At 42.8% G+C, this 72,089-nt stretch overlaps 1 protein-coding gene across 1 annotated transcript; it reads right to left on the bottom strand.

Moving 5' to 3' along the window:
* Positions 1 to 64,367: 64,367 nt before the first annotated feature.
* LOC123396022 (protein C2-DOMAIN ABA-RELATED 11) lies at positions 64,368 to 67,673 on the bottom strand. The gene is made up of 4 exons (XM_045091052.1): positions 67,543 to 67,673; positions 67,265 to 67,445; positions 66,136 to 66,231; positions 64,368 to 64,932 (listed from the first exon to the last, which is right to left on the bottom strand). Exons 2-4 carry the CDS (start codon positions 67,394 to 67,396, stop codon positions 64,645 to 64,647), a joined length of 516 nt encoding a protein of 171 aa, XP_044946987.1. The 5' UTR covers positions 67,397 to 67,445; positions 67,543 to 67,673; the 3' UTR covers positions 64,368 to 64,644.
* Positions 67,674 to 72,089: the final 4,416 nt, after the last annotated feature.

Here is a 72,089-nt window from a genome sequence, read left to right as displayed (position 1 = left end):
AATTTGAACCGCTCAAATTTGTAAGGTTCAAAGGTCGAAACTAACAATGCTAATGGATATAGGAGATCAATATGAGCGTGTAGAAAAAAGAATTACTAGATTTGAACCAGCGGATCAAAAGATACAAATACTTCAATATAACATTGAATCGGCTTAGAACGAAGTGAACACTTTTGGGCACTAATAGATAAATCTGATTTGATCAAAATTATAAGTTGTAAAGTTAAAACTAATGATACAAACGGAAAGATTACTTTGATACGAATCCGACGCAATTGAATTCATCTAAAGTGGAGCTACGGATAAAAAGATATGATCAAAAGAAGTTTGAATATGAATATGAACAAATTTCGAAATTTCAAAATTTCAAAAAGTTGATATGATAGGTTCACAGGATAGGTGGGATCAACACGAAACTCTAGGTGTTGGTTTCATCTAATTCGGATAAACGAGTAAAAAGTTATGGCTATTTAAAAAATCAGGGCCAAGTTGTTTTACGGAATAAAAGTGCTACGTCTAAAAGAATTCTAGTACTAATGTGGAAATACAAAGACTAATTAATATATCTAATTACTGTACCGTATACAAGTGTAGGAATACTTGTCTAGAAATAATAAACTACGGGAGTATAAAAAAATACGAAGAGAAATACCTTTAGAATGGAGAGTGAGAATTAATTCCAATAAGGAGACGACTTCGAAAAATCCCGCCGAAGAGAAGAGAATATTTTTATTTAATAAACCTAGTCAAACCAAAAGATTGATTTAACCCGAAATAGATGATTTTTTGATGCTCCTACGGGTCTATATTTATAGGTGGAAAGAAGGTCTAAAGGTCAATAGGTAGGCAATGTGGGAATAAACATATACGTAAAGAGGAGAAAAGGAGGGACCAAATGCCCATGGGCCAATTAAATTCCGGCCAGCCCATAGGCAAGCTCGGATGAACAGTGTTTCTTGGTGAATAGTGACTTCTTTTTTAAAAATAAACAGCGAAAAGAAATATAAACGAAATTAAGAGAATATTTTATATAGGCATATTATATATCAAAATTCTTAGAATAAAATTTCGTACAAGATGAACATTTTATTTTTCACAAAACAAAAACTTTAAAAAAATTTATTTTTTTAAAATTCAATAAAATCCAAATTTTGTCTTTAAATTTTTGGCACTATTTTTCTTATGACTTTTTTTTGGGGTGTCATGTTACCTCCTCTCTTTCTTTCTTGGCAAGTATATTGTCAGGAAAAAAATTGTGGTTGAAATCTTGTGCCAAAAATAAAATTCAAATCAAAAACCAAAGGAAAAAAAATCAAATGCCACATTCATTCAAATTCTTTATAGTTGAAGAAGTCATGTTATCTTCTCTCACTGATTTTAAATGGATGAATTTGAATTCAACAGAAAATGGGAAGTCATTTTATTCCCTCTCTTTCAAAAGTTTTAAAAAAGTTTCAAATTCCACTCAAGTTTCAATCACTCAAACAAACAAACTCTCAATCTAATAATTATATTAACATTCCAAAATTTATAATTTTGGGATGTTACATGATGAGGATGGCGACGATTTCCCCCTCTAGGAGTGAAGTTTCCCCGGCACGACGACTCTATCGGAGCTCTAGATTGGTTCTGCTCAAGTTTCGCCTCGTGGCGGTGGCGATTCCTCCCGAAAGCCTCCTCTTGATTTTTTTCTAGAACGAAACCCTCCTTATAGCAAAAGAGGGGAGCCAGAGGGCCAACAGGGAGCCCACAAGCCCCCTAGGCGCGGCCAGGGGGGTAGGCCGCGCCTAGCAGGCTTGTGGCCTCCTCGTGGCTCCCCTCTGGTACTTCTTCGACCCAGTATTTTTTATAAATTTCAAAATAATTCCTCGTTGATTTTCACGGATTTTGGAGTTGCGCATAATAGGTATCTCCAACTTGCTCCTTTTTTAGGCCAGAATTCCAGCTGTCGGCATTCTCCCTCTTCATGTAAACCTTCCAAAATAAGAGAGAAAAGGTATAAGTATTGTACCATGAAGTGTACTAACAGCCCATAAAGCGATAACTATCAACATAAAAGCATGATGCAAAATGGATGTATCAACTCCCCCAAGCTTAGACTTCGCTTGTCCTCAAGCGGAAACCGAGATCAATAAATATGCCCACATGTTTAGAGAGAGAGAGGTGTCGACAAAACAAGATATGGACATGCACGCATCATGATCATAGTTAGAACAACAATATCATCATATCATCTCTTATGCTAAAGTGATAATTCCTTCACAAAGTAAAGTATGGATCAAGAACCTTATTGAGAATTAACAACCAATAGCCTTTAGTCATTGAAGCAATTGCAATTTATCATAACATTGGAAAGAGTCAAATAAGAGCTTGTAAAGAAAATACACATACTCAATCATCCTTTGTCTTTTACAATTGCTACAACTCACGTGGTACTCATGAGATCAAAGTTTTAGAAGGACACAGAGAAATATAGGGGCTTATACTTTCGCCTAACAACTATTTACCTCAAGGTTAATGTCAACAATAATAATTCATGAATACTTACTTCCAAGTTAACATATGAATATAGATCTTTCCCTAGCATATGACGTTAGCCAAGATAAAGGCGAAATAAGGAATTGGTGTAGATCACCATGACTCTTTCAAGGGCAAAAGGTAAAGGTACAAGATAGGCCCTTCGCAGAGGGAAGCAGAGGTTTTCATGCGCTTTTGAGTTTTGGATGTGTGTCCTCTCAGTGTGAAGGAACGTCACTTTATATTGCCTCCTGTGATAAAGAACTTTATTATGCAGTCTTTCGCTTTTATGTCTTCCTCATCACAGGTTCGTACAAAGCTTATTTTCCACACACTAATAGATCATACATATTTAGGGAGCAATTTTTATTGCTTGCACCGATGACAACTTACTTGAGGGATCTTCTTCAATCCATAGGTAGGTATGGTGGACTCTCATGGCAAAACTGGGTTGAAGGTTTATGGATGCACAAGTAGTATCTCTACTTGGTGCGGAAGTTTTGGCTGATATGAGGTGGAAGCAATCGTCACATGCTAAGGGATCTCTAGTCATATAATCATTGTTCGGAACCAAGCAAACATAATTCATTATGTTGTCTTCCTTGTCCAACATCTACTTCTAAGCATGCAATAGTTTAGTGAGTGTTCACAGTCATAGATGGTGCCCAAGAAGATATATTTATATGTGAACCTCTCTTTCTTTATTACTTCCTATTAACTGCATCAATGACCAAGGTCTACGTTTGTCCACCCACAACCAGTTTCAATCAACATTCTTTTTATATGTGAAGCCATCACTTCCCATAAGATCATTACATGATCTTTCATGCTTTTTTCGTTTTATCATTCTTTTCTTTTGATCATGGCATGAAGCAAGGCCCCTAACTAAAACATTCTTTATTATATGACTCACGAACTAGAATACATCGGGGGTGACACAAAGCAAAACTCAAGCCTAAAACACTAAGAACTTTATTCTACTAGAGAAAGATAAAACCAAAAAGGATCGAACTAAGAAAAGGTAAAGGCAAAAGATGTGATGGTGATACGATACCGGGGCAACTCCCCCAAGCTTGGCACAAGCCAAGGGGATTTCCCATACCCGTTCTTAGTTGTATTCCTTTGGAGGTGATGGTGGTGAAGTTGTTCTATCTTTTGAGTCCAAGAGGGCCATCAATCTTTGATTTATACCTTGGAGCTCTGTGATATGCTTCTCCAGCAAAACAAATTCACGAGTGAGATAAGTATTACGAACACGAGTTATTTCACATAACCTGAAGAGCTTGATCAAGGATGGAGGTAAAAGGTGGAGGTAAGGTTGAAGAAAATCCTCTTCCTCAGCTTCTTCCTTGTTGAGCACAGATTGCCCTTCGTCCAACGCCGGATTCTTCTCCTTACTTTTCCCCTTAGTTTCTTTGGGTATCCTTTCCTTGGCCTCCATGACCTCCATTCTTTTTAGGTCAGCATTTACTTCTTCATAGACTTGAGGGAGATCGTTCTCCCCTACAGATTCCTGAGACGACATCTTGCTCCAAATCTGCGGCAGAAACACGCTCAAAACGAAAACAGAGGAAAATTGCGTGATACGAGGGTCACACCTTTCGGGAGAATATATAATTATTTTTTTCCGACCAGAAGGAGTACTCCGCAAGAAAACGGAGTCCGGGAGGCACACGAGGTGGTCACAAGCCCCCAGAAGCGGCCAGGGTGGTGGCCCGCGCCTGGCAGGCTTGTCACCTCCTCGTGCGCTTTCCGCACTACTTTAATTTTTTCTAATTTTATAAAAGTTCCAAAACGGAGAAAAATTCCTACTGGAAAAGTTTTGGAGTCGGTTTACCTACCGAATCACATACCTCTTCGTTTTCGGAGTATGAAACAGGCTGATAAATATCCTTTATGTACTCCTCCGGAGTTATGGATTTGAGAATATTGCTTTCAACATTTATGGGAGTACCTGAGATATAATGCTTGATTCTTTGCCCATTTACCACTCTCAGAAAATTACCTTCCGTGTTGTTGATCTTGATGGCACCGGAACGATATACTTCCTCAACAATGTAAGGACCTTCCCATTTAGAGAGAAGCTTGCCTGGAAAAAATCTTAAACGAGAATTATATAGCAAGACATAATCACCTACATTGAACTCACGTTTTTGTATCCTTTTATCATGCCACCTCTTAACCTTTTCTTTAAACAACTTGGCATGTTCATATGCCTGAGCTCTCCATTCATCAAGTGAGCTAATATCAAATAACCGCTTCTCACGAGCAAGTTTGAAATCAAAGTTGAGCTCTTTGATTGCCCAATAAGCCTTATGCTCTAGCTCAAGAGGTAAATGACATGCTTTACCGTAAACCATTTTGTACGGAGACATGCCCATGGGATTCTTATAAGCAGTTCTATAAGCCCACAGTGCATCATCGAGCTTCTTAGACCAATTCTTTCTAGACCTATTAATAGTCTTTTGCAGAATTAATTTAATCTCTCTATTACTTAGCTCTACTTGACCACTAGACTAAGGATGATAGGGAGATGCAATTCTATGATTGACATCGTACTTAGCAAGCGTTTTACGGAAAGCACCATGAATGACGTGTGAACCACCATCAGTCATTAGATATCTAGGGACTCAAAATATAGGGAAAATAACTTCTTTAAGCATCCTGATAGAGGTGTTGTGATCAGCACTACTAGTTGGGATAGCTTCTACCCACTTAGTAACGTAATCAACAGCAACTAGGATATGAGTATACCCGTTGGATTTTGGAAAAGGTCCCATATAATCAAAACCCCAAACATCAAATGGTTCAATGACAAGTGAATAATTCATAGGCATTTCCTGACGTTTATTGATATTACCTATTCTTTGACATTCGTCACAAGACAAGACAAACTTACGGGCATCCTTGAAGAGAGTGGGCCAATAGAAACCTGATTGCAATACCTTGTGTGCAGTTCTATCCCCGCATGGTGTCCTCCATAAGCCTCAGAGTGACACTTCTGTAGGATCTGTCCCTGTTCATGTTCAGGTACACAATGTCTAATAACACCATCTACTCCTTCCTTATAAAGGTGAGGATCATCCCAAAAATAATGTCTCAAATCAAAGAAGAATTTCTTATTTTGCTGGTATGTGAAACTAGGTGGTATATATTGGGAAACGATATAATTTGCATAATCAGCATACCACGGTGTACTACGTGAAGTATTGGTGACATTCAATTGCTCATCAGGAAAGCTATCATCAATAGGTTGTGGGTCATCAAGAACATTCTCCAACCTAGACAAGTTATCTGCTACGGGGTTCTCGGCACCCTTCCTATCGACAACATGCAAATCAAATTCTTGTAGCAAGAGAACCCATCTGATAAGTCTAGGTTTAGCGTCTTTATTTTCCATAAGGTACTTAATAGCAGCGTGATCAGTGTGAATAGTGCTGCTGGCTACGCCTATAGGGATTTCCTTGGCAAATATGCAAAGGATTCCCCTGCGGCCTTGGAGCCTTGCGTTGGTGTTCCCTTCAAGAGGAAAGGGTGATGTAGCACAGCGGCGGTAAGTATTTCCCTCAGTTTGAGAACCAAGTTATCAATCTAGTAGGAGGATCGCGTCAAGTCACAAGTACCTGCACAAACACAAAGAGCTTGCACCCAACGCTATGAAGGGGTTGTCAATCCCTTATAGATTGTTTGCAAAGTGAGAACTGAAAGCAAAAAGTAAACAAAGCAAAGTAAAAGTAAAAGCTGAGATGATAATTGTGAGTAGACCCGGGGGCCGTAGTGTTCACTAGTGCCTTCTCTCATGAAAGCAAGTAGACGGTGGGTGAACGAATTACTGTCGAGCAATTGATAGAACCGCGCAAATTCATGACATTATCTATGGCAATGATCATACATATAGGCATCACATCCAAAACAAGTAGACCGATACTTTCTGCATCTACTACTATTACTCCACACCTCGACCACTATCCAGCATGCATCTAGTGTATTGAGTTCATAAGAACATAGTAACGCCTTAAGCAAGATGACATGATGTAGATGGACAATCCCAAATCTATGATGAAAGCCCATCTTGTTACCCTTGATGGCAACAACACGATGCGTGTCTTGCTGCCCCTTCGGTCACTGGGAAAGGTCACTGCACGGTATGAACCCAAAACCAAGCACTTCTCCCATTGCAAGAATCATAGATCTAGTTGGCCAAACAAAACCCAAGACTCGGAGAGACTTACAAGGATATCAAATCATGCAAATAAGAAATCAGCAAAGACTCAAATATAATTCATAGATAATCTGATCACAAATCCACAATTCATCGGATCTCGACAAACACACCGCCAAAGAGGATTACATCGGATAGATCTCCATGAAGATCATGGAGAACTTTGTATTGAAGATCCAAGAGAGAGAAGAAGCCATCTAGCTACTAACTACGGACCCGTAGGTCTGAAGTAGACTACTCACGAGTCATTGGAGAGGCAATGATGTTGATGTAGAAGCCCTCCAGCTCCAAAGTCCCCTCCGGCAGGGCACCGGGAAGGGTCTCCAGATGAGATCTCGAAGAAACGAAATCTTGCGGCGGCGGAAAAGTGGTTCCGTGGACGCCCTTATTTTTTCTGGGATTTTAGGGAATATATAGGCCAAAGATCTAGGGCAGGGGAGCTCCAGGGGGGCCACAAGCTTGGTAGCCGCGGGCCCCCGGGCCGAGGCTACAGGGCTTGTGGGCCCCCTGTGGGCCTCCTGCCTTGGCCCTCAAGTCCCCCTATCTTCTTCTGTTCTGGAAAAATTCATTTCGGGGATTTTATTCCGTTTGGACTCCGTTCCAAAAGCAGATGTGAAAAGAGTCAAAAAACACAGAAAAAACAGGAACTGGCACTTGGCACTGAATTAATAAGTTAGTCCCAAAAAGATATAAAAGGTATATAAAACATCGAAAGTTGACAAGATAATAGCATGAAACCATCAAAAACTATAGATACGTTTGAGACGTATAAAATAGTGACTTTGGAATCAAATATGTAAGATCTGAACTTTTCACATGCAAACACGAGTGCTAAAAATTCCTTTTCAGTAGTAGCATAGTTTGTTTGGGCGTTGTCTAGAGTTTTACTAGCATAGTGAATAACATTCAACTTCTTATCAACTCTTTGTCCTAGAACAGCACCAACAGCATAATCACTAGCATCACACATGATTTCAAAAGGTAAGTTCCAATCAGGTGGTTGAACAATAGGCGCAGTTATCAAGGCCTTTTTAAGTATTTCGAAGGCTTCCTCACAATCATCGTCAAAAACAAAAGGAATATCCTTTTGCAAGAGATTCGTAAGAGGCCTATAAATCTTAGAGAAGTCTTTAATGAACCTTCTATAGAAACCAGCATGACCAAGGAAACTTCTTATACCTTTGATATCTGTAGGGCATGGCATTTTCTTGATCGCATCAACCTTAGCCTTACCGACTTCAATACCTCTTTCAGAAATTTTATGTCCGTAGACGATGCCTTCATTAACCATAAAGTGGCACTTCCCCCAATTCAAGACAAGATTGGTATCTTTGCATCTCTGCAAAAATCGATCAAGGTTGCTGAGGCAATCATCAAAAGAAGACCCGTAAACGGAGAAGTCATCCATGAAAACCTCAACAATCTTTTCACAAAAGTCAGAGAATATAGCCATCATACATCTTTGAAAGGTGGCAGGTGCATTACATAAGCCAAAAGACATACGTCTGTAAGCAAAGTTACTGAAAGGGTAGGTGAAAGTGGTTTTCTCCTGATCAGATTGTGCAACACATATTTGGGAGAAACCAGAATAACCATCTAGAAAGAAGAAGTGTGTGTGTTTAGACAGTCTTTCTAGCATTTGGTCGATAAAAGGCAAAGGGTAATGATCCTTCCTAGTGGCCTTATTCAATTTCCTAAAATCAATCACCATCCTATAGCCAGTAATAATCCTCTGAGGGATCAATTCATCCTTATCATTAGGGACAACGGTAATACCTCCCTTCTTAGGGACGCAATGCACCGGACTTACCCAGTCACTATGAGTAACATGATAAATAATACCTGCTTCCAGGAGGTTTAGTATTTCTTTTCTTACTACCTCTTTCATCTTAGGATTTAATCTCCGTTGATGATCGGCAACTGGTTTGGAATCAGGATCGGTTTTAATTTTGTGCTGGCATAGAGTGGAACTAATGCCCTTAAGATCATCAAGAGTATATCCAATAGCAGCATAGTGCTTCCTCAGAGTTTTTAGTAACTTCTTTTCTTCATGCTCTGAGAGGCTAGCACTAATAATAACAGGATATATCTCTTTTTCATCAAGATAAGCATACTTAAGAGTATCAGGCAACTGTTTAAGCTCGAACACAGGATCACCCTTTGGTGGGGGTAGATCTCCAAGCAGTTCGACATGCAACATATTCTTAAGGATAGGATGTTGTTCAAAGATAACTCTATCTATCCTATTCCTTTCATCCATATGCATATCATTTTCATGCTCAAGAAAGTATTGCTCTAAGGGATCAGTAGGAGGCACATCAATAGAAGCTAGGGCAATAATTTCATCCTTACTAGGCAACTCTTTTTCATGAGGTTGTCTACCAAACTTGGAGAAATTGAACTCATGTGACACACCTTCAAAGCCAACAGTGACAGTTTGCTTCTCACAGTCAATATGAGAATTGACAGTATTGAGGAAAGGTCTGCCAAATTTGATGGGACAAAAGCTATCTTGTGTGGTAGCAAGAACAAGAAAATCAGTAGGATACTTTGTTTTACCACACAAGACTTCAACATCTCTAACAATTCCCAACAGGTGCAATCTCGTCTTTAATTTCATTATATAAAGATTGAGGTATTGCACTAACACTAGCACCCACGTCACATAAACCATGATAACAATGATCTCCTATCTTAACAGAAACAACAGCCGTGCCAACAACATGCCTATGTTTGTCTCTAGCATGAGGTTTAGCAATTCTAGCAGCATCTTCACAGAAGTGAATATCATGGCCATCAACATTTTCGGACAGGATATTTTTGATAATAGCAATGCTAGGTTCAACTATAATTTGCTCAGGGGGTGTAGGTGTTCTAATGTAGCCCCTACATATCACAGTTGAAGCTTTAGAATGATCCTTTATCCTAACAGGGAAAGGTGGTTTCTCAATGTAAGCACTGGGAACAATAGGATCATTATAAGCAATGAATTTCTCTTCAACTGGATTGGGTTTAACTACATTGACTTCTAAGGGAGGATGATATTTAAACCACTTCTCTTTAGGGAGATCAATATGAGCAGCAAATGATTCACACTGTGAAGCTACTATCTCATAGTAAAGTCCATATTTAGCGCTAAAATCACAAAAAGTATTTGTTTCAACAAAGGATTTAACACAATCAAACTTGAGAATAATACCTGACTCCTTACTTTCATCAAACTCCCAATCTTCAGAGTTGCATTTAATTCTTTCCAATAAATTCCATTTGAAGTCAATATCTCTCTTCATAAAAGAACCGGTACAAGAAGTGTCAAGCATGGTGCGATTATCATGAGAAAGCCGAGCATAGAAGTTCTGAATGTTAATTTCTCTCGAGAGCTCATGGTTGGGGCATGAATATAACATTGATTTAAGCCTCCCCCAAGGTTGAACGATGCTTTCTCTGTCATGAGGCCAAAAATTATAAATATAATTCCGATCACGATGTACCAAATGCATAGGATAATACCTTTGATGAAATTCCAATTTCAATCGGTTGTAGTTCCATGATCCAGTATCATCACATAGCCTATACCATGTCAATGCTTTATCCCTCAAAGATAAGGGAAAGACCTTATTCTTGATTTCATCCTCGGGAAAACTTGCAAGCTTAAATAAACCACAAACTTCATCTACATAGATTAGATGCAAGTCGGGATGTGATGTTCCATCTCCTGTAAAAGGATTAGCCACCAGTTTCTCAAGCATACCCGGAGGAAATTCATAGCAAATATTTTAAGTAGGTGCAGCAGGTTGAGGAGCAACTCCTTGTTCTTCCGTTCGAGGTGAATATACCCAGAACAAGCTCCTCAAAGGATTAGTTTCCAAAGTAACAAGTGAGAATAAATTTCAGCACACTATATAAATGTTTCCTTACCAAATTCCACTTACCAAAGGCGCTTCACTCCCCGGCACCGGCGCCAGAAGAGTCTTGATGACCCACAAGTGTAGGGGATCTATTGTACTCCTTTCAATAAGTAAGAGTGTAGAACCCAACGAGGAGGAGAAGGATCTAACAATTGGTTTTCAGCAAGGTATTCTCCGCAAGCACTGAAATTATCGGTAACAGATAGTTGTGTGATAAGATGATTCGTAGCAAGTAGCAAGTACCAATAGTAACAAAGGTGCAGCAAGATGGCCCAATCCCTTTTGTAGGAAGGGACAAGCCTGGGCAAACTCTTATAGGAGGTAAAGCGCTCCCGAGGACACATGGGAATTTCTGTCAAGCTAGTTTTCATCAAGTTCATATGATTTGCGTTTGCTACTTTGATAGTTTGATATGTGGGTGGGCCGGTGCTTAGGTGATGCCCTTACTTGGACAAACCTCCCACTTATGATTAACCCCTCTCATAAGCATCCGCAACTATGAAATAAGAATTAAGACAAAGTCTAACCATAGCATTAAACTAGTGGATACAAATCAACCCCTTACGAAGCAACGCATAAACTAGGGTTTAAGCTTCTGTCACTCTAGCAACCCATCATCTACTTACTACTTCCCGTTGCCTTCCTCTAGGCCTAAATAATGGTGAAGTGTTATGTATTCAACATTCACATAACACCACTAGAGGAGAAACAACATACAACGCATCAAAATATCGAACGAATACCAAATTCACATGATTACTTATAGCATGACTTATCCCATATCCTCAAGAAAAAAAGTAACTACTCACAAAGCATAATTACGTTCATGACCATAGAGGTATTGAAAAGCATCAAGGATCTGAACATATAATCCTCCACCGAGTAATCCAACTAGCATCAACTACTAAGAGTAATTAACACTACTAGCAACCTTACAAGTACCAATCAGAGTCGCGAGACGGAGATTGGTTACAAGAGATGAACTAGGGTTTGGAGATGAGATGGTGCTGATAAAGATGTTGATGGTGACGAGTCCCCTCCGATGAGAGGAGTGTTGGTGATGACGATGGCGACGATTTCCCCCTCCGGGAGGGAAGTTTCCCCGACAGGACGACCCTGCTCGAGCTCTAGATTGGTTCTGCTCAAGTTCCGCCTCGTGGCGGCGGCGATTCCTCCCGAAAGCCTCCTCTTGATTTTTTCTGGAACGAAACCCTCCTTAAAGCAAAAGAGGGGAGCCAGAGGGCCAACAGGGAGCCCACAAGCCCCCTAGGCGCGGCCAGGGGGTAGGCCGCGCCTAGCAGGCTTGTGGCCTCCTGGTGGCTCCCCTCTAGTACTTCTTCGGCCCAGTATTTTTTATAAATTCCAAAATAATTCCTAGTTGATTTTCACGGCTTTTGGAGTTGCGCGGAATAGGTATCTCCAACTTGCTCCTTTTTCAGGCCAGAATTCCAGTTGTCGGCATTCTCCCTCTTCATGTAAACCTTCCAAAATAAGAGAGAAAAGGTATAAGTATTGTACCGTGAAGTGTAATAACAGCCCATAAAGCGATAAATATCAACATAAAAGCATGATGCAAAATGGACGTATCACCCAACACGATGAAACCAAAGTGAATCTCAGTGGCACCGATTTGCATAAAATATGGCAACTTTTGAATTCTCGGTGGTACCGATATGGTGACCTAGCTTAGTTTCCAAATCTCAGTGAGACCGATTCCAAGACTTAGAGATCCCGATTCTTGAAAATGACAGACTAGAAAGTTGTTCACTGATCTTCTATGGCACCGAAGAGGAAGTTGGTGGTATCGAGATTCTAGGGTTTGGCATATGTCATGTCTTTGGAAAATTGGTAGGGCCGAGTGGAAAATATTGGTGGCACCGATTTTGTTGTTTAGGCTTTGGACAGAGAATTTTGTGGGAGAATGGCTGAGTATTTTTTTTGGCTATCTCTAAGCACCTGAGCAACCAATTCATCATAGATACCTCACCCCCTTTTAATAGTATTGTCTTTGCTATGGACTCAAATGTGATATCTGACAAATATAAAATGTATAGTCTTGTAGCTTGAAGCTTGGCCAATCCTATTCCTTTCCTTGCATCAAGGGGTTTCTCCTCACAATCCTTAGCCAATGCATCTTTGAACTTTTCTAAAATATACTTGGATAGAATCATTAGTTCAACGACACATATGTTGTTATTAGTTACCAAAACCACCTTAGGTAGCAATTCTGCTTTCACAAAGGGGAGCTCTTGGTTAGTTCATTTGAGCTTATTACCATAAAAAACAATATCCTCTCAAGCTATGTTATCATCAATACCAAAAAGGGGGAGATTGAAAAGGCATTTAGGCTATTAATTGTTTTTAGTATTAATAACAATATATCTTGTTGTTCTAGCTGCATGCTTGAGTTTATAAACGTGTCATTACAAGATGGAAGGATGCATGGATGGTTAGATGCCCCTCGATTCACAAAAGGAAACATACGTGTTTGTCGGTGATTTCTCTTGTGTATGTGAGTCCATAGGGAAATGATACACTATTAAGGAGGGTGCACCTTAGAGATAGGGTGAGAATCAACTTTACATACACCTAAAATATATGCGCAAAAGTTATACTCATTTCACTCAGGAGAGGACTTTAAATCCCGCTAGTTGTAATGTTTTTGTTTACCCCAGAACTTATGGCCCCTAGAACTTCAAGGGCAAGGGCCAGCCAACTTCCGAGGCATTAAGAGCAATTGCATAATATGTGCACTGATTCTAAAAAGCCTGAAACCTACCCGAAACTTCCGGGGCCAGAATCTCCGTTGGTGCACGGAACTTTTGTGGCTTGGTCTAGCCAACTTTTGGGGGGTTCAGAAAAGTTGCATGTCTATGCAAAGTTTCTTGAAACCTCAAAACCTGCCCTCGGTAGAGTATCCTATCGTGATGATTAAATTGAAAGGGAAACATGAGACCAAGGTTTTCGAGGTTCATGCCCTCCTTACAAAGTACTACTCCTGCATGTGTTGTCTTGTTGTATAGGGTGTCAAAGTACATGTACTACTGAGGGATTCTGAGTTGATTTGTTGACTAGCTCGACGCAACTTATATAAGATACCAGCGGGGCTAGGGTTACAAGGACCTAGTCTACTATGTTGGTGGAGGGGACCTCCATGAATACAGACTCCATTTTTTCGGTGTCCGGGCTTCTCGAATTTCCTTCTACATGGCCACGAGCCGACATGATGGCACAGGGAACAAATCGGCCTAGGGGATCTCAGGCCGACCTACTTGGGATGTCTACTAGCAAAGTGAGGCACACCTAGGTCGTAACACCATCATATGGTGTCTAGAATCGGTTCCGATACATGTCGATATTGCCTGGGCACTTATCTCGGCTTCCTGTGTGATTATCTATGGTTTGGGTGGTCCCAAAGCTATATAGCATGCATGAGTTCTTTATACATGGGATCGATGATGAAGTGAAAGTTGTTCATGTAGATAATTGATCTTGTGCTGCTGTAATGGTGGTTTAGCAACATTTCAATGTTCTTGCTTAACATGCGGCAATCTCTCATAGTATGATCTCCGTAGTGCTACAAGGAATGACTTTGTGCCCATCATTTTACAACCGGTTGGCGCTAATGGGATCTAGAATATGTTGTAATTAGATGGATCCTAACTCGGGGTATTGATACGTCTCCAACGTATCTATAATTTTTGATGGTTTCATGCTATTATCTTGTCAAACTTTGGATGTTTTGCATGCCTTATATATATTTTTTGGGACTAACTTATTAACTCAGTGCCAAGTGCCAGTTCCTGTTTTTTCCATATTTTTGACCCCTTTCAAACGAGAATTTGAAATGGAGTCCAAACGGAATAAAATCCCCGAAAAGATTTTTTCCATAACGAAAGAAGATCAGGAGACTTGAGAGCCAAGTCAGGGGTTCCCTAGGGGCCCCACAAGCCCCCACCCCGCGGCGAGGGGGGGAGGTCGCGGCCCTCAGGCTTGTGGGCCCCCTGGACCTCCTTTGCCCTAGATTTTGCGCCTATATATTGATACGTCTCAAACGTATCTATAATTTTTGATGGTTTCATGCTGTTATCTTGTCAACTTTGGATGTTTTATATACTTTTATATCTTTTTTGGGACTAACTTATTAATTCAGTGCCAAGTGTCAGTTCCTGTTTTTTCTGTGTTTTTGACTCTTTTCAGATCTGATTTTGGAAAGGAGTCCAAACGGAATAAAATCCCCGAAATAAATTTTTCCAGAACAGAAGAAGATCGGGGGACTTGAGGGCCAAGGCACGAGGCCCATAGGGAGCCCACAAGCCGTGACGCCGTGGCCAGGGGGGCCCGCGGCGACCAGGCTTGTGGCCTCCCTCGCGCTCCCCTGCCCTAGCTCTTTGGCCTATATATTCCCTAAAATCCCAGAAAAAATAAGGGCGTCCACGAAACCACTTTTCCGCCGCCGCAAGCTTCCGTTTCCGCGAGATCTCATCTGGAGACCCTTCCCGGTGCCCTGCCAGAGGGGACTTTGGAGTTGGAGGGCTTCTACATCAACATCATCGCCTCTCCAATGACTCGTGAGTAGTCGACTTCAGACCTATGGGTCTGTAGTTAGTAGCTAGATGGCTTCTTCTCTCTCTTGGATCTTCAATACAAAGTTCTCCATGATATACATGGAGATCTATCTGATGTAATCCTCTTTGGTGGTGTGTTTGTCGAGATCCGATGAATTGTGGATTTGTGATCAGATTATCTATGAATTGTATTTGAGGAGTCTTTGTTGATTTCTTATATGCATGATTTGATATCCTTGTAAGTCTCTCCGAGTCTTGGGTTTTGTTTGGCCAACTAGATCTATGATTCTTGCAATGGGAGAAGGGCTTGGTTTTGGGTTCATACCATGCGGTGACCTTTCCCAGTGACAGAAGGGGCAGCAAGGCACGCATCATGTTGTTGCCATCAAGGGTAACAAGATGGGCTTTCATCATAGATTTGAGATTGTCCATCTACATCATGTCATCTTGCTTAAGGCGTTACTCTGTTCTTTTTAACTCAATACACTAGATGCATGCTGGATAGCGGTCGACGTGTGGAGTAATAGTAGTAGATGTAGAAAGTATCGGTCTACTTGTTTTGGACGTGATGCCTATAGATATGATCATTGCCATAGATAACGTCATGACTTTGCGCGGTTCTATCAATTTCCCAACAGTAATTCGTTCACCCACCGTCTACTTGCTTTCATGAGAGAAGCCACTAGTGAACACTATGGCCCCTGGGTCTATTCACAACTATCGTCTCCACTTTTACTTTTAATTTGTTTTGTTTACTTTTTGCTTTCAGTTCTCACTTTGCAAACAATCTATAAGGGATTGAGAACCCCTTCATAGCGTTGGGTGCAAGCTCTTTGTGTTTGTGCAGGTACTCGTGACTTGACTCGATCCTCCTACTGGATTCATACCTTGGTTCTCTAACTGAGGGAAATACTTACCGCCGCTGTGCTACATCACCCTTTCCTCTTGAAGGGAACACCAATGCAAGGCTTCAAGGCCGCGGGGGAATCCTTTGCGTATTTGCCAAGGAAATCCCTATAGGCGTAGCCCGTAGTAGAAGGATTCCTGGCGCCGTTTCCAGGGAAGGTCTTTTGTTGCCGTAGCATATATCCCCAAAAACTCCACAAAAAATCAGGAGATCATCGAAAGTACTTTTCCGCCGCCGCAAGCTTTTGTCTCCGCAAGATCCCATCTGGGGCACGTTCTGGTGCCCTGCCGGAGGGGGGATTCAGACACGGAGGGCTTCTTCATCAACACCATGACCTCTCCGATGATGCATGAGTAGTTCACCATAGACCTACGGGTCCATAGCTAGTAACTAGATGGCTTCTTCTCTCTCTTGGATCTTCAATACAAAGTTCTCCATGATCTTCATGGAGATCTATCCGATGTAATCTTCTTTTGCGGTGTGTTTGTCGAGATCCGATGAATTGTGGATTTATGATCAGATTATCTATGAATCTTATTTGAGTTTCTTCTGATCTCTCTTATGCATGATTTCATATCCTTGTAATTCTCTTCGAGTTGTGGGTTTTGTATGGCCAACTAGATCTATGATTCTTGCAATGGGAGAAGTGCTTGGTTTTGGTTTCATACCGTGCGGTGACCTCACGCAGTGACAAAAGGGGCAGCGAGGCACATATCGTGTTGTTGCCATGAAGGATAAAAAGATGGGGTTTTCATCATTGGTTTGAGATTATCCCTCTACATCATGTCATCTTGCTTAAGGCGTTACTCTATTCGTCATGAACTCAATACACTAGATGATGCTGGATAGCGGTCGATGTGTGGAGTAATAGTAGTAGATACAGAAAGTATCGGTCTACTTGTCTCAGACGTGATGCCTATATGTATGATCATTACCTTAGATATCGTCATGACTTTGCGTGGTTCTATGAATTGCTCGACAGTAATTTGTTCACCCACCGTAATACTTGCTATTTTGAGAGAAGCCTCTAGTGAACATTATGGCCCCGAGGGTCTACTCCACACCATATTTTAAGCCTTACACTTTTCACTTCGTTGCACTTTCCGCCTTCAGATCTCACTTTGCAAACAATCTTGAAGGGATTGACAACCCCTTTACAGCATTGGGTGCAGGCTCTTTTGTGTTTGCGCAGGTACTCTGGACTTGACGAGATTCTCACTCTGGATTGATACCTTGGTTCTCAAACTGAGGGAAATACTTACTGCTCCTGTGCTGCATCACCCTTTCCTCTTCAAGGGAAGAACCAACGCAAGCCCAAGAGACGACAGAAGGATATCTGGCACCACTGTCGGGGAAGAACTTTTGGTGCCGTAGCACGTATCAAGCGAGATGCTATAAATAAACCGGGGCAAGACTTTAGGTGGCCAATCTTTCATAAGTGGTCATTTTAGGGGGTGGTTCAATTTCTAGGCAGGCGTTTGTAAACAAAAACTCGTCCATCAATTATATGTTTCTGTTAAGCAAGCTATTGAAATAAAAGAGTACATTGATTTCTTTCCTTAGCAATATCATGAGTTCACTTCTTACAAAAAATATTTATACGAATGCCACTTATACTTGAACATGGGGACTGGGTGAGAAGTGGCACTTAGAACAAAAAAATAGGGACACTACTTTTGTTAAAAAAGCAATGCCTGCTTAATTGGTTTTATACATGGTATTAAGAGCGTGTTCGGAAATGCTCTAGCTCCTCTGAATCCTCGACTCCCATTCATTCACCAGAAATGCTGCTCCTTGTACTTCCTCTTTTCCAAAATAAGTGACGTAAATTTAGTACTAAGTTAGTACAAATTTTGTACTAAAATAGTGACACTTACTTTGAGACGGAGAGAGTAGAAAATAATGCTAGTCAAAGGTGTTCGACAGCTAGCTCTACTCCTAATTCACGTGAAGGTGGGCGGGGAAAAAGGAATGAGCGAGTTGGGCGTGGCCAGGCCAACCATTTTCACTTGGGAGTGGCAGTTTCTTTGTAAATATTATCAGTTTCATGATTGAAGGATTTGAGATCCCAAAATCAGTTGCTCCGCGTAATTGCACTGCAACCAGCTTCACTCCGTGTTTTCTACTCCATGTAGTTTGACCATTCGACGCTGCTCCATCAACTCCATGAGCACAGCTGAGGAGCAGAGAGCATCCGAACACGCTCTAAGTATATGTATGCTCTTACACAAAAACCTATCCTTTCCATATATAGGAGTCCAAGTTTACCATTTGTACTTACTCAAACAAAACATGAGTGAAAAGTACACATATTTTCAACTCGACGTGATTTTGATTTTTTAATAAAGGGCTTTTATTACTTAAAAGGTTTAAGCATTACACCCGTCCTTTGCATCGGTGAGATGCAAACGACCATAGACAAATATTACGGAAAGTATTAATAGCAACAGACATAATACAATCATGCGGATGTAAATCATCGTCGCCTACAGAGGCCCTATCTAGAGATCAAGCGGCACCCATGTGGGATAAAATATCCCCCGCCACATTTTCCAGTCGCACACAAGCCTTCTTAAAAAGGCCTTGAAACTCCGCCCGTTCTAAGGTGGACTGCGAACGAAGAATACCTGTGCATCGGAAGAGAACCTGCAAACAAGTTAAAATTTTATCATTAAAAACCTTGTCATTTCTACTCAGCCAAAGCGATCATATAACGGCAAGCGCTCCTTCCCTAAAAATAGTTCTAAAATTATTATCTATCCCAATTAACCAATTGCCAAATACATTGGCAATGGATGTGGGTGGATATAAATTGAAAGCCATTTCAATAGCTGCCCAATAGAACATGCGAACTTGCAATGAAAGAATAATTGTTTTATTGTCTCTTTTTGAGGACAAAATACACACTTCGTGCTTCCATGCGAGTTGCATTTGACGAGGTTATCTTTAGTTAAAATGACATCTTTGCGAAGGTACCACGTGAATATCTTTAATATAAGTGGAACCTTCATCTGCCATATTTTTTTTGTTATTATCGACTGGGATATCGGACTATACCATCGCCCTATACATGGAATCCACCAAGAATCTACCATTCCCACATAGATTCCAACGAAACTCATCAGTACCTTGTGGCAGCTGAACCGATGCCAGCCGACCCAACAAGGCATGCCAAGACTGAAGTCTCGTACCGATTAAATCTCGTCTGAACATCACATCTGGTGGCGAAACTTGCATAACAGAAGCAAGCGTAGCACCTTTGTGTCGGACAATATTATATAGAGTCGCATAATGTTCCCGAAGGGTGGTATTATCTAACCATTTATCCTTTGAGAATGTTATCTCTGATCCATCCTTAATCTTAAATATGCCAAAGCAAAAGAAATGCTTCTTAGTTGCCATTAGGGCATCCCAAAAGTGTGAGTCCCCGGGTTTCCATATGACCTGTGATAACGGCTTTGTGCCAATGTATTTTCATTTAAGGAGTGTTTGCTAGACACCATCCTGTGTAAGTAACTTGAAAATCCACTTACCCAAGAGGGTTGAGTTCTTAACCTGCAGGCCATGGATACCCAGTCCTCCCTGGTCTTTTGGTCGGCAAATGACATTCCATTTAGTTAGTCGATATTTATTTTTCTCACTATCCCCTTGCCAAAAAAACTCGATCATAAATAATCCAATCTTCGTAAGACTCTTTTGGGTAGCTGTAAGAAAGATATCATTACAATACCATATTAGTTAGTACTGAGTTTATGAGAACCAGTCTTCCGCCTAGGGATAGCGGTTTTCCTTTCCAACTTGCCAATCCTTTTTGCACAGGTTCTTCGACATGCTTCCATTCTGTCTTAGTTAATCCCCTATAGTGTATTAGTATGCCCAAATATTTAATAGGAAATTGCCCTTGCTCACATCCAAATAACTGAGCATATTGAGGAGATGCGTCCTGAGCCTCGCCAAAACAAAACAATTCTCTTTTATGGAAGTTTATTTTTAGCCTAGATAACTGCTCGAATGTTGATAATATTAATTCCAGAATCGCTGCTTTTTCTAGGTTGTGTTCCATAAATAGAATCGTGTCGTGTGCATATTGAAGGATTGATAGTCCCCCGTCCACTTGGTGTGGGACCATCCCCTCAATTTGACCATCTTGTTTAGCCCGGTCAATCGTGGTCGCTAACATATCTGCCAATAAATTGAATAGTATGGGGGATATAAAATCACCTTGTCATAATTCCTTTTTTGTTTGGAAGTAACGTCCTATGTCGTCGTTGACTTTTATTGCGACGCTACCTAGAGAAACAAAGGAATGGATCAAGCCACACCACTCTTCTGAGAACCCTTTCATTCTCACAGTTTGTTGGAGGAACGACCAACTAACTTTATCATAGGATTTTTCAAAGTCTATCTTCAAATTTACACCATTAAGTTTTTTAGTATGCATATCATGTACGGTTTCATGTAAAACAACGTCCTCGTCCAGGATATTCCTACCTTGTATAAAAGCAGTTTGTGTAGGTTTAACCACATGATCAGCCATCGAATTTCGCCTAATAGTTGCAGCTTTTGTAAAGATTTTGGAAGTAACATTAAGAAGGCATATAGGTCTATACTGTTGTATCCTTTCTGCCTCCAAAACTTTAGGTAACAAAATGATATTCCCAGGGTTAAGGCGGAACAAATCTAGTTGTCCGACATGCAAGCATCTGAATAAATACAGAAGATCCGGCTTAATGACTTCCCAAAACTGCTGATAAAACTCAACAGGGCAGCCATACGGGTCTGGTGCCTTATTGTGCTCCATTTGTAAGAGCGCCTTTCGAATCTCCTCTTTAGTGAAGGGAGCATTTAGAAAGCAGTTATCCTCAACAGATACTTGAGGAATATCATCTGTCCGCGACTCATCTATGGAAATATTTCCTTTCTCCGGATCCCCGAAAAGACCTTTATAATACTTTGTAATATATGCCTTGAGTTGCTCTTGACCTTCGATCTGGCCTTCCTCCTGATTAAGGGAATGGATATATTTTTTACTATCTGCCATTGTCGAAATTATAAAAATATCTCGTATTTGAGTCCCTTTTCAGCAAGGTTAGTGCCTTACATCTCTGGTACCATTTGAGTTCTTCCCCACACAGCATACGTTCTACTTGTGCATTAGATTGGCTTTTAAGATCGATCTCCGCGGTGATAGAACACGTAATTCTGCCTATTGGTCAAGCTCATCAATGATTGAGAAAAGGTGTTCTTTTTATTTTTTAAGAATACCACTTGTGTAACTAGCCCAACTTCAAAGATATTTGCGGAGATTACGCATTTTATTATTCCATCTTCGAATAGGCGAATCAACACCCACTGGGTTTGATCAAACCTTTTTAACTAGCTCATCAAACCCATCACATTCCAACCAACCCAACTCGAATTTGAAGAGAGGGTGTGTAGTTGGTTTCAATGTGCGAGAAGATAAAAGGATGGGGGCATGATCTGATAATGCCTCAATACGATCGAGAGCGCGTACCGTTACCAACGGGAATTTATCCTCCCAACGGTGCTCATTCATACATGATCCAACTTTTCGTATGTTGGCTCGGGAAGGCTATTCGCCCATGTGAATTGCCTTCCCGTCATGTGAACCTCTCGTAAATCCAAGCCATCGATGACAATGAATAAAAAATGCCAATGATTATCAAACCTTCCCCTACTTTTCTCATGTGGGAACCTTAGCATTTTAAAATCACCACCTATTAGAATATGATATGGATTATTATTAGCGAGGTTAACCAATTCACAGAGAAAATCAGCCTTATGACCTTCTTGAGAAGAACCATACACAACCACCAAGCTCCATACGAAGTTATCAACTCTATTACGGATTTGAAATTTAATATGAAAATCACCATCTGAAAAGGTTAATACCCCCATAGAATCTTATTTAACTTTTGGGGAATGTTGCATGGGAAACAAAAAATTTCCTACGCACACGAAGACCTATCATGGTGATGTTCATCTACAAGAGAGAGATCGGATCCACATACCCTTGTAGATCGCTAAGCGGGAAGCGTTAAGAAACGCGGTTGATGTAATGGCACGGCTTCGTGATTCAAATCACCGTCGTCCCACGATCCGTCCCGATCTAGCACCGAACGGACGGTACCTCCGCGTTCAGCACACATACAGCTCAATGACGATCTCCGCCTTCTTGATCCATCAAGAGAGACGGGGAAGTAGATGAGTTCTCCGGCAGAGTGACGGCGCGCCGGTTATGGTGATGATCTATTCCTGCAGGGCTCCGCCCGAGCTCCGCAGAAATCTGATCTAGAGGAAGAACTATGAGGTATAGGTTTGAGTTCCACATGGCAAAGTTGTGTCTCAAAAACCGTAAAACCTCTAGTATATATAGGAGGAGGGGAGGGGCTAGCCTTGGGGCTCAAGGGAGCCCCAAGGGTGCCGGCCAAAAGGAGGAGCAGGACTCCAACTCCAATTCGGTTTGGAAAGGAGGAGTCCTCATCTTCCTTCCCACCTCCCTCTCTTTTTTTTCTTTGGTTTTCTTCTTCTAGCGCCATAGTCCACTTGGGCTGGCCTCACCAGACCACTAAGGGCTGGTGCACCACCCTAGGACTATTGGGCTCACTCCCGGGTGGGTGGTACCCTCCCGGTGAAAACCCAAAACCCAATCGTCACTCCCGGTACACTGTCGGTAATGCCCGAAATCTTTTCGGTGACCAAATGAAACCATCCTATATATCAATCTTCGTTTTCGGTCCAATCCAACAACCCTCGTGACATCCGTGATCTCATCCGGGACTCCGAACAACCTTCGGTCACCAACACCTATAACTCAACTATACCGAAACGTCACCGAACCTTAAGTGTGCAGACCCTGCGGGTTCGAGAACTATGCAGACATGACCCGAGACACTCCCCGGTCAATATCTAATAGCGGGACCTGGATGTCCATATTGCATCCTACATATTCTACGAAGATCTTATCGGTTGAACCTCTGTGACAAGGATTCATATAATCCCGTATAACATTCTCTTTGTCCTTCGGTATGTTACTTGCCGGAGATTTGATCGTGGTATCTCTATACCTATTTCAATCTCGTTACCGGCAAGTCTCTTTACTCATTCCGTAATACAAGATCGCGTGACTAACACTTGAGTCACATTGCTTGCAAGGATTATATGTGATGTTGTATTACCGAGTGGGCCCCGAGATACCTCTCCGTCACACGGAGTGACAAATCCCAGTCTTGATCCATGCTAACTCAATGGACACCTTCGGAGATACCTGTAGAGCACCTTTATAATCACCCAGTAACGTTGTGACATTTGATACACACAGGGTATTCCTCCGGTGTTAGTGAGTTACATGATTTCATGGTCATAGGAATGAATACTTGGCACGCAGACAACAATAGCAACAAAATGACACGATCACATGCTACGTTCATATTTTGGGTCTTGTCCATCACATCATTCTCCTAATGATGCGATCCAGTTATCAAGTGACAACACTTGCATATGGTCAGAAAACCTTAACCATCCTTGATAAACTGGCTAGCCAACTAGAGCCTTACTAGGGATATTGTTTTGTCTATGTATCCACACATGTATCTATGTTTTCATTCAATACAATTATAGCATGGATAATAAACGATCATCTTGAAACAGGAAATATAATAATAACTATTTTGTCATTACCTCTAGGGCACATTTCCAACAGCCTCGCACTTGCACTAGAGTCAATAATCTAGTCTCACATCGCTATGTGATTTACATTGGAATGAATCTAACACCCATACAGTTCTAGTGTTGATCATGCTTCGCTCGTGGAAGAGGTTTAGTCAGCGGATCTGCAACATTCAGTTCTATGTGCACTTTGCAAATATTTACGTCCTCTCCTTCGACGTAGTCGCGGATGAGGTTGAAGCGTCATTTGGTGTGTCTGGTCTTCTTGTGAAACCTTGGTTCCTTTGCTAAAGCAATGGCACTAGTGTTGTCACAAAACAGAGTTATTGGATTTAGTGCACTTGGCACAACTCCAAGATCTGTAATGAACTGCTTCATCCAGACACTCTCCTTAGCTGCCTCCGAGGCAGCCACGTACTCCGCTTCACATGTAGAATCTGCTACGATGCTTTGCTTGGAACTGCACCAGCTTACCGCTCCCCCATTAAGAATAAATACGTATCCGGTTTGAGACTTAGAGTCATTTGGATAAGTGTCAAAGCTTGCATCGACGTAACCCTTTACGACGAGCTCTTCGTCACCTCCATCAACAAGAAACATTTCCTTAGTCCTTTTCAGCTACTTTAGAATATTCTTGACTACCATCCAATGATCCGCTCCTAGATTACTTTGAAACCTGTCTGCCATACTTATGGCGAGGCTAACGTCCGGTCTTGTGCACAACATTGCATACATGATAGACCCATTGGCTGAAGCATAGGGGATGATACTCATCTTTTCTCTATATTCCGCAGTTACTAGACACTGAGTCTTACTCAACTTTATACCTTGTAATACTGGCAAGAACCCCTTCTTGGACTGCTCCATTTTGAACTTCTTCAAAACGTTATCAAGGTATGTGCTTTGTGAAAGTCCTATTAGGCGCCTCGATCTATCCCAATAGATATTAATACCTAATATCTAAGCAGCTTCTCCTAGGTCCTTCATTGAAAAACATTTGTTCAAGTAATCTTTTATGCTCTCTAAAAACTCCACATTGTTTCCAATCAGCAATATGTCATCCACATATAATATTAGAAATGCCACAGAGCTCTCACTCACTTTCTTGTAAATACAAGATTCTCCAACAACTTGTATAAGCCCAAATGCTTTGATCACCTCATCAAAGCGCTTATTCCAACTCCGAGATGCTTGCACCGGTCCATAAATGGATCGATGGAGCTTGCACACTTTGTTAGCATTCTTCAGATCGACAAAACCTTCGGGTTGCATTATATACAACTCTTCCTTAAGAAAACCGGTAAGGAACACCGTTTTGACATCCATCTAACAGATTTCATAATCGAAAAAATGCAGCTATTGCCAACATGATTCGGACAGATTTAAGCATCGCTACCGGTGAGAACATCTCATCGTAGTCAACTCCTTGAACTTGTGAAAAACCCTTTGCCACAAGTCGAGCTTTATAGACGGTCACATTACCGTCCGCGTCCGTCTTCTTCTTAAAGATCCATTTGTTCTGAATAGCCTTGCGACCTTCAGGTAATACTTCCAAAGTCCACACTTTGTTTTCATACATAGATCCTATTTCGGACTTCATGGCCTCCACCCATTTGTTGGAATCTGTGCCCACCATTGCTTCTTCATAATTCGCGGGTTCATTATTGTCTAACAACATGATAGATAAGACAGGATTACCGTACCACTCACGAGCGGTACGTGATCTTGTCGACCTGTGAGGTCTGATAGTAACTTGATCCGAAGCTTCATGATCATCATCAATAGCTTCCTCCTCAACCAGCGTTGCCTCGATAGAGGCTTCCCCCTGCCCTGCACCACCATCTAGAGGGAGTAGAGGTTCTACAACCTCATCAAGTTCTATCTTCCTCCCACTCAATTCTTTCGAGAGAAACTCCTTCTCAAGAAAAGCTCCATTCTTAGCAACAAACACTTTGCCCTCGGATTTGAGATAGAAGGTGTACCCAACTGTCTCCTTTGGGTAACCTATGAAGATGCACTTTTCCGCTTTGGGTTCCAACTTTTGAGGCTGAAGCTTTTTGACATAAGCATCGCATCCCCAAACTTTAAGAAACGACAACTTTGGCCTCTTGCCATGCCATGGCTCATATGGTGTCATCTCAACGGATTTTGACGGTGCCCTATGTAAAGTGAATGCATCTGTCTCTAATGCATAACCCCAAAATGATAAGGGCAAATCGGTAAGAGACATCATAGATCGCACCATATCTAACAAAGTATGATTACGATGTTCGGACACACCATTACGCTGTGGTGTTCCAGGCGGTGTCAACTCTAAAACGATTCCACATTGTTTAAGTGAGCACCAAATTCGAAACTCAGATGTTCACCCCCTCGATCAGATCGTAGGAACTTGATCTTCTTGTTACGATGATTTTCAACTTCACTCTGAAATTGCTTGAACTTCTCAAACGTTTCAGACTTGTGCTTCATCAACTAGATATATCCATACCTACTAAAATCATCGATGAAGGTGAGAAAATAACGATATCCGTCGCGCGCCTCCACACTCATTGGACCGCACACATCACTTTGTATGATCTCCAACAAGTCACTTGCATGCTCCATTGTTCCGGAGAACGGAGTCTTAGTCACCTTGCCCATGAGGCATGGTTCGCACGTGTCAAGTGATTCAAAATCAAGTGACTCCAAAAGCCCATCGGTATGGAGTTTCTTCATGCTCTTTAATCCAATATGACCTAAGCGGCAATGCCACAAAAACATGGCGTTGTCATTGTTTACTCTACATCTTTTGGTCCCAATGTTATGTATATGTGTGTCATCACAATCAAGATTCAATATGAACAAACTCCTCACATTGGGTGCATGACCACAAAAGGTATTACTCATAAAAATAGAACAACCATTATTCTCTGACTTAAATGAGTAACCGTCTCGCAATAAACAAGATCCATATATAATGTTCATGCTTAACGCATGCACTAAATAACAATTATTTAAGTTCATAACTAATCCTGATGGTAATTGAAGCGAGACTGTGCTGACGACGATTGCATCAACCTTGGAACCATTTCCCACGCGCATCGTCACTTCATCCTTCGCCAGCCTTTTGTTTATTTCACAGTTCCTGCTTTGAGTTGCAAATATGAGCAACAGAACCGATATCAAATACCCACACACTACTACGAGAGTTGGTTAGGTACACATCAATAACATGTATATCACATATACCTGGTTTTACGTTGGCCGCCTTCTTATCAGCCAAATGCTTGGGGCAGATGCGCTTCTAGTGACCCATCCCCTTGCAATAATAGCACTCTGCTTCCGGCTTAGGTCTAGCCTTGGGTTTCTTCGTCGGATTGGCAAGAGTGTTGCCGCTCTTCTTGGAGTTACCCTTCTTGCCTTTGCCGTTTCTCTTGAAACCAATGATAACCCACAAGTATAGGGGATCGCAATAGTTTTCGAGGGTAGAGTATTCAACCCAAATTTGTTGATTCGACACAAGGGGAAGCCAAAGAATATTCTCGAGTATTAGCAGTTGAGTTGTCAATTCAACCACACCTGAAAGACTTAGTATCTGCAGCAAAGCTTCAGTAACAAAGTAGTGTGATAGCAACGGTAGCAACGGTAATAATATCAGAAGTGACAGCAGTAGCGGTAACAGTAATGTAGCAAGAACCAGTAGGAAAAACTCGTAGGCATTGGATTGGTGATGGATAATTATGACGGATGACATTCATCATGTATCAGTTATAACATGGGGTGATATGTAACTAGCTCCAGTTCGTCAATGTAATGTAGGCATGTATTCCGTATATAGTCATACGTGCGTAAGGAAAAGAACTTGCATGACATCGATTGTCCATCCCTCCCGTGGCAGCGGGGTCCTAATGGAAACTAAGGGATATTAAGGTTCTCCTTTTAATAGAGAATCGGAACAAAGCATTAGCACTTAGTGAATACATGAACTCCTCATACTATGGTCATCTCCGGGAGTGGTTCCGTCTATTGTCACTACGGGGTTGCCGGGTCATAACACATAGTAGGTGACTACAACTTGCAAGATAGGATCAAGAACACACATATATTGATGAGAACATAATAGGTTCAGATCTGAGATCATAGCACTCGGGCCCTAGTGACAAGCATTAAGCATAGCAAAGTAGTAGCAACATCAATCTCAGAACATAGTGGATACTAGGGATCAAACCCCATCAAAACTAACTCGATTACATGATAGATCTCATCCAACCCATCACCGTCCAGCAAGCCTACGATGAGATTACTCACGAACGGTGAAGAGCATCATGGAATTGGCGATGAAGGATGGTTGGTGATGACAAAGGTGACGATCTCCCCTCTCCGAAGGCCAGAACGGACTCCAGATCTGCCCTCCAGAGGAAGAACACGTGGTGGCGGCGGCTCCCTATCGTAAAACGCAATGAACTTTTCTCTCCGATTTTTTCCGGGCGAAAGAGATTAAATAGAGCTAGAGTTGGAGGCGGCGGAGCCTTGAGAACCCACAAGTATAGGGGATCGCAACAGTTTTCGAGGGTAGAGTATTCAACCCAACTTTGTTGATTCGACACAAGGGGAAGCCAAATCATATTCTCGAGTATTAGCAGTTGAGTTGTCAATTCAACCACACTTGAAAGACTTAGTATCTGCAGCAGAGTATCAGTAGCAAAGTAGTGCGATAGCAACAATAGCAACGATAACAGTAGCAGTGACAGCAGTAGCAGCAATGGTGACAACAGTAGCGGCAAAGTAAGGTAGCAAGGACCAGTAGGAAAAACTCGTAGGCATTGGATCGGTGATGGATAATTATGCCGGATGACATTCATCATGCAACAGTTATAACACGGAGAGATATGTAACTAGCTCCAGTTCGTCAATGTAATGTAGGCATGCATTCCGTATATAGTCATATGTGCTTAGGGAAAAGAACTTGCATGACATTTATTGTCCATCCCTCCCGTGGCAGCGGGATCCTAATGGAAACTATGGGATACTAAGGTTCTCCTTTTAATAGAGAACCGGAACAAAGCATTAGCACTTAGTGAATACATGAACTCCTAATACTATGGTCATCTCCGGGAGTGGTTCCGTCTATTGTCACTCCGGGGTTGCCGGGTCATAACGCATAGTAGGTGACTACAACTTGCAAGATAGGATCAAGAACACACATATATTGACGAGAACGTAATAGGTTCAGATCTGAAATCATGGCACTCGGGCCCTAGTGACAAGCATTAAGCATGGCAAAGTAGTAGCAACATCAATCTCAGAACATAGTGGATACTAGGGATCAATCCCCATCAAAACTAACTCGATTACATGATACATCTCATCCAATCCATCACCGTGCCGCAAGCCTACAATAAGATTACTCATGAACGGTGAAGAGCATCATGGAATTGGCAATGAAGGAAGGTTGGTGATGACGATGGCGACAATCTCCCCTCTCCGGAGCCCAGAACGGACTCCAAATCTGCCCTTCAGAGGAAGAACAGGTGGTGGCGGTGCCTCCATATCGTAAAACGTAATGAACTCTTCTCCTTGATTTTTTTCGGACGAAAGGGACTAAATAGAGATGGAGTTGGGGCGGTGGAGCTCCGAGGGCCCCACAAGCCTGCTAGGCGCGGCCAGGGGGCCCGCGCCTGGTGGGCTTGTGAGCTCCTCGCTCCACTCCTCCGGTTGATTCTTACGCCAGTCTTTTTTATATATTCCACAAAAAATCCTCGTAAATTTCTAGGTCATTCCGAGAACTTTTATTTCTGCGCAAAAACAACACCATTGCAATTCTGCTGAAAACAACGTTAGTCCGGGTTAGTTCCATTCAAATCATGCAAATTAGAGTCCAAAACAAGGGCAAAATAGTTTGGAAAAGTAGATACGACGGAGACGTATCAAGCCCCGAGGGCCTCACAAGCGTGCCACGCGCGGTTAGGGGGGCGCGCGCCTCCTCGGCTTGTGGGCTCCTCGCTCCGTCCCTCCAGGTAATTCTTGCGCCAGTATTTTTTATATATTCCACAAAAAATCCTCATAAATTTCCAGGTCATTCCGAGAACTTTTATTTCTGTGCAAAAACAACACCATGGCAATTGTGCTGAAAACAGCGTTAGTCCGGGTTAGTTCCATTCATATCATGCAAATTAAAGTCCAAATAAAGGGCAAAAGAGTTTGGAAAAGTAGATACGATGGAGACGTATCAACTCCCCCAAGCTTAAAGCCTCGCTTGTTATCAAGCAATTCAGTTGATAAACTGAAAGAGACAAAAGAAAAACTTTTACGAACTCTATTTGATCTTGTTGTTGCAATTATGTCTAACTCATATTCATATTTTCAGCAAGATCATAAGCTAACCACATAAGCAATGACATTTAGGTCTCATGGAAAACTCATATCAATGGCATAATCAACTAGCGAGCAATAATAATAAGTTTCAAACGTCAACACTTCAATCAAAACAATCATGAAGCAATATGAACAGATGGTATCTCGCTAGCTCTTTTTGAGACCGCAAAACATAAATGCAGAGCACCTTCAAAGACCAAGGGTTGACTGAACATTGTAATTCATGGCAAAGAAGATCTGGTCACAATCATACTCAATATCAATTAAAGCCAAAGCATAAAAATGACAGAGGTGCTCTTTAATTGGTGCTTTTATAAGAAAAGGATGACTCAACAGAAACATAAATAGATAGCCCCTTCGCAGAGGGAAGCATTGATTTGCAGGGGTGCCAGAGCTCAAGCTTTTAAGACAGAGATAAATAATTTTAGGAGGCAAGCTTTCATTGTCAACGCGATGACCAAGAGTTTTCACCATCTTCCATGCTACACATACTATAGGTGGTTCCCAAACAGAAAAGTAAAGTTTTGACTCCCCCACCACCGATCAATCACACTCCACGACTAGCCGAATACTCGGGTGCCGTCCATGCCAACAACAGTCCAGGGGGAGTTTTGTTTGTAGTTATCTTTTCGATTTGAGCATGGAACTGGGCATTCCAATTACCGACCCTTTTCTCGTGAGTGATAGTGAATAAACACATATCGAGTATAACACGCCTAGCATGGAAGATACTGATCGCCCCTTGTCACCACATGAGCGGTTCGGGCATGCAAAATAGATTATTTCTTGAAGGTTTAGAGAGTGGCACATGCAAATTTGCTTGGAACGGCAGGTAGATACCGCATATAGGTAGGTATGGTGGACTCATATGGAACAACTTTGAGTTTATGGAAGTGGATGCACAAGCAGTATTCCCGCTTAGTACAAGTGAAGGCTAGCAAAAGACTGGGAAGCGACCAACTAGAGAGCGACAACAGTCATCAAAATGCATTGAGATTAACCAACATTGAGTGCAAGCATGAGTAGGACATAAATCACCATGAACATAAATATCATAGAGGCTATATTGATTTTGTTTCAACTACATGTGTAAACATGCGCCAAGTCAAGCCACTTGAATCATTCAAAGGAGTATACCATCCTATCATACTACATCATAATCATCTCAAAATTCATGTGCGCATCCAAGACAAACCATTATAAGCTCCTAGCTAATTAAGCATGGCATCAGAAACTATGATCTCTAAGTTGTCATTGCAAACATGTTTCTCTTATAACAAAGCTAAATCAGGAACGATGAGCTAGTTATATCTACAAAACACAATAGATCGAGTTCATACCAGCTTTTCCAGGCTCAGTCACTTCATCATATATCGTCATTATTGCCTTTCACTTGCACGACCGAATGATGTGAATCATAATGAGAGTGCTCGTGCATTGGACTAAGCTGGAATCTGCAAGCAAACACAAAGGAGAAGACAAAGTAATATCGCTATTTGACGGATAAACAGATATGCATGCGAGAGCCACTAAACATTTTAACCATGGTCTTCTACCTTGACAGAAAGAAAAGGAAAACTATTTACACGGGAAAGCTCCCAACAAGCAAAAGAAGAACGAGAAATCTTTTTGGGTTTTCTCAATCTAAACAAACACACGAGAAGAAAGGAGAAAAAGAAATAAACTAGCATGGATGATACAGTGGCAAGGTGTGAACACCGACTAACAAAGTGAAAGCGTGAGCATGAATATAAAGTCGGTGAGAAACACGTACTCCCCCAAGCTTAGGCTTTTGGCCTAAGTTGGTCTACTCCCCAGGAGGGAAGTAACCGTCTCCGGGGTACTCTGGAGTATACAGAGGGTGCCACTGCTGGGTTAGCTCCTAGATTCATCCATCTCAATGCGTATGTGCAAATCCCCAACAAGTAAATCATACTTCATCTTAACAGTAGGTATAGGTCATTCAAAGCTCCCAATAAGAATCGATGAAGTTTTCTCAATAGCATTGATGCAATGTACTCGATATTGTTTCTTCGGAAAGTGCACCGTATGGTCATTACCGTTGACATGGAAAGTGACATTGCCTTTGTTGCAATCAATAACAGCCCTGCAGTGTTTAAAAAGAGTCTTCCAAGGATGACCGCCATGGCATCATCCTCGGGAATATCCAGAATAACAAAGTTCGTTAAGATAGTAACGTTAGCAACCACAACAGGCACATCCTCGCAAATGCTGATAGGAAAGGCAGTTGATTTGTCGGTCATTTGCAAAGACATTTCAGTGGGTGTTAACTTATCCAATTCAAGTCTACGATAAAGAGAGAGAGGCATAACACTAACACCGGCTCCAAGATCGCATAAAGCAGTTCTAACGTAGTTTCCTTTAATGGAGCAAGGTATAGTGGGCACTCCGGGATCACCTAGTTTCTTAGGAGTTCCACCCTTGAAGGTGTAATTAGCGAGCATGGTGGAAATCTCAACCTCAGGTATCCTCCTTTTATTGGTCACAATATCTTTCATGTACTTAGCATAAGGAGACATTTTAAGCATATCTGTCAAACGCATTTGCAGAAAGATGATACGTCTCCAACATATCTATAATTTTTGATGATTCCATGCTATTATCTTGTCAACTTTGGATGTTTTATATGCATGAATATGCTATTTCGTATCTTTTTGGGGACTAACCTATTAACTCAGTGCCAAGTGCCAGTTTCTGTTTTTTCCGTGTTTTTGACCCTTTTTCAGGCGGAGTCCAAACGGAATAAATCTTTCGTGATGATTTTTTATGGAAAATATCAAAAATACCGGAAGGAAAAGATACCGGATAAGAGTCCCGAGGAAGCCACAAGCCTGTGGGGCGCCCCCACCCCCCTGGCCGTGCCCCAAGGGCTTGTGACTCCCTCGTGGGTCCCCCTGACTTGTTCTCGATGCCATCTGGTCTTATAAATACGGAAACCTCCAGAAAGAAACCTAGATCGGGAGTTCCCCCGCCTCAAGCCTCTGTAGCCTCCAAAAACCAATCTGGAGCCCGTTCCGGCACCCTGCCAGAGGGGGAATCCATCTCCGGTGGCCATCTTCATCATCCCGGCGATCTCCATGACGAGGAGGGAGTAGTTCACCCTCCGGGCTGAGGGTATCTACCAGTAGCTATGTGTTTGATCTCTCTCTCGTGCTCTTGAGATGTCTTGATCTCGATGTACCATGGGCTTTGCTACTATAGTTGGATCTTATGATGGTCTTCCCCCTCTCCCTTCTTGTAATGAATTGAGTTTCCCCTTTGTAGTTATCTTATCGGATTGAGTCTTTGAGAAAACTTGATGTATGTCTTGCACGTGTCTATCTGTTGTGATCAACTTACGGGTTTGTGACATTAGGGAACCTATGCATATGGGTTGGCACACGTGGATTCATGTGAGTACTCGATGTATGTTTTGGTGATCAACTTGCGGGTTCGTGACATTGGGAACCTATGCATAGGGGTTGGCACACGTTTTGACTCTCCGGTAGAAACTTTGGGGCACTCTTTGAAGTTCTATGTGTTGGTTGAATAGATGATTCTGAGATTGTGTGATGCATATCATATAATAATGGATACTTGAGGTGACAATGGAGTATCTAGGTGACATTAGGGTCTTGGTTGATATGTATCTTAAGGTGTTATTCTAGTACGAACTCTTGAATAGATCGATCAGAAAGAATAACTTTATGGCGGTTTTGTACCCGACAATAATCTCTTCGTTTGTTCTCCGCTATTAGTGACTTTGGAGTGACTCTTTGTTGCATGTTGAGGGCTAGTTATATGATCCAATTATGTTATCATTGTTGAGAGAACTTCACCAGTGATAGTATGAACCCTAGGCCTTGTTTCCACGCATTGCAATATCGTTCGTGCTCACTTTTGTTACTAGTTACCTTGCTGTTTTTGTAATTTCAGATTACAAAAACCTATATCTACCATCCATATTGCACTTGTTTCACCATCTCTTCGCCGAACTAGTGCACCTATACAACTTACCATTGTATTGGGTGTGTTGGGGACACAAGAGACTCTTTGTTATTTGGTTGCAGGGTTGCTTGAGAGAGACCATCTTCATCCTATGCCTCCCACGGATTGATAAACCTTAGGTCACCCACTTGAGGGAAAATTGCTACGGTCCTACAAACCTCTGCACTTGGAGGCCCAACAACGTCTACAAGGAGAAGGTTGCGTAGTAGACATCAAGCATTTTTCTGGCGCCGTTGCCGGGGAGGTTAGCGCTTGAAGGTATATCTTTAGATCTTGCAATTGAATCTTTTTGTTTTTTGTTCTTTCGCTAGAAAACTAAAAAAATATGGAATTGAGGATGCCTCATATGCTCCATCTTTTCAATGTCTTTCGTGAGCATGATGGGAAGGAAAATTGTGCTCAAGTGCTGAAAGAAGAATTACATAGAATGTTTGGCATAGAATATGTGAATGATGAGCATGATTGCAATGTTCTTAGCATGAATTCTTTGAATACCCATGATGCTAATGATATGCAAAGCCACAAGCTTGGGGATGCTATATTTGATAAAGATGATATTTTTAGTTCTTCCACTTTGAATGATCAAAATCATTTTGATGAAAGCATGCCCCCTATCTATGATGATTATTGTGAGGATACTTATGCTTTAAATAAGAAGGATGATAAAACTTGTCATACTCTCGAGAACCCCTTTGCTAAACCTTTCTTTTTCATTGTGGACACAATTTGTAGTGTTCAAGTCTTTTACGATACTCCCACTACTATTCTTGATAATAGATTTCCTTATGTGGTGAGTAGTAAAATTCCTATGCTTGTAGATCATGAAAAGAAAGCCTTAGGTGCTGGTTATATTGTTGAATTCATTCATGATGCTACTGAAAATTACTACGAGAGAGGATCGTATGCTTCTACTTATTGCAATAGTATCAAGCTTCCTCTCCATGTGTTGAAATTCTTGAAGCTATGCTTGTTTTGCCTTCCTATGCTAGTTGATTCTTGCTCCAACAAATTGTTTTTTCACAAAATCCCTATGCATAGGAAGTGGGATAGACTTAAATGTGCTAGCCATATGCTCCATGATGCTCTCGTTGTGTTTCAATCCTTACCTTTTATGTGAGCACCATTGAAATCAATGCCTAGCTAAGGGCGTTAAACGGTAGCGCTTGTTGGGAGGCAACACAATGAATTTATTTTTGCTTTTTTTCTTTCTGTTTTGATTTTTACACACCATCATAATTCGATTATGATTGTGTTTTTCGTGTTTTAATTAGCGTTTGTGCCAAGTAAAGCCTTTATGATAGCTTGGGTGATAGTTGTTTGATCATGCTGGAAAAAGACAGAAACTTTCTGCTCACGAGATTATTTTTCATTTCTATCCAGAAAAAGATTTTGAGTTGATTCTTTTTTATTATTATTTATATGCAAATTTACCTTAGTTTCGTAATTTTTCAGAATTTTTTGAGGTGCAGAAGTATGGTGATCATTCAGATCATCACAGACTGTTCTGTTTTTGACAGATTCTGTTTTCAATGCATAGTTTGCTTGTTTTGGTGTTTCCATAGATTATTTTGAGTCATATAAATTGTGGAAATGATAATATACAGTAGGAATTGTGTGAAAATAATTATGAGTCTTGTTTTGACAGTACCCAAGTGATTTATTTTCTTGTTATCATACTAACCCATCTCATGAAGTTCCGTTAAGTTTTGTGTTGTGAAGTTTTCAAGTTTTGGGTAGAGTTTTGATGGACTATGGAACAAGGAGTGGCAAGAGCCTAAGCTTGGGGATTCCCAAGGCATCCCAAGACTAATTCAAGGATACCAAAAAGCCTAAGCTTGGGGATGCCCCGGGAAGGCATCCCCTCTTTCGTCTTCAATCCATCGGTAACTTTACTTGGGACTATATTTTATTCACCACATGATATGTGTTTTGCTTGGAGCGTATTGTATCTTAGGAGTCTTTTCTTTTCGTTTGGTCACAATAATCCTTGCTGCACACCTTTTTGAGAGAGAGATACATGCACTCATCATGATTTTTCTAGAATGCTCATTGTGCTTCACTTATATCTTTTGAGCTAGATACTTTTGCTCTTGTGCTTCACTTATATCTTTAGAGCACGGCGGTGCGTGATTTGGTAGTTGTCTTATGCTATGAAAGTAGTCCCAAATGTGATAGGTACCCAAAGAGGATACAAAAACCTCCATCTTCATGTGCATTGAATAGAAAGAGAAGTTTTGATTCCTCTCAATTAGTTTTGAGACGTGGATTCGGTAATATTAAGAGTTATGTTAGTAGGGTGTTGTGAATCTAGAAATACTTGTGTTGAAGTTGGTGATTCCCGTAGCATGCACGTATGGTGAACCACTATGTTAGGAAGTCGGAGCATAATTGATCTATTGATTGTCATCCTTTGTGTTGAGGTCGGGATCGCGCGATGGTTAACACCTACCGACCCTTCCCCTCGAAGTATGCGTTTAGCACTTTGTTTCGATTAGTAATAAAAACTTTCGCAACAAGTATGTGAGTTCTTTATGACTAATGTTGAGTCCATGGATTATAAGCACTTTCACCCTTCCACCATTTCTAGCCTCTCTAGTGTCACGCAATTCTTGTCGGTGCACAAAACCACCATATGCCTTTCCTCGAAACATCCACCATACCTACCTACTATGGCATTTTCATAGCCATTCCGAGATATATTGCAATGCAACTCCCACCGTTCCGTCTCATGACCTATGTCTTCACTCTCATATTGCCATTGCATGGTCGTAAGATAGATAGCGAGATGTTTCAACGCCATATGCCATGCTAGATCGTTGCACATCCCGGTACACTACCGGAGGCATTTCCTATAGAGTCATCATCGCTTTGAGCTGTGAGTAAATAAAAGTGTGATGATCATCATTATTAGAGCATTGTCCCATGTGAGGAAATAAAAAAAAGAGGCCAAAGAGCCCAAAAAGAATAAAAAAATAGGCCTAAGAGCCTAAATAAAAAAAGAGAAAAATAGAGAAGGGACAATGCTACTATCTTTTTCCACACTTGTGCTTCATGATAGCACCATGTTCTTCATGATTGAGAGCCTCTCGTTTTGTCACCACCATATACACTAGTGGGAATCTTCATTATATAACTTGGCTTGTATATTCCAATGATGGGCTTCCTCAAAATTTCCCTAGCTCTTCGTGAGCAAGCAAGTTGGATGCACACCCACTAGTTTTTCCTTTTGAGCTTTCACATACTTATAGCTCTAGTGCTTCCTTTGTATGGCAATCCCTACTCATTCACATTGATATCTATTAGTGGGCATCTCCATAGCCTTTTGATACGCCGAGTCAATGTGACCATCTCCTCCTTTTTGTCTCACAACCACCACCACACTCTATTCCACCTATAGTGCTATATGCATGGCTCGCGCTCATGTATTGCGTGATAGTTATAAAAAGTTTGAGAAAGTAAGAGTGCAAAAACAATTACTTGGCCAATTCCGGGGTTGTGCATGATTTAAATTAGTTGTGTGGGGATGATGGAGCATAGCCAGACTATATGATTTTGTAGGGATAACTTTCATTAGCCTTGTTATTTTGAAAATTCATGATTACCTTGCTAGTTTGCTTGAAGTATTATTATTTTCATGTTAATAGCAAACTATTGTTTCGAATCTTGCGGATCTGAACATTCATGTCACGTGAAAGAAGTTGCAAAGGGAAACTATGCTAGGTAGCATTCCACATCAAAAATTTGGTCTTTATCACTTCCCTACTCAAGGACGAGCAGGAGTTAAGCTTGGGGATGCTTGATACGTCTCCAACGTATCTATAATTTTTGATGATTCCATGCTATTATCTTGTCAACTTTGGATGTTTTATATGCATGAATATGCTATTTCATATCTTTTCGGGACTAACATTTTAACTCAGTGCCAAGTGCCAGTTTCTGTTTTTTCTGTGTTTTTGACCCTTTTTCACGCGGAGTCCAAACGGAATAAATCTTTCGCGATGATTTTTATGGAAAATATCAAAAATACCGGAAGAAAAAGATACCGGAGAAGAGTCCCGAGGAAGCCACAAGCCTGTGGGGCGCCCCCACCCCCTGGTCGCGCCCCAAGGGCTTGTGACTCCCTCGTGGGTCCCCCTAACTTGTTCTCGACGCCATCTGGTCTTATAAATACGAAAACCTCCAGAAAGAAACCTAGATCGGGAGTTCCGCCGCCGCAAGCCTCTGTAGCCACCAAAAACCAATCTAGAGCCCGTTCCAGCACCTTGCCGGAGGGGGAATCCATCTTCGGTAGCCATCTTCATCATCCCGGCGATCTCCATGACGAGGAAGGAGTAGTTCACCCTCGGGGTTGAGGGTATGTACCAGTAGCTATGTGTTTGATCTCTCTCTCTCGTGTTCTTGAGATGTCTTGATCTCGATGTACCATGGGCTTTGCTACTATAGTTGGATCTTATGATGTTCTTCCCCCTCTCCCTTCCTGTATTGAATTGAGTTTCCCCTTTGGAGTTATCTTATCGAATTGAGTCTTTGAGAACACTTGATGTATGTCTTGCACGTGTCTATCTGTTGTGATCATCTTGCGGATTTGTGACATTAGGGAACCTATGCATATGGGTTGGCACATGTGGATTCATGTGAGTACTCGATGTATGTTTTGGTGATCAACTTGCGGGTTCGTGACATTGCAAACCTATGCATAGGGGTTGGCACACGTTTTGACTCTCCGGTAGAAACTTTGGGGCACTCTTTGAAGTTCTATGTGTTGGTTGAATAGATGATTCTGAGATTGTGTGATGCATATCGTATAATCATGCCCACGGATACTAGAGGTGACAATGGAGTATCTAGGTGATATTAGGGTCTTGGTTGATATGTATCTTAAGGTGTTATTCTAGTACGAACTCTTGAATAGATCGATCAGAAAGAATAACTTTATGGTGGTTTCGTACCCGACAATAATCACTTCGTTTGTTCTCTGCTATTAGTGACTTTGGAGTGAATATTTGTTGCATGTTGAGGGCTAGTTATATGATCCAATTATGTTATCATTGTTGAGAGAACTTCACTAGTGAAAGTATGAACCCTAGGCCTTGTTTCCATGCATTGCAATACCGTTCGTGCTCACTTTTGTTACTATTTACCTTGATGTTTTTGTAATTTAAGATTAGGAAAACCTATATCTACCATCCATATTGCACTTGTTTCACCAACTCTTCGCTGAACTAGTGCACCTATACAACTTACCATTGTATTGGGTGTGTTGGGGACACAAGAGACTCTTTGTTATTTGGTTGCAGGGTTGCTTGAGAGAGACCATCTTCATCCTATGCCTCATGCGGATTGATAAACCGTAGGTCACCCACTTCAGGGAAAATTGCTACTGTCCTACAAACCTCTGCACTTGGAGGCCCAACAACGTCTACAAGGAGAAGGTTGCATAGTAGACATCAAAAGACAGGTCTAATCATTTCAATAAAGCGCTCAAAATCCTCATCATCCTTTTTCTTGGATGGTTTGGGAGGAAAGGGCATGAATTTCTGAACCTATGGTTCTCTTATCATATGTCCTATTCTTAGGTTGTGGGTTATCAAGATCAACAGGTTCAATCTCCACATCCTTATCATTACTAGGTTGAGCATCATCACTAGGCTCATGCTCATCACCAGATTGTGTTTCGGCATCAGAAACAGAGATATCGTTTGGATTCTTAGGTGTAACAGCAACAGGGTTGCTAGCATGCAAGTTCCTATCAGCTTTCTTATTCTTCCTAGGATGACTAGGTGCCTCGGTGCTAATTCCTTGAGAATCTTGTTCAATTCTCTTAGGATGACCCTCGGGATATAAAGGTTCCTAGGTCATTCTACCACCTCTAGTGATGACTCTAACAGAATTGTCATTCAACTCATTGAGCAAGTCATTTTGAGCCTTAAGTACTTGTTCTACTTGAGTAGTAACCATAGAGGCAAGTTTACTCAAAATCTTAAGATCATTGACGTTTCTATCCACACAAGCACTTAAATGACTAATCATGCAAGCATTTTGCCTCAAATGTCTGCTAACATAATCATAGAAACTTTGTTGTTTGGCAACAAAGTTATCAAATTCATCTAAGCATAAGCTAGCAGGTTTATCAAAAGGAATATCACTCTCATTGAATCTACGAAGAGAATTTACCTCTACTACCTGTGTCGGGTTATCAAGACCATGTATTTCTTCGAGAGGTGGTAGATTCTTGACATTTTCAGATTTAATGCCCTTCTCTCTCATAGATTTCTTGGCTTCTTGCATATCTTCAGGACTAAGGAATAGGATACCTCTTTTCTTCGGAGTTGGCTTCGGAGGTGGTTCGGGAATAGTCCAAGCATTCTCATTTCACAAGATATTATTCAATAGAATCTGTAAGTGCATCTAGTGCCCCTTAGTGATTTTGGTGGTTTGAAGACTTATAGGTTAAGTATCTAATGTGTTCTTGAGTGTACACAGGATCTATAAGTCACTGAGGAGTTTGAAATATTTGATGAATATCGACCCCTAAAAATGTATATCTTCGGTTGAAGAAATTGGTCTGAAGCTGAAGAATTGAATCGCGAAGAATCTGCGTTGAAATTGATATTCCTCATGAAGATATTGAAATTGAGGAATTCGGTTTGTCCTGAAGAAAACCATTCTGAAGACTTTGAAGCATGAAGATTTACTCTTTCTGTTTTACTTTCTTCACACTTGAGTAATAGGAACACCGTACTGTTAAAGGGGGTCAAAGTTACACTTTGGAATGAATTTCCTCATGATGCTCAACCCAAGCCTAATCCTACCAAAAGCCTCAACTGAGGAATACGAGTGACATGAGGACTCTCACAGTTGAGGGTTCCGACCGTTTCAATAGCCACGCCACATCATTGGTCTTATCCAAAACAACGGTCATATTATTTAAGGGCATTAGTGTCAAATCATGTCGGGATGCTCCCAGGCTATAAATAGCCGCCCCCCACAACCATTAGTTAGTTGGCTGCTCCGTTAGAAACTGACACTTGTCATAAGAGCTACCCAATTCCTCAGAGTCTTCGAGAGTAATTCATCAGTGAGGAAAAACCCCAAACACCAAACCACAAACCTAGAACCAAGTGATTGAGCATCACTGAAGAAGTTGTTCCTGTGTGGGACTGAAGCCTTTTACCTTTGATGACTGTGCATCCTCCAGATGGTTAGGCGTCATGGTCTAGAGCAATCCAGTAGTCAATTGTGGATTGCCGGGTGACCAAGTTTGTGAGGGTTTGGAAGTCTGCCCTGAAGACTTACCACGAGTGTTGGGCGAGGACTGTGTGCTCTTAGCCCAAGGAGAATACGGTAGGGACTGTGTGTCCCGGGACTGTGTGTCCTTTGGTTTCAATACCAAGCCACTCCAAACCAAATGTACAACTGTCACAGTAGTTGGAACTGGGTCATAAACTATTGTCTTTGTGATTTTGGTTTAACCACCTAGAGTTTTAGTTATGTCGACTGCAGGCATGTTTAAGGTTACTGCAGCCTGTCCTACTTTCGAAGGAAAGAACTTTCCCTTCTGGAAGAACAAGATGCAAATGCATCTACAAGCTATTGACAATGATCTCTGGTATATTGTGGAACATGGCGTCCCCATCATCTGTGCTAGTGTCTCTGCTTGTGATGTGAAGAAATTCAAACAACTTGATTCTCAAGCGAAGACTATCATCTGTGGCCATCTGAGCCAGGCCAGTTTGGAAGAGTGAGTGCTTTGGGCTCTGCAACACTTATCTGGGAGAGACTGTGCAAAGTAAATGAAGGAGTATCAACCCAGCGTGACTCTCGTGTTGATATTCTTCGCAATCTCTTCAATCGCTTCAAGAGGCATGACAATGAAAGCTGCCAAGATACCTTTGATCGCCTCATTGACATATCAAATGAACTGCAAGCACTAGGAGCTCGAGACATTACTGATCACGAAGTTGTGAAGAAACTACTAAGATCTTTGGATACTTCATTTGATACTTTAGTAGTGATGATTCAAGAAAGACCAGACTACAAGATGCTTGATCCAGCTGATATACTCGAAAGACTCAATACTCATGATTTCCAGCTAGAAGAAAAGAAAGATCTATGTGGACCAAGCTATTCTAGACCACGTGCACTGAAGGCTAGAGCAACTTCCTCATCTGAAGAAGAAGATTCGGATGATAGCATTGGTGACCCTGAAGAATTTAGACAGGAGCTTGCAATGCTCGTGAGGAAATTCCAGAGGTTTACACGACGTGGCCAGTTCGGTAAATCTTCAAGAAGAGACATGAGGAAATCAGAATCTTCATCTGAGGACTACAAGAAAAGAACCTGCCACAAATGCAAGAAATCAGGTCATTACATTGCTGACTGTCCCCGTTGGGGAAAGGAATCAAAGAATAAGAAATACAAGGATGACAGTTCTGATGACTCGAAGAAGAAGAAGAAATCTTCAAAATCCTCATCTTCAAAGCCCTCATCGCACAAGAAGACTAGTTTCAGAAAGGCTCGGGCACTTATTGGCAAGGAAATGGATTCCGAGGCAGAATCAGAGGAATGTGATGAAGAAGAGGGTTCTGATGAAGACTCAGAATCCGGACAGGCTAGTCTTGCACTAGCAACCACTTTCGTCAGCAAGTCAATCTTCAACCTTGAAGAAGATGATAACACCATCCCCACTGATGACTATGCTGATGACTTCGCTCCAACCTATTGCTTCATGGCAAAAGGTTCAAAGGTACCGAATGATGCTTCCTCCTCTGATTCAAGTGACTGTGAACCTGATGATTATAAAAAACCAAGTTATAGTAAACTTGCTATCATTGCCACTAAACAACAAACTGCCCTAGAAAAGCTTCAGAAACTGCTAGATAGAAGTGATGATCTGTTGAATGATGAAATGAATCTTACCCAAATCCTCACTGAAGATGTGAAAAGTCTTCAGTCTAGATTTGATAATCTTCAAGATCGTTATGATACCCTCCTCGTTGATCATGAGAAACTTTCCTATGAATTTCTACAAAGGAAGCTTGATCTAGAGAAGCTGAGGATTTCTCATGGTGATCTTCGTATGGAAAATGATTCATTTCTAGCTCAACGGATCAGCGCTGCTCAAGCTGAATTCATTCCTCCATGTCTTAAATGCATTGAACGCAAAACTGCTAATTCTTCACCAGAATCATCAAATGCTTCTATTGCTACAAATTCTTCAACTGCACCTGTAGTGTCTATTTCCTCACTTGAGGAAAACACAAATGTTACTGATGAAAATGCAGTGTTGAAGGAATTGTATGTGACAGGCATATACAAAAGTCTAAAAGGACATCAAACCCTTTGTGATGTGCTCAAAAAACAGATCTTGAACAGGAACCCGAGGAAAGAAGGAATTGCCTTTGAGAGGAAATTAAATGCAGATGGATCATACTGGAAACTTGAGCAGTATCCCAAAACCTCATGGGTTAATGCTACTGGGCCTCCTTTTCAACCATTCAATCTAACTGGCTTTTCATGTGAAATATCCTATTCCTCAGATGAGTCATTTGACTCCAACTATAAACTGTTCAAAAATCAATCTGGTTAAGTATTTGCTCGATATGTTGGAACTAACTACAGGAATGGCCCTCCTTTGAGGAAAATCTGGGTTCATAAAGTTGTCTTGAAAATCTTCAGGTGAATGTACTCATGACACCACCAATGAAGAATCTGAACCCCAGATCAAAATCCTTAGGAGGGCCAAAGTCTTCAAGAGGATCAAAATCCTCAACTAGTCAAAATTATGCTCATACCCGTGCTAATGCGTCTAACATGCAGGGAAACTACAAGGAATATGAATATGAGTGTTACTCTTCAAATCATTATGTTCATAAATCCTCAAACCAGTTCTCTGCATATTCATATGAGTACTTTAACCCCCTACTGTTAAGAGAAGTGCATTAGCTTCAATGCCACCTTTCTCATATGGTGCTCGCAGGATGATGAATGCTTTACCACCCCTTCAGATGTGGGTGGTGAAGAAATCGAACTAATCACTTCTGTAGGTCAGGTCTCCAGATGAAAATCATCATCTGAAGAATTTGCTGGAGACCTGAGGAAATGCTGGATAGGACGCAAGCTAATATTGATGAAATAGAAATATTTCACACGTCCTTTAATTCTGTTATGATGAAATTCTTATCTGATGAAATTGATATCATATTGTTCAATTCTGAAGCATATGAGATGGTAAGTTGTACTAATTCATCTGCAGGATGATAACCCCAAGAATACTTAGTGGGTTCTTGATAGTGGCTGCACACATCACATGACTGGTGATAAAAGCTTAATGATGAATATGCCACTAACTCCATCACCTCTGAAGCAAATCACATATGCTGACAAAGGTAAAAGCAAGGTATTGGGACTTGGCAAAGTGGGTATTTCCAAGGATAGGCATATGGACAAAGTGATGCTTGTTGAATCCCTTGGTTTTAACCTCAAGTCAGTTTCGATGCTTTGTGATCTTGATATGATTGTTATCTTTGGTAGATATAGATGTGTAGTCATCATGGAATCTGACAAATCCAAAGTCTTCGAAGGTGTAAGAAGAGGGGATTTGTACATTGTTGATTTCTCTACAGGTCCTCAACCAGCCACTTTCTTACTAGCAAAGACCTTAGAAGGATGGTTGTGGCACCGAAGACTAGGTCATGCAGGCATGAGGAATTTGCACACGCTCGCGAAGAATAAACATGTCATCGGCATCGAATCAGTCAAATTCCTAAGGATCATCTCTGCGGTGCATGTGAATCTGGGAAAATGACCAGATCCAAGCATCCCTCGAAGACTATCATGACCACTACACGTCCCTTTGAATTGCTTCACATGGATCTATTTGGACCTACTCACTATGCCACACTAACCAATGCAGCATCTTTATATGGCTTCGTCATAGTTGATGATTATTCTAGATATACATGGGTGCATATCATAGTATATAAAACTAAAGTGCAGGAAATCTTCAAACGAGTTTCTTCAAGGGCCTCGACGAACTTTGGCATCAAGATCAAACATATCAGGACTGATAATGGAATAGAGTTCAAAAACACTGGTCTTGATGATTATCTTGATGAACTTGGTATTACTCACGAATTATCTGCCCCTTATACTCCTCAGCAGAACGGTGTCGTCAAAAGGAAGAACGGAACTCTGGTTGAGATGGCAAGAACTATGCTTGAAGAATATCAGACTCCTTGTCGCTTTTGGCCTGAAGCAATCAACACTGCATGCCATATCATCAACAGGGTATATCTTCACAAATTCCTCAAGAAAACATCATATGAACTCCTCACTGATAAGAAACCCAATGTAAGTTATTTGAAAGTCTTCGTTGCAAAATGTTGGATTAGAGATCCTCACCATAGCTCAAAATTTGCACCTAAGGCACATGAGGGTTTTATGCTCGGTTATGCAAAGGACTCGCACACCTACAGAGTCTTCAACAACTATCACAACAAAGTTGTTGAGACTGTAGATGTGCGGTTCGATGAAACTAATGGCTCGCAAAGAGAGAAATTGCCTTCTGATCCAAATAAGTTGTCTCCTGAGGAAGCAATAAAGCTCAAACCTACTGAAGACATTGTTCCCACTGAGGAAATTGATGAAGAAACCATCCCCATCACTGATGAAAATCAAGAAGATGCTCCTGAGGAAATTGCACCAGAACCACTTCCTCAGCCCAGACGAAATCCTCAACCAGCTCATCCGAGGATTGCAAATGAAGTAGAACTTGACAAAATCCTCAACGACATCAACGCGCCAGGTCCTCTCACTCGCTCAAAAGCTTCACACTTAGTTAACTTTTGTCAGCATTTTTCCTTTGTATCTATCACAGAACCCTCAAAAGTTGCTGAGGCTTTCCTGGAACCGGAGTGGATCCAAGCTATGCAAGACGAACTTCTTCAATTCAAGCTGAATGACATATGGGAGCTCGTCAAACGACCAGGTCCTCGCAAGCACAACATCATCGGTACCAAGTGGATTTTCCGAAACAAGCAAGATGAGGACGGTCAAGTGGTGAGGAACAAGGCACGACTTGTAGCCCAAGGCTACACCCAGGTTCAAGGAATAGATTTCGATGAAACTTTTACACCTGTTGCTAGACTTGAAGCTATTCGAATACTACTTGCTTATGCTAATCATCATGACATCATCTTATATCAAATGGATGTGAAAAGTGCATTCCTCAATGGTAAGCTTGAGGAAGAAGTATATGTTGCTCAGCCCCCAGCTTTTGAGGATCCAAAGAATCCAGACAAAGTCTTCAGACTCAAAAAGGCGCTCTATGGTCTCAAGCAAGCCCCTCGGGCATGGTATGACACATTGAAGGAATTCCTCATGAAGAAAGGCTTCAAACCTGGTTCACTCGATCCAACTCTTTTCACTAAATCCTATGATAATGAGCTATTTGTGTGCCAAATATATGTCGATGATATCATATTTGGCTGTACTGACAAACTATACAGTGATGAATTTGCTTACATGATGAGTGAAGAATATCAGATGTCTATGATGGGGGAGCTGAAATTCTTCTTAGGTCTTCAAATTCGTCAACAACACAATGGAATCTTCATATCACAGGAGAAATACCTCAAGGATGTTCTGAGGAAATTCGACATGCATGAATGCAAAGGTGCCAAGACTCCAATGCCTACCAACGGCCACCTCGGCACTGATGAAAATGGTAAAGAATTTGATCAGCAGGTATATCGCTCTATGATTGGCTCTTTATTGTATCTATGTGCATCTGGGCCAGATATAATGCTTAGTGTTTGCATGTGTACACGTTTTCAAGCAAAACCGAAGGAATCACACCATAAGGCTATGAAGCATATTCTTGGATACTTAGCTCACACACCAACACTAGGATTATGGTATCCCAAGGGCTCCAATCTTCATCTGGTAGGATATTCTGATTCTGACTATGTTGGTGATCGTGTGGATCGCAAGTCAACTTCTGGTACATGCCATTTCCTTGGAAGATCACTAGTTTGTTGGTCCTCGAAGAAGCAGAACTGCGTATCACTCTCCACTGCCGAAGCTGAGTACATTGCCGCTGGTTAATGCTGTGCTCAATTACTATGGATGAAGCAAACCCTCAAGGACTATGGCATCAACATGAAGAATGTGCCTCTCTACTGCGACAATGAGAGTGCAATCAACATTGCATACAACCTAGTACAGCACTCGAAGACTAAGCGCATCCAGATTCGGCATCATTTTCTTCGGGACCATGTCCTCAAGGGCAATATCCTCATCGACCATGTGAAGACTGATGATCAACTAGCAGATATCTTCACTAAGCCCTTGGATGAGAAAAGGTTTTGCAAGTTGCGGTGTGAGCTAAATATCTTAGAATCTTCAAATGTTTTGTAAAAACATGCACACATCCTAACACTTATGCAAAACTGATGACTTAGATGTGCAACACATGATGAATCGATTTTCTTCAACTGATGAAGAATATCACTCTGAATGTGAAAAAATCAATGAAGAAATTGGTTCTCAGGGCCCTACGACAATTGTACGCGGTGTCTGTAATCAACATTCTTATATGGTGGGTCACGCCACCGCCCAACATGAAATTCCTCATGTTGATTCTCTTCAAAGTTCCATTTCCTCAAAACTTGTTTTTCTTCAAAAACACTTGATGACTTTCGTTTGACTAGATAGACTGTGATTTCAAGTCCTCAACAGCATTCACTTATAGCTATTTCTTCAAGTTGATATTTCATCTAAGTGAATGTGATCGGACCCTACTTTCCCTCTATGCTATTCTCATCCAGTCTATTCAATTCTTCATATGCGTTCTACTTGAAACTTTGTTCAAAATCCTCACTGCTTCCTTGTCAGCTGATGATTTTGTAACAAAATCCTCAAATCTTCAAAAATGCTTCTTTAATGCACAGTAACTGAACCCCACTTCCCACGTTCGGATAACCACGATCTCCACTATCTCCACCGCCTTGCTCGGGAGCTACACATGTCCTGCGGAGACGTAGAGGCAGGGGCTGTTTGGTCCGAATTCTTCGCGCCAACAATAACTGCATGGCTATAAATATGTCCTTATCCCCCTCGGCAAACACTTCTTCGCTCCATCGCTCTCCTGCTACAGCAAAATCACTGAACCCTAGCGCCACCGCTGGAAGTCTTGTCGCTGGCGAAGAAGAGCTTCACTGCCTCGACTTCTCCGTCGCCGAAATCATGCCGGAGTCGGACCATCTTCGTCCGCCGCCACCGTAGACGTCCTCTGCTACCGGGTTAGGGCGCATTGGACACGCACTGAAGAGCTTCTCCCGACAACTTTCCTCTGTTCTTCGTGCGCGCCATATAGGGTAAATAAAAACCCTATTTTTACAGCAAGTTAGATCTACTATTTTACATCTGTGATGTGAAATCTGTTTTTCCTCAAGAATCCATATGCACCTGATTCCTCAAACACTTCCTATCACCACACCATTGATGAACTTCACTAAGCATCTAAGATTTTCACGAGATTCCTCAATTGTGCGAATTTTCGGATCTGTACAACTCTGGAACCCAAGAACGGTATGCTTAGGCAAATTCCTCAACCACTGGTTAAATTCCTCAACTGTCAAACTTTTTCATTTTCTTCAAATCTGAGAACGCATATGACCTCTCCAAATTCCTCGCAACTATACTCTATTCATAGGTACACACATGTCAGCTGATGAATCTCTCGGTTCTCATCACATTAACTCATTTGCAGCGTTTCTTGAAGAAAATCTTCAAGTCTCATCAGAATCCTCAAGAGTTCAATCTCATCAGCAAAATCCTCAGCTGAAGAAAATGGAGGATGACAGAAAACAGAAGGGAGGGAAGAAACTTGAGCAGAATACAGCTTTGGATATCCCTGAGGATATTTACTTGGACTATTGCACACCTGATGAAAATGAAACAATGGCCAAGAGAAAGATTCGGCTTCAGAAGATAGAACGTCGATGGGCTAAGGAATGGAAGGAATACAAATTTGTCAGTGCCAAGTATGCGAAGAAATTCACTCTGAAGCCTCCTGGCAAACGGGCTCCACTTGAGGCTCATCAAGTAGCACATCCCTCAAACCTCAAGACCCTTGATGACTATCCTGATGAAAAGGACAAGCATTTGGCTAAGCTCAAGAAGCAGGCAGATGCTGCGGTGAGGAAATTCAATGAATCCTTAGCTGCTGCTTCAACTGTAGCTACTTCCTCTGCCGCTAAGACCTCTGGTTCAGGAATTCCTCAACCAAAGTCTGTGCCGTCAAAACCAAGGGCTCCAAAGCCTCAAGAGAAACCTGCTCAGGCATCAGTTACAAAACCCTCAACGCCAAAATCCTCGGCGCCAAAATCCTCAGCACCACCACCAAAGCCTCAAGAGAAACCAGAACTGAAGCCGGTCATGAAGCCACTGCCCGCTACCTCCAGCTCCTCACTCCCAGTTGCAACCATCTCGGAGACAAAGTCTTCACCACCTCCTATGAAGACTCAGGTGTCTGCTGAAAAAGGAACACAACCAAGCCCCAGCAAAATCATTACAATCCCGTCTGCATCAGAGGGTAGTGATGAATATGATGATCAAACCCTGCAAGCTATAATCAGAAACAAGTAGGGGAGGGTAGCTCAAGCTTCTGGTAGCGCCATTCCTCTGGCCATGGACCCCAAGGTCCTCCTAGACTACATAAACATCTGGTATGAGGACCCCAACACTCCGCTTGATGATTTGAAACTTCCCCCTGGAATCAGCCACATGGTGGCCACATTCATCAACGAGGCCAAGTGGAAGGAGCAGCAAGCCAAGCAGGCCAAGGTTGCTAAGCTTAAAAAGGAGAAATACCTCAAGCAGAATCTCCTCAACTTGACGCATGATGCACTGGTGTCAACACAAGCTGAGTTGAAGACTTTGACTGATAAGTACTCCAAGCTATCTGATCGTCAGAGTCTCAAGAGCAGTTTCATCAAATTTGCCACTAAAGTTGTTGACGACTACAACAAGAAGGCTGCCCCTCCAGTACCAACTCCTCAGCCTCTGATTGAAGAGCCAGCCGATGAATCTCCTCAAGCTGATGAAACTCCTCAAGCTGAGGAAATACCCCAAGAAAGCTGTGTGGATGTACCGGCTATTGAAGAAATCACCACGGAAAATCCAGCTGATGAATTTGCTACAGCTGGTGAGACTGCCCCTGATCCAGCTGCTCCTTCAAAACAAGCTGATGACTCTGTTCCAGCTGGTTCCTCAAAGCCAGCTGATGAATCTGTCGAGAGAACCCCTTCACCAGAAGCTTCAAAGGTGAAGAAGATGACTTCGTCTGCATCAGACGTGAAGAAGACCAGGGCTGCTGAGAAGGAAGCCAAAACGAGAAAGGCCTCCTCAGCAGAAGAAAACACTGAGGCCAAGCGCCTCAAATCGCTTGAAGAAAATGCTCCTCTGGACCCTGTGCCCCTCAACATCGCTTCATCGTATGAAGTGGTCACCTTTGAAGACCAGGAGAAAGGGCCAGATGAGGAAATGAAGGATGCTGCATCTGAGGAACTTACTGACGAAGAAATTCGTATTGACGACAGTCCTCAGCCCTCCATTCCTCAGGAAGACACCTCACAAGGATCAGCTGCACCAGCTGATGAAAAACTACCTCTGTCACCAAGCAAGCTGAGAAAGAGCAAAGTGAAATTCCTCAAGATGATGAAATTCAAAGTCCTGAGAAAAATCCTCAAGATGAGGAACATGCTGACCCAACTCCTCCACCTGAGCAAGATCTTCACACTGAGGCTCAGAATGAACCTATTCCTTCTCCGGAGCAGAACCCTCAACAGGATGCTCCAGTTGATGAAATACCTCAGCCTGATGCCCAGCCAGATCCCATTCCTCAACATGAAGCACGACATGAGCAAGCTCCTCAGCCTGAAGCCCAAGCTGATGAAATTCCTCACCCTGAGGACAATGCTGAGGAAAATGCACCAGACCAAGAAAATGCTTTCGTCGTGCTAAACCCAGAGACTACAATTGTTGTCTCCCCTCCAGTTCCTCAGCAAAATCTTCAGCCAATGCAGCGTCAGCCATTCTCCAAGCGACCACAGTTTCAAAAGGAGAACTTCTTTGAAGAACGCATGTACTTCATTGGAGAAAATCCCTATGATAAGCCTCAAATCAGACATCTGAAGTTTTGGACGAGGACACAGCTGAATTACTATGCCTCTGTGTTGTGTGGAAGAAATAAGATATTTCAGCACAGGCATATTCCTCATGTTGAACTTGAAGCAATACCATGCCTGGCTCTAGTCCTCAATGTCCTTCATGAAGCTGGACTGCTACCAATGTGCTCAGACAACTCTAATTGGAACACTGAGCTCATTCTTCAGTTTTATGCCACTCTTCACATATCTGGCGATCCTGAAGACATTAACACCTGGGTGTTTGACTGGATGATGCAAAACACTCACTATAAGGCTCCTGCTACTGAGCTACTGCGTGAACTGCCAGTATCAATTCCCTCAGAGGAGGCTGTGAAGCTTTACGGTGAGCGTGAGCTGCCCAACGGGGTGATGGAAGTCCTCATGAAGCCTTTGGCTAAAGGGCAACCACCGAGAAAAACCTTCCTCATCCACGAGCTCAAAATATACACCAAGGTCTGTTTACAAAATCCTCTGCAGTGTGCTTGCGCCGATCAAAGGCCATGATGATGAAGAAGATGTCGTAGGCATCATGAAGAATATCCTCTTCAACATCATCCATGGTATTCCTATCAACATCATGATTTCTTCTTGAGGACTTTGGCCGACAATGCTATGTGTCCATTTGATCACAAGATATATGCCCCATGGATCATGAGATTCATCAGGACAAGGACATGCATCAACTTCCACGCTGATTTCAACAACCATGTTGGTTATATGCCTCCTATCAGGGTCAACAAGAAGACTTTCGAGCCAGTTGAGTGAAAAGGCAAGTCAGTGATTGATGAAGGCCGTAGGCCCCTTGATGGCCAGTTCAGAGAGCCGGAAGCTTATTCTTCATGGGATGATACTGAGACTCAACCGCCAAGCCATGTTGCTCCTCGCGTGATGAATACAAGAGAGCTTCTCCTCAGTCTTCACCAGAAGGTGGATCGCAATCACAAGTGGGTCAAACGCCAGTTCGGCGCCATTGTGAAAACCCTCACTGAAACACAGAACTCTGTGAAGCTTAACCATCACTATCTGCATGAGGTTTTTGATCGCACCTGGGCTACACTTGCTCATTGAAGACTCAGATAGAACTTGAAGAATTGGACTTTGAGCGAGACTTTGACTGGTCATGGCCTCCCAAGAAGAAGTTTAGGCCAATTCCAGTTCCAGACCTTGAAGACGGTTCATTTTCTTCATTCCGCACTGTTGAATCTGATAAAGAACAGCACGACACTGCCACCGGTCCAAGGAAGAAGACTACTCCCAAGAAGCACCACGCATCTTCATCAACCGCCAAGAAGTGAAGTCGTCACGGGAGTTAGTCCTCAGTTTGTCCCTTTTTGTCACTTGATGACAAAGGGGGAGAAACTTGAGATTTAGTCTTCAAGCGGGATATTTTGGGGCTTATGAACTATATTTAAGTTACAAACTCTTGGCTCTTTTGAAGTTTTTATGTACTGAGTTGTAACTTAAGCCCGATGGTACTCTGACGCTTTTGAACGTTTTTCTTCGCATGCTTATTCCTCAAGTTTTAATGCACGCTTGCTAGAATTCGTCAGATACCATTTGTCATCATGCATCTTCATTTTCTTCATACTATATGTTACATCTATGCATGATTTACAAGACTCAGGGGGAGATCTCCATGATATAAATCATCAATGTGCATTTGCTGTGAAAAGCAAAATCCTCAAGATATGCACATCTTCAGGGGGAGTCTCTCTGAATCTTGATTTCAAATTCCTCAAATGAGTATTTACACTTCATATTTATTATCCCTATTGAAAACTTAACCTAATTGTCATCAACCACCAAAAAGGGGGAGATTGTAAGTGCATCTAGTGCCCCTTAGTGATTTTGGTGGTTTGAAGACTTATAGTTTAAGTATCTAATGTGTTCTTGAGTGTACACAGGATCTATAAGTCATTGAGGAGTTTGAAATATTTGATGAATATCGACCCCTAAAAATGTATATCTTCGGTTGAAGAAATTGGTCTGAAGCTGAAGAATTGAATCGCGAAGAATCTGCGTTGAAATTGATATTCCTCATGAAGATATTGAAATTGAGGAATTCGGTGTGTCCTGAAGAAAACCATTCTGAAGACTTTGAAGCATGAAGATTTACTCTCTCTGTTTTACTTTCTTCACACTTGAGTAATAGGAACACCGTACTGTTAAAGGGGGTCGAAGTTACACTTTGGAATGAATTTCCTCATGATGCTCAACCTAAGCCTAATCCTACCAAAAGCCTCAAGTGAGGAATACGAGTGACATGAGGACTGTCACAGTTGAGGGTTCCGACCGTTTCGATAGCCACGCCACATCATTGGTCTTATCCACACCAATGGTCATATTATTTAAGGGCATTAGTGTCAAATCATGTCGGGATGCTCCCACGCTATAAATAGCCGCCCCCCCACAACCATTAGCTGGTTGGCTGCTCCGTTAGAAACTGACACTTGTCATAAGAGCAACCCAATTCCTCAAAGTCTTCGAGAGTAATTCATCAGTGAGGAAAAACCCCAAACACCAAACCACAAACCTAGAACCAAGTGATTGAGCATCACTAAAGAAGTTGTTCCTATGTGGGACTGAAGCCTTTTACCTTTGATGACTGTGCATCCTCCAGACGGTTAGGCGTCATGGTCTAGAGCAATCTAGCAGTCAATTGTGGATCGTCGGGTGACAAAGTTTGTGAGGGTTTGGAAGTCTGCCCTGAAGACTTACCACGAGTGTTGGGCCAGGACTGTGTGTTCTTAGCCCAAGGAGAATACGGTAGGGACTGTGTGTCCCGGGACTGTGTGTCCTTTGGTTTCAATACCAAGCCGCTCCAAACCAGATGTACAACTGTCACAGCAGTTGGAATGGGTCATCAACTACTGTCTTCGCTGTGAAACGGGTTCTAATTCCTCAACTCCTTACTTTCCTGAGATTATTTGTTGATGACTTTCACTGTTACTGTTTGAAGAATTTGCTAAAGACTTTCTTTGAAATACCTCAACCCCAAATTCTTCACGCTAGTTAATCCTCATCTGTTTTCTTCGTGCCTGCTCACTGTGCAATCAGTTTTCACATTCCTCACACTGAAAAACTGCTGTTGTGAAACTTTGCACTTCTGATCCTTTACTGTTTCCGCTGTAAGTTAGTCATTAGTGAGGAATTTCCTCAAAAGGAATTTCCTCAGTGATGAAATTCTAAAAATCTCCTATTCACCCCCTCTAGTCGATATAACGCACTTTCAGAATCTCAGCTTGTTCCACAGTTTGTTCCCTGAAAACACAACCAGCACAACTATCTAGGTGGTCCCTAGAAGCATCGGTTAGTCCATTATAGAAGATATCAAGTATTTTGTTTTTCTCAAGAGGGTGATCACGCAAAGCATTCAGTAGTTGGACAAGCCTCCCCCAAGCTTGTGGGAGACTCTCTTCTTCAACTTGCACAAAGTTATATATATCCTGCAAGGCAGCTTGTTTCTTATGGGCATGAAAATATTTCTTAGAGAAGTAGTAGATCATATCCTGGGGACTACGCACACAACCAGGAGCAATAGAAGTGAACCAAGTCTTAGCATCACCCTTCAGCGAGAAAGGAAGCAACTTACGGATATAGTAGTGGCGGATCTTTTCCTCACTCGTGAATACGGTGGCCATATCGTGCAGCTTAGTAAGATGTGCTACAATCGTTTCAGACTCATAACCATGAAAAGGATCGGATTCGATCGAAGTGATTAACTCAGGATCGACGGAGAATCCATAATCCTTATCGGTCACAAAGATAGGCGAAGTAGCAAACTTAGGATCGTATTTCATTCTAGCGTTCAGAGATTTTTCTTTCCACTTGCGCAATAAGTTCTCAAGATCATAGCTATCCTTACAAGCAAGAAAGTCCTCGGCTATCTCTCCCTCCATCACATAACCCTCAGGTATATCAGGCAATTCATATCTAGGAGAGCTAGTTCTAACAGGTGAAACAATAGGTTCTACTTCAATAATTTCAGCAGTTTCAGAAGTATCATCACATTCAGCAACAACTCTAGCAATTTGTGCATCAAGGAATGCACCCAGTGGCAAAGCAGTATCAAGCAAAGCATCATGGATAGCAAAAGTAGCATCATCAAGCACAGGCGACATATCAGAATTTCTAGCAAGTGGTGGTGTCGCAAACTTACTCATAATTGAAGGTGAATCAAGTGCAGAGCTAGATGGCATTTCCTTACCTGTCCTCGTAGTTGAGGGCAAGACTTTAGTTTTTGGATCTCTCGGTTTCCTCATAGTGCTCAACAGACGTAAATCCCAAGTGACTCAGAGAATAGAGCTATGCCTCCCCGGCAACGGCGCCAGAAAATAGTCTTGATAACCCACAAGTATAGGGGATCGCAACAATTTTCGAGGGTAGAGTATTCAACCCAAATTTGTTGATTCGACACAAGGGGAAGCCAAAGAATATTCTCGAGTATTAGCAGTTGAGTTGTCAATTCAACCACGCCTGAAAGACTTAGTATCTGCAGCAAAGTTTCAGTAATAGAGTAGTGTGATAGCAACGGTAGAAACGGTAACAGTAGCAGCAGTGACAGCAGTAGCGGTAACAGTAACGTAGCAAGGACCAGTAGGAAAAACTCGTAGGCATTGGATCGGTGATGGATAATTATGCCGGATGACATTCATCATGTATCAGTTATAACATGGGGTGATATGTAACTAGCTCCAGTTCGTCAATGTAATGTAGGCATGTATTCCGTATATAGTCATACGTGCTTAAGGAAAAGAACTTGCATGACATCTATTGTCCATCCCTCCCGTGGCAGCGGAGTCCTAATGGAAAGTAAGGGATACTAAGGTTCTCCTTTTAATAGAGAACCGAAACAAAGCATTAGCACTTAGTGAATACATGAACTCCTCATACTATGGTCATCTCCGGGAGTGGTTCCGGCTATTGTCACTCCAGGGTTGCCGGGTCATAACACATAGTAGCTGACTACAACTTGCAAGATAGGATCAAGAACACACATATATTGATGAGAACATAATAGGTTCATATCTGAGATCATAGCACTCGGGCCCTAGTGACAAGCATTAATCATAGAAAAGTAGTAGCAACATCAATCTCAGAACATAGTGGATACTAGGGATCAAACCCCATCAAAACTAACTCCATTACATGATAGATCTCAACCCACCCATCACCGTCCAGCAAGCCTACGATGAAATTACTCATGAACGGTGCAGAGCATCATCGAATTGGCGATGAAGGATGGTTGGTGATGATGAAGGCGACGATCTCCCCTCTCCGGAGCCCAGAACAGACTCCAGATCTGCCCTCCACAGGAAGAACAGGTGGTGGCAGCGGCTCCATATCGTAAAACGCGACGAACTCTTCTCTCTGATTTTTTTCTGGGCGAAAGAGATTAAATAGAGCTGGAGTTGGAGGCGGCGGAGCCCCGAGTGCCTCACAAGCCTTCCAAGCGCGGCCAGGGGGGCGCCTCCTGGGCTTGTGGGCTCCTCGCTCCGTCCCTCCAGGTAATTCTTGCGCCAGTATTTTTTATATATTCCACAAAAAATCCTCGTAAACTTCCAGGTCATTCCGAGAACTTTTATTTCTACGCAAAAACAACACCATGGCAATTCTATTGAAAACAACGTTAGCCCGGGTTAGTTCCATTCAAATCATGCAAATTAGAGTCCAAAACAAGGGCAAAAGAGTTTGGAAAAGTAGATACGATGGAGACGTATCAACCAGTGGTCTTATTGACCATCAACACTTGATGCTCTTTCCGGAGTTCTGAATCTGCGACTTTCAGCATCGCGAATAAATCGCCGGGTGACTTGTTCATCCCTTGCATGTTATAGTTCAACACAAAGCTCTTATAGCTAGGTGGGAGTGATTGAAGAATTCTGTCAGTGATAGCCTCTTGCGGGAGTTCAATCCCCAGCTCAGCTAGACGGTTTTAGTACGCAGAAATTGTGAGCACATGTTCATTGCCAGAGGAATTCTCCTCCATCTTGCTAGCATAGAATTTATCGGAGGTCTCATACCTCTCGATCCGGGCGTTCTTCTGAAAGATAAACTTCAACTCCTGAAACATCTCAGATGCTCCATGACGCTCAAAGCATCGTTGAAGTCACGGTTCCAAGCCATACAAGACTGCACATTGAACTACTGAGTAGTCCTCCTTACGTGATTGCCAAGCGTTCAAAACATCTTGGTCAGACGTAGCGGGTAGTTCATCTCCTAGTACAGGATCAAGGACATAATTCTTTTTCCCAGCTTGTAGGATGAGCTTAAGATTACGAGCCCAGTCTACAAAGTTGCTACCATCATCTTTCAGCTTAGCTTTCTCTAGGAACGTATTGAAATTCAGGGTTGCTACTGCGTGAGCCATTGATCTACAACATAAAATATTACAAAGTGGACTTAGACTATGCTCAAGACAATTAGAGTTTAACTATCAAATTACTAATAAACTCCCACTCAAATAGACATCCCTCTAGTTACTTGAGTGTGTCATGATCCAAATTCACTAACTCAAATCCGATCCTCACGTGAGTTGAGTATAGTTCCAGTGGTAAACATCTCTATGCTAATCATATCAACTATACGATTCATGCTCGACCTTTCGGTCTCTTGTGTTCCGAGGCCATGTCTGCACATGCTAGGCTCGTCAAGTTTAACCCGATTGTTCCGCGTGTGCAACTGTTTTGCACCCATTGTATGTGAACGTTGAGTCTATCACACCCGATCATCACGTGGTGTCTCGAAATGACGAACTGTCGCAACGGTGCACAGTCGGGGAGAACACAATTTTATCTTGAAATTTTAGTGAGGGATCACCTTATAATGCTACCATCGTTCTAAGCAAGATAAGGTGCATAAAAGGATTAACATCACATGCAATTCATACGTGACATGATATGGCCATGATCTTGTGCTTCTTGATCTCCATCACCAAAGCACCGGCATGATCTTCATCGTCACCGGCGCCACATCATGATCTGCATCATCATGATCTCCATCATCGTGCCGCCATCGAGGTTGTCGTGCTATCTATGCTATTACTACTAAAGCTACAACCTAGCAATATAGTAAACGCATCTGCAAACACAAAACGTTAGTTTAAAGACAACCCTATGGCTCTTGCCGGTTGCCGTAGCATCGACGTGCAAGTCGATATTAACTATTACAACATGATCATGTCATACATCCAATATATCACATCATGTCTTTGGCCATATCACATCACAAGCATACCCTGAAAAAACAAGTTAGACATCCTCTAATTTGTTGTTGCATGTTTTACGTGGCTATTATCTGTATCTAGTGTGATCGCATCTTACTTACGCAAAAACCACAACGGAGATGTGCAAATTGCTATTTAACCTCTCTCCAAGGACCGCCTCGGTCAAATCCAATTCAACTAAAGTTGAAGAAACCGACACCCGCCAATCACCCAGTCATCTTTATGCAACGAGTTGCATGTTGGTCGATGAAACAGGTCTCTCGTAAGCGTACGAGTAATGTTGGTCCGGGCCGCTTCAATCCAACAATACCGTCGAATCGAGAAAAGACTAAGGAGGGCAGCAAATCGAACATCAACACCCACAGAAACTTTTGTGTTCTACTCGAGATTACATCTACGCATGAACCTAGCTCATGATGCCACTATTGGGGAACGTTGCATCGGAAACAAAAAAGTTCCTACACACACAAAGACCTATCATGGTGATGTTCATCTATGAGAGGGAGATTGGATACAGATACCCTTGTAGATCGCTAAGCTGGAAGCGTTAAGAAACGCGGTTGATGTAGTGGTACGGCTTCGTGATTCAGATCATCGTCGTCCCACGATCCGTCCCGATCTAGCACCGAACGGACGACACCTCCGCGTTCAGCACACGTACAACTCGATGACGATCTCCGCCTTCTTGATCCAACAAGAGAGACGGGGAACTAGATGAGTTCTCCGGCAGCGTGACAACGCGCCGGTGATGGTGATGATTTATTCTTGCAGGGCTTCGCCCGAGCTCCGCAGAAATCTGATCTAGAGGAAGAACTACGAGGTATAGGTTTGAGTTGCACGTGGCAAAGTTGTGTCTCAAAAACCCTAAAAACTCTAGTATATATAGGAGGAGGGGAGGGGCTAGCCTTGGGGCTCAAGGGATCCCCAAGGGCATCAACCGAAAGGAGGAGGAGGACTCCAACTCCAATTCGGTTTGGGAAGGAGTAGTCCTCCTCTTCCTTCCCACCTCCCTCTTTTTTTTCTTTGGTTTTATTCTTCTAGCGCCATAGTCCACTTGGGCTAGCCTCACCAGCCCACTAAGGGCTGGTGCGCCACCCTAGGACTATTGGGCTCACTCCCAGGTGGGTGGGCCCCTCCCGGTGAAAACCCGGAACCCATTCATCACTCCCGGTACACTGCCGGTAATGCCCGAAATCTTTCCGGTGACAAAATGAAACCATCCTATATATCAACCTTTGTTTCTGGACCATTCCGGAAACCCTCATGACGTCCGTGATCTCATCCGGGACTCCGAATAACCTTCGGTCACCAACACCTATAACTCAACTATACGAAACGTCACCGAACCTTAAGTGTGGAGACCCTGTGGGTTAGAGAACTATGCAGACATGACCCAAGACACTCCCCGGTCAATATCCAATAGCGGGACCTGGATGTCCATATTGGATCCTACATATTATACGAAGATCTTATCGGGTTAACCTCTGTGCCAAGGATTCATATAATCCCGTATAACATTCCCTTTGTCCTTCGGTATGTTACTTGCCCAAGATTTGATCGTCGGTATCTCTATACCTATTTCAATCTCGTTATCGGCAAGTCACTTTATTCGTTCCGTAATACAAGATCTCGTGACTAACACTTGAGTCACATTGCTTGCAAGGCTTATATGTGATGTTATATTACCGAGTGGGCCCGAGATACCTCTCCGTCACACGGAGTGACAAATCCCAGTCTTGATCCATGCTAACTCAACGGACACCTTCGGAGATACCTGTAGAGCACCTTTATAGTCACCGAGTAACGTTGTGACGTTTGATACACATAAGGTATTCCTCCGGTGTCAGTGAGTTACATGATCTCATGGTCATAGGAATGAATAATTGACACGCAGAAAACAATAGCAACATAATGACACGATCACATGCTACGTTCATAGTTTGGATCTTGTCCATCACATCATTCTCCTAATGATGTGATCCAGTTATCAAGTGACAACACTTGCATATGGTCAGAAAACCTTAACCATCCTTGATCAACTAGCTAGCCAACTAGAGGCTTACTAGGGACATTGTGTTGTCTATAGATTCACACATGTATCTATGTTTTCATTCAATACCATTATAGCATGGATAATAAACGATTATCCTGAAATAGAAAATATAATAATAACTATTTTATCATTGTCTCTAGGGCATATTTCCAACATTAACACCAAGTAAGATGCCACCCGACCTACCGGGGGGAATAGAATGCCAAGTGAAATCCATACCGCCAGACAGGCGATCTATGACACTCACTCGAAAATCACATCTCCCTGTTTCGGAAATAGCTACAAACTCCAACCTATGATCCCTAACATGTTGTTCAATATTCATATGTTTAGCCAAGTCACCAAGACCGTTGCTATTTGCGAACATGTCATTCATTGGGAAACAGTTGGGGATTTTGACAGTTTCGCGTCTTTTTGTGTATTTTTTTTGCCTTTGACGGATTTGGATTTCTGGCTGGAAGCATTCAGATCATAGATAGATCCTAGCTCGTCCTCAATCATCCCCACCTCCATCACCTCACCTACAAGATGTGAGAAAAGTTGTCCATCCACATAGGCATTCGCTTCATCATCATCTTCTCATGTGATAACCGGCCTACTCAAAACACCTGGAGAGACCTTTAAGCGATCATACTCCACATGCTTCAGCATTTTAGCCGAGACAATAATTTCTTTCTCATTTCTTCCTAAACAAACTCCAACATTACCTAAAGTTGATGATACCTTTGAAGTGGAATAAGAAAGAAAATATTTGCTAGCGGTAGCGTACCCGTAGGAGCAAGCGACGATGGCCTTAGCTAGCGCGTCCTCGTCCATGGCTAAAGCTCCATCGGTCGTGGTAAGGTGACGTTCGCTGCGCCTGGGTGTCATCACCGGCTGCGAACGAGTCCCCACCACCGACTACACCGTGAAAGGAGGCAAATATGACGTAGAAGCCCCCTCGACCATAGTATCCACCGCTGGTACAGTATCCACCAACTGCACCACTCGCAAACACGGCATGGGTAGGCCCCACTTTCTCCGCATGTACAACAGGCTGCAGAACAGGCGACGCACCATCTATCCTCAGGGTTTTTTCACTGTTTTGACCCACGAGACGAAAAAAATGCACAGAATGAACTCGATCTGAAACTATTTCACGATCTGACCCTTTTAAAAACGCCAGAGCCCGTGGCGTTTCTGCTCCACATAGAAATGCAAGTCTACAGTGGCGTTTCTGCTCCACATCGAAACGCCGATCTAGCTCGCGAGTAAGAAACGCCACAAGTAATGGCTTTTTCACTCGTTACTTCAACGCCAACATATATGGCGTTTGAAAAGTCCGTGCGAGCAGGGATTGAAGGCCGCCCGTGGCTGTTGCTGCCGCTGGTCTGCATGGCTATTCGAGTGTTAGCCCAGTGGACAAGAGAGCCTCGCACTGCTTTGCACTGTGCTTTTGTCTGTATGCATGCATGCATGGCTTAGATTCTTGCCGGTGCAATTATTTTTCCCGTCAAATCCAACCAAAAGTGTGCGTAGCCTTTTCACCATGTGAGCCTGCCTTGTTTTCTTCCTTCTCTAATCTCTAGCCTAGGCCAGTTTGGTGACCGCGCTCGTGCCGTAGCCGGCAGCCGCGTAATGTACGTGGTCCTCGCGTAGAACAGAATGGAGGACGGAAAAACCCTAGTAATCCATGCTGGTAGGTGGCCTCTTCAGGTGACGGAAAAACAATAACATTGCAGCCTCTCTCTCCACGTGACGGCCTACCTTTTTCCATGTGCGCCAGCTGCATTGCTCCACAGCATGGCCGGAGAGAGAGAAAAGGAGACGTGAGGCCCTGTTTCTTTAAAAAGTCCTACGATTTTTTTAGTCCCAACTAAAAAGTCTCTAGTTCTATCCGTTTCTTTCCAAGGACTAAACATGGATTAGAGGTCATTAAATGACATGCAAAAAGACCATGTTACCCCTAGTAATATACTAGAAGTCCAGGTAAATCCATTATGGATAAAAAGAAATTAATAGTATAAAAAATTTCATGAACTGACTAAAACTAAAGGATTCGAGGAAGGAAAAAGGGATTAGGGTATTAAATGACATGCTAAAAGTAGGGGCATTGTTGGGAAAAGAGCCAAAAAAGTCCCAAAAAGTTCCTCCCACAGGGACTTCTTCCTTTAGTCCCAAATACCTCTTTTAGTCTTTAAAAGTCCCTCCTGTTTCTTTCACATGGGACTAAAAGGGACTTTTTTAGTCCCTACACCAAAAAGTCCCTGGAAAGAAACACCCCCTGAATGAGTGATGGATGGGATGTGCGGATGCGGGTGTGAGGATAGGACCTTTTCAGGAATGGCAACAACACTCAAGTACCATGAGATGCTCAAGACGGGACGAAGCGTAGGCAGCAACGCCAGTGCTTTTGACGTTTCATAATGAGGGAGCAATGCCACATTTATTGGCGTTTCATAGAAAAAAAAAACATCATAGAAAATTGACGTTTTACAGTGGAGCAGCAACGTCAAAGTAGACTGGCGTTTTATAATGGGACAGCAACGCCACGGCTAATAGCGTTTTCAAAAAAATCAGATCATGAACTTTTTTTAAACCGGGTTCATTTTATGCTCATGTTTAACAGAAAGGTCAGAGCAGTGTAAAAATCCCTATCCTCACGCAGGTGGTACCCCGCTGTGCATCACATGGCGAGCTGTCGGGCTGGCCACATCGGTACCAGCAGCTGCCAGCACAGCCGTGCCGTGAGCCTCTGTCGCGCTCGTCAGATGGGTGCGCAACCGGCAGGCCGACCGGCGTACTCATGTCCTGGGCGCTGCCGGCTGCAGCTAGCTGACTGCCACATAGCATACCCAAATTCGGTGAAGTTTGGTGAAGAACAGGAGATACATGCGCATCCTCGATCCCATTCGTAAAGCACCAGCCACCAGACCTTCTCATCTCACGAACAATCTGTATACCACGAGGAGTTTTAGGACTCGGATTAATAGGTGCCAGAGCAATTCCACTCAACACGTGAGCCACCGAAGAATGCTGAACCTGACCCACCTGAGTGGATGGGCTGGGGTCAATTGCCATATTCATAACCCCGAGTCCCCGACATCACCTTGCGTTGGAGCACCTCCATGTCCATGCATACCCGTATGACTTTCCTTTGTATTTGTATCCGCTGACCCATCTTTGTTCTTGGTATCCCAAGCAAGAGGTATAAAATCTGATTCCGGCACAAAGCCTTCTGGCTCCGGTCGAAAAGTGAACTCGTACCCCTTCAACAATAAGATACCGTCCGTCTGAATATGCGGCCTCAACTCATCTACCTTCTTGAAACAATCATCACCAACCATTCCCACAAGAATACGCACCACTCCTGTGCGCCAGAGACGGAAGATCGACATCAATAGTAGTGTCAATCAGAGTCTCAACATCCCAAATACTCGGAAAATGACGCATAGAATAGGGCACCCCTGTGACGTGTACCCAAGTCTGATGTAACTCCAACTTAGGAACAATCTCCTCTGGTTTCCACTCACTAAAAACAAGCCTAGTATCCTGCTGTGGAATGCCAAGATCAACGCCATCGAATCTAGAGAGCACCTTCATCGATGTGATTTTGATCTAGACTATATTGTACCAAATTAAAATGTGTATGAGCCTCCGCTTTATTTATTTATTACTAAAATGGGTAAAAATTACTGCCGTACGAATGCTTGGTCACAACTAAACCAACTAATACATGGACTTTCTCAGGATTCAACGGGTCTCAGCGTCATTTGACGCAATAGGTCCACTAGTGACATTTAAAGCGCCAGGCTTCCCATGATTATCAAACAAACAAACAAAAATAAGAATCCAGAAAGCATCAGATCACTGCACTGCACACAACTTGTTGGGTTAAGAACTGCCTGAAAACATGAGTTACTACTACTACATAACAGACAGTAACTAGAGGCCACGGCCATCTCATTCTCATCTACCGGCAGCAACAGCTGCGCGCGTCACTTGGCGTCGGCTTCGATCCACTTGACGGTGATGAAGAGCTCCCCGGACTCGACGTCGCGCAGCCGCAGCCGGGAGTCGAGCACGATCTCGCCGTCGGCGTACGTGACGAAGCTGTCGGAGAGCAGGCAGTTGTCGGCGGTCGGGGGCACCTTCCGGAGCCTGGTCTCCCCCTTGGTGAGCTTGAGCGCGCGCTGCAGCTTGGTCGCCGCGGCCATCGGCTGCAGGTCGAGGAAGGCGTGGCCCATCTTGTCGTCGTACTTGAACCGGTCCCGGTCGAACACCTCCTGCCAATACCAACAACGCAGGGTTCTTCAGTCGACCAGGCCAAGAAAGTAACGCAAACAACAACCGATCAGTAGTCTGGTTAGATACGGACGTCGTAATGTCAGTTCAAACTTGTCTTACGATCTTTCTGTTAACTTTGGTAAGTATTTCGTTCACAAGCTAGCTACGACCGAGTGTCTGAAGAAAAAAGCTTCGGTAGCTGGACGGACTGCTGTAGGTCAGTAGGTGGCATTTCTTTGTCAGTTCAGTGTCCCTGTTGTGCCTGATGATGACGAGACTGGAATCTGCACTACTCGAACCGAAAATGACAGAAAAATAATGCACAGATGCCGACAATAAAAAACTACTCCCTTCGTTCCATAATATATGAGACCGTTTTGGATACTACACTAAACGCTCTTATATTATGGGATGGAGGGAATAAGGTTGAGCGGTTGATCAACATCAGCTATGGGATTTGTACCGAAAATAAAATGATTGGTATAAGAAACTAAAGCTGAATGGTGCAAGATATATGTAGCTTTGTCTTTAAGACTTTGTGTAGGTGTAGTTTTGCAATTGGAACAAGATTGTATAGTTTTAACTTTGTGACATTTCCCATAAAAAAACTTTGTGGCATTGACCAAAATACGTCTAGTTCCATCAATGTCACTAAAAAAAATCACGTGACACATGTGCTAAGCAATCCAAACTATTACAAAAAAGAAAAAAAATCACTGGAAGTAGCACAACAGCAAAGAATACCACGTCATAGCTCAAAAGTAGGGTCAAAACAAGGCTCCGTAAAGTCTCAGCTTATAAGTGGAGCAGGGCACAAGAAAAATTAAGGCCACATGCTATCTATTCTTTGACTGGACCTCCAATTTTCGTTGAGGCCATACGTGATTAACTTATGGGACTAGAGCAGTTCTGTGTATGACTAGACTAGTTGTTAACCAGCATTGCTCTGTTCACACTTCATGTGCGGCGTGTATGTCTTATACAAGCAATATATAGTGGACTTTTTTGTCTTCATGAAGATACCGACGGACAAACGAGAAAGATTTGCTAATAGAAAAAGAAACAAATGATGCTTATTCAGGAATGAAAGAAACATATTTCAAGCAAGCTGAAGGCATGTCGAACACAATCATAATATTAAACAGTCTGGTTCTCTTATTCGGAAAACAAACCGATGGGCCAAAGAAAACAGGGCAACTTACAAATTTGATGATCCCTAAAGGTTCCTTGACGGAGAAGACCATCTCCTCGTTCCAAACTGGATTGAGGCAACTGTTGATGACTTTTGTCTTTGCGCTCTGCGGGTAAAAGATGTAAGAAATAACGAACGGTATTAGAGGTCCACCCATAAAGAAATGCACACTTGCTTGATAGATTTCACATGCATGTACCAAACCAAATCACTAGAGTAGGTCAAAGTGAGATATTCTTGTAACATTAATAGCACTATTGAGTGGCAACCGAGAGCTCTCAGTTTTTATATATAACCGGCAGCAGCACCTAGATAAAACCATTCAATTAGCCTCATGCAAGTTGAGAACTTTTCTTGTTTGCTGACATCATTGAGTATTCAGTGTCAGGAGTTTAGGGTTTTCTCATCATAATCTCACACTCTTGCTTTTGAAGCACACTTTTTCCTAGAAAATTAGAAATGCGGGCATGTGGTCAAAACGAATGAATTTGGTAAAAGGAAAAAAACGCTTTGGAGAAAAAGGGAGAAAACAAGTGAGCATTGGCATTGATAAAGGATGAAGAAAATTCGGTCCAATCAAAGGTGGCACCCACGAAGACAGACAAACATGCGCGTGAATGTCGTCATTATCACATGATTAACAAATGCGCGAGTGGATTTGGCAACGTACGATGTCTGAAAAACCACCGAAAGTTGAATGGGCTGATAAAAAAGAAGGGGACTTAAGTCGTAAACCCCATTATTGACCATAGTACTTTTGACAAAATGTTTCACTTTAGGCGGGCAGTTGGATTTAAGAATTAATAAGATTGATAAAACGCCATATATTATGGTACAGAGGTACTACTAGACAGTGAAATTATTATGCCTAGGAAAGGCTTAACACAAGGGTGCAGGGTGAAGTAAGACATGCCGACAGAGAAGCCAACCAGAACAATGTTCAACTTCAACGTTGGACCCAAGGGAAAACACGTGCTTGGACTATCTATCTATCTATCTATCTGTAGAAGAGGTGAATCAGGCAAGGAAACATAAGGCACTACTAGAAAGAATCCATCTACTCTATCTATCTATTGTTGGGTAGGTGCTGAACCCAAGTCAAGCAACAGATAGGGCGTAGGATGCAAGAGCGGATGGACCTTGTCTGCGAGGCGGACGACGACGTAGGGGTCGCTGGAGGTGAAGTCCCTGATGGCGAGGTTGGTCCCCTGCGCCACCATCACCTTGAGCACGCCGAGCCTCGCCCCCCTCCCCTCGGCCCCGTCTTCCATCCTCTGATGGACGGATCTTGTATGTATGTAGCTCCTCCTCGCCCCCTCCCTGAATGGCAACCAAACTCAGCAGTTAGTTTCACTTTCACATGTACAAGAACCGCGGAAGGATCGGCCGATTGTTTCCGCGGAGAGAGGAAGCTTGCCTTGGTTCAAGAGTATGTATGCTGGGCTCTTGTGCGGCGGTGCTCTGCTTGTGCTTGCTGCTGCCTTGCTGGTGGAGTGGTGAGGGGAGGGGGTGGGTGATGCGTTTGTTTGTTTGCTCGTTCCTGTGGGAGAAGACGAGAAGGGGATTTATGGCAGAGCTGGCGGTGGAGCCCGCGAGCGCGAGCGAGCGGAGCTGTCCGGCGCGGAATGGACGGGCGGGGTATGATGAGTAGACTCGGTCGGTCTCCTGTCTGTATCACGATTCACGGACCGGACGTGCCTGGTGGGCGGGCGGGCTCCTCCTTGTGTTTTGTTGCCCACGCCCAGCGCCAGCCAGCGGTGCGGTCAAATCCCGGACCCAGTCAGTCGGGAACAAATGGATGGCGTCCACACGCTCTCGGCTCGGTCTTCAGGCTCATGCAGCGTTGCTAGCCCGACCAGACTGTTTTGTCTTTGTATATACCTAAACGCTTGTATATATACGTTACGTGTACTATGCCATTTGATCTAGCTCGGTCACATCATCACATGTACTTAAGGGCGACTGTGTGCGCGCAAGAAATAAGGCAGTTGGTTCGTGTAATTGCGTCCCGAGTGCCGGACATTGTAAATATGACCCCTTAAACGATCATTGCGTGCACGGTCACTGAATGGACGTGTTTCCTATTTGTTCGTCCACACAACCACACTCCTCATTTTCTTTTTCATATGTCCGATCACTTGTACATGATAGGTGCAAAAGAAGAATAAAAAAGAAAAGAATGAATAAAGAAAATAAAATGGGGTCCGGGTTGGGGTCACGTCCTATGTGGCGGTCTAACCGACGCGCCCAGGCATATAGCAACGATATGAGGGGTCCGGTTGGCTCACTTTTTTCCTTCTCTCTCGTGTCCGGTCACTCGCAGAACGCGTCCGCGGGCGTATGAGGGCTCATTTGAGGGGTCCGGTTGTCATGCTCTAAGACCATCTACAGCCGTAACTTGGAAATCCGACCCCACAAATGTTCGTGGATGCGTCGGGCATGTCCACGGACACTGACCGGTCACGTCTTAAAGAATGCATTCTACAACCGGACATCTCATATCTCCTATCTCAAACATTATTCGGCTGCTCCATCACTACTGAAATGTCATCGGACTAACAAAATTTGGCATGTACTATGGTGGACATCAGCCACGTCCGTCCTTTCCTTTTCCGAAGCCCTTGTCGTCCTACTTGTGGAAGTACCGGTCGAAGAAGCAGTAGGCATCGAGCCGGATCTTCTCGTCACTGGAGGTGTCCTCGCCGTCGCACACCTCGTCCACCTCCTTCTATGGTAGTCCGGCCATTTAACAGATTGCCCGATTATGCTTGCGTGCAAGAGCGCGCGTGTTCCTCCGCTGTCGTTTCTTCAAAATGCGGGTGCGGATGACTTCCTCCTGTGCGGCCGCCTGCACCGCTGCATGAGCCGCCTCCGCCTTCGTAATTTCCTCCACGAGACATGCCTCAACAACCCTTATCCTCTCCTTCCCACGGCGGACAGCCCGTTCCCGATGGGACTCGAAGGTCGCCGGACCGGTCGATGGATCCGCACACTGGGAACATGATGATCCCGCCCCAAAGGAACCGAGCATCCGTTCAACGGACGCTATGGAGTCACGGCGGACAGATCCTGCCATCGACCGGGCTTGTCCTCGCGGGAGCGGCAGAGTGCAATGCGAACCGCCATTGCCTCCTCCACTCCGTAGGGGATGACCCCCCAGTTGATGGATCCAGATTGGTCGGAGTCAGATCTATTGCCCTCCATGTCGAGGAGGGACGGATATGTTGGGGAGCGTTGCATGGGAAACAAAAAATTTCCTACGCACATGAAGACCTATCATGGTGATGTCCATCTACGAGAGGAGATTTCGATCTACGTATCCTTGTAGATTGCACAACAGGAAGCGTTAGGAAACGCGGTTGATGTAGTGGAACGTCTTCACGTCCCTCGAACCGTCCCACGAACCGTCTCGCGATCCGTTCCGATCTAGTGCCGAACGGACGGCACCTCCGCGTTCAGCACACGTACAGCTCGACGATGACCTCGACCTTCTTGATCCAGCAAGCAAGACGGAGAAGTAGATGAGTTCTCTGGCAGCGTGCCGATGCTCCGGTAGTGGTGATGATCTACTCATGCAGGGTTGCGCCCAAGCTCCGCAGAAATCCGATCTAGAGGTAGAACTATGTGGTCTAGGGTTGAGTTGCACGTGGCAAAAGTTGTCTCAAATCAGCCCTAAAATACCACTATATATAGGAGGGAGGGGAGGGGCTTGCCTTGAGGTACAAGGCCCTCAAGGGTGCGCCGGCGCTAGGAGGAGGAGGACTCCTCCTCCAATTCGGTTTGGGGAAGGAGGAGTCCTCCTCTTCCTTCCCACCTCCCTCTTTCCCTTTTTCTTTTCTTTTTTCTTTTGGTATTTCTTTATGTGGCGCCATGGGCCCCTTGGGGTGACTCCACCAGCCCAATAAGGACTTGTGGCGCCACCCTAGTGCCGTGGGCTCACTCCTGGGTGGGTGGGCCCCTCCCGATGAACTCCCGAAACCCATTCGTCACTCCCGGTACACTAGCGGAATTGCCCGAAACTTTCCGGTGACCAAATGAAACCATCCTATATATCAATCTTCGTTTCCGTACCATTCATATAACTCAACTATACTAAAACATCATCGAACCTTAAGTGTGCAGACCCTGCGGGTTCGAGAACTATATAGACATGCCCCGAGGCACTCCTCGGTCAATATCCAATAGCAGGACCTGGATGCCCATATTGGATCCTACATATTCTCCGAAGATCTTATCGATTGAACCTCGGTGTCAAGGATTCATATAATCTCGTATGTCATTCCCTTTGTCCTTCGGTATGTTACTTGCCCGAGATTTGATCATGGTATCCGCATACCTATTTCAATCTCGTTACCGGCCAGTCACTTTACTCGTTCCGTAATACAAGATCCCGTGACTTACACTTAGTCACATTGCTTGCAAGGCTTGTGTGTGATGTTGTATTACCGAGTGGGCTCCGAGATACCTCTCCGTCACACGGAGCGACAAATCCCAGTCTTGATCCATACTAACTCAACAGACACCTTCAGAGATACATGTAGAACACCTTTATAGTCACCCAGTTACGTTGTGACGTTTGATGCACACAAGGTATTCCTCCGGTGCCAGTGAGTTATATGATCTCATGGTCATAGGAACAAATACTTGACACCCAGAAAACAATAGCAATAAAACGACACAATTAATATGCTACGTTCATAGTTTGGTTCTAGTCCATCACATGATTCCCTTAATGATGTGATCCAATTATCAAGTGGCAATACTTGCATATAGCCAGAAAACCTTGACTATCATTGATCAAGTGGCTAGCCAACTAGAGGCTTGCTAGGGACATTGTTTTGTCTATGTATCCACACATGTATCTATGTTTTCATTCAATACAATTATAGCATGGATAATAAACGATTATCTTTAAACATGAAATATAATAATAACTATTTATCATTGCCTCTAGGGCATATTTCCAATACTCTCCCACTTGCACTAGAGTCAATAATCTAGTCCTCACATCGCCATGCGATTTACGTTGTAATAAATCTAACACCCATACAGTTCTGGTATTGATCATGTTTTACCTGTGGAAGAGGTTTAGTCAACGGGTCTGCTACATTCAGATCCGTGTGCACTTTGCAAATATTCACGTCCTCTCCTTCGACGTAGTCGCGGATGAGGTTGAAGCGTCGTTTGATCTGTCTGGTCTTCTTGTGAAACCTTGGTTCCTTTGCTAAGGCAATGGCACCAGTGTTGTCACATAACAGAGTTATTGGATTTAGTGCGCTCGGCACAACTCCAAGATCTGTCATGAACTGCTTCATCCAGACACCCTCCTTTGCTGCCTCCGAGGCAGCCATGTACTCCGCTTCACATGTAGAATCTGCTACGACACTTTGCTTGGAACTGTTCCAGCTTACCGCACCCCCATTAAGAATAAATATGTATCCGGTTTGTGACTTAGAGTCATCCGGATCGGTGTCAAAACTTGCGTCGACGTAACCTTTTACGACGAGTTTTTTGCCACCTCCATAAACGAGAAACATTTCCCTAGTCCTTTTCAGGTACTTCAGAATATTCTTGACCGCCATCCAGTGATCCACTCCTAGATTACTCTGAAACCTGCCTGCCATACTTATGGCCAAGTTGACGTCTGGTCTAGTGCACAACATTGCATACATGATAGAACCTACGGCTGAAGCGTAGGGGACAAAACTCATTTGTTCTCTATCTTTCGGAGTTGCTGGGTAATAACCCACAAGTATAGGGGATCGCAACATTTTTCGAGGGTAGAGTATTCAACCAAAAATTTATTGATTCGGCTCAAGGGGAAGCCAAAGAATATTTTCAAGTATTAGCAGTTGAGTTGTCAATTCAACCACACGTGAAAGATTTAGTATCTGCAGCAAAGTATCAGTAGCAAAGTAGTATGATAGCAGCAGTAGCAACAGTAACCAGTAGCAGCAAAGTGAC

Source organism: Hordeum vulgare, chromosome 5H (assembly GCF_904849725.1).
Source record: "Hordeum vulgare subsp. vulgare chromosome 5H, MorexV3_pseudomolecules_assembly, whole genome shotgun sequence".
In the NCBI taxonomy this organism is placed as follows: domain Eukaryota; kingdom Viridiplantae; phylum Streptophyta; class Magnoliopsida; order Poales; family Poaceae; genus Hordeum; species Hordeum vulgare.
The sequence above is the reverse complement of the archived record's forward strand: the minus strand, read 5'-3'. Positions and strand labels throughout refer to the sequence as shown.

What these genes read in the sequence shown, in the direction of transcription:
- LOC123396022 (XM_045091052.1), bottom strand. Translation starts at nt 67,396, where the DNA reads ATGGAAGACGGGGCCGAGGGGAGGGGGGCGAGGCTCGGCGTGCTCAAG. An exon ending in TCGTCCGCCTCGCAGACAAG is followed by an intron (nt 66,232 to 67,264) that starts GTCCATCCGCTC and finishes TTTTACCCGCAG; the next exon opens with AGCGCAAAGACAAAAGTCAT. An exon ending in CTTTAGGGATCATCAAATTT is followed by an intron (nt 64,933 to 66,135) that starts GTAAGTTGCCCT and finishes TGGTATTGGCAG; the next exon opens with GAGGTGTTCGACCGGGACCG.